Below are 72,089 nucleotides of genomic sequence, written 5' to 3'. Positions count from 1 at the left end.
GGGGTCGTTTTCGAAACATTCTCATTTGCTCAATTCATTCGAAGCATCGTTAATGAACAGTAAAAGTCTTCGTATAAATTTCCAAAATACCCCCTTCGAAAATTCAGAATATACCCTTCGGATATTCAACTTCTAAACACCCCTTCGTATGTTTCCATGATGCCCCTTCGAATTAAAAACTTTTTATCCCCTTCGTATCAATCCATTCCCTTCATCTATAACACATTGAGCATTCATCCTTCGTTAATCCACATCCCTTCGAAAATTGATTATCTGATCACCCTCAATACCCTTCGTATATTCATCAAAAACAAACATGCCTTCGTTCCAATCAAAAACCCCCTTCGAATTGTATTCCAAAAACTTCCCAGTCTTCGTAAGAACTGATAACCATCAACACATGATTCCAATCCAAATCTTCGAATATAACTTTCAAAACATCAAAATCGAATTTCATTAAATCTCCATTCCAGTTAATAAACACTAAAATCCAATATCCTTCATTTTCATTCAATAAAAAAACGACATCAGACTATCGAATATTAATTCTCAAGTCGTTCCAACTATCAAGCACAGTACTTCGATTGTTCAACCCCGATTTATTTTCTGTTCGATTCTCAAACAATCCATTCAAAATCGGCTTACAAATCAAACACTTTTTATCAAGCATACTGATTTACAACTCTTCAAACCATTTGAAATCGAACCAACATAAGGAACCATCGATTCATCCCAAATCGAATCTCCAAATAAAACTAGTTGACATCTCAACCTAGTTTCTGTTGAGTTTGATGTGAACAATTCCAAGAACGGACTTTTTAGTTCTAGACATAAACTGCAACACCCACTTCGATTCTAAGAACCCCATGAACACAAATTTTGGTCAAAATTAGTTTGACTCCAATAAACATCGTTAAATCCTTCATAGATTCAAACAATCTAAGATCAAAATTGAAGAATATCATCAAAAATCGATTTCAACCTACGAACTCAAGATCTGGACAAAATTGAAATCATTCAAAACAACGTTGAATCAAATACAACTTCAAGAATCAGTAATGAAAACTAATTTCGATTCTGAATTCAAATTCGTATGAATCGAAATCAACAATTTCGATTCGATGTCGACACTTTTAAAACTGAATAAGAACTGAAGATATTGTAAAATTGAGCTTGATATATGGACAGTAATGAGTTACCAATTTGGGCCTAAATTGAACTCAATGAATGAACAGTAAATGATTATAGATCTGAATCGAAACTGTTTGGACTCAATTAATTTTGTATATGAATAATATCATTTGACATCTTGGGCTTTGAAAGCATAAGAACGAACAGTAACATAATATTTTGATTGGGATCAATCATGAATCGAATTATTCAATTAAAAACAAAAGATTTGGGCCTGAATTTTGGATTTGAAGAACAGTAACAAGATTTGGTTTTATGCTTGATCTAAACAAAAATTTATCAGATCATCAATGGGGTTTGAAACGAATTAGATCCGATGAATCAAATCGATCAAAATCAAAAACACAACGCATGATTTCAACGAAATTAAGAGAGATCATAGAGAGAGACTCACCAAAATTGATCAAATTGCGACAAAAATTGCCAAACCGAGAATCGTTCTTCAAATATCACCTTGATCTTGAAGACCCGCTCTGATACCAATTGTAGTGACAAAGAACATGGTTTGGCATGCAGAATTAAAGCTTGCACAATTGAACATGGTGATTTGGGTGTTTAAGAGATATATTGAATGTATATGGTGTTCCAAAAAAGATCTAGATCTAGACTACATAATTAACACACACTTACACACTCACTTCTACATCTCTCAAGCACACCTCTACAAGTGGACAAACCTACCTTATATAGAGGTGTTTACATGTCTCTCTCTCACTCTCACTAACAAATTGGTCTAAAGGCTAAAGCACCACATGCAAGTGGGTTTTACAAAAGTCAAACATTTACAAAGTCATGAATGAAGAACTTTGTACCCCAACACAATATGTGACTACATCTCCAAGATGTGACCACACCTAGACCTTGCCTTGCCAATAGGGCTTGAGTGACCTTAAACTTTTCAAGAACTTGTGGGTTAGGGAGAATAATTAGAGGAGGTGAAAGAAGTATGATTTCCAAGGGACATCATCTTCATTTAGGAAAGCTTGTTTCAAGAGATTTGGGATGATCATAAATGTCTAAACCAGACATCTTTTGGGAGATATTCAAGATAGTTGATCTTAAGTCCTTAATATGACACCAAATATGAAATATTAAGGCTAGGACCCAACAAACTATTTTATAACTTAGAAGAGGTATGCCGTAATCCAAGCTATAAAATATTTGAAGGTAGGTGAATGACGATTCACCAATTTCCACCAAGATAAACGAAATGTATTATTAGGTTTTAATTGGTTTTGAAACTCCTATATCTTTGAGATTCATTGAACTGTTCAATGGCATGTTTCAATCTCGAGTGTGCCCTTCAGGTTTTGTGACTGGGATGCCGAGGATCACAAAACAAGGTGTGAAGTAACCATGCAAATTACTTAGAACCCTTAAGTGTTTACCCCTCAATCGATGTGCCGGTTAACCACACACGCTCCATCGATACTATGATAAACATTAAGGTACCCTTTACCTACCTTGTTAAATACGAGTTAGTGTGCCGGTTAACCACACACGCTCCACTAACCGACTTAAACAAAGTGCAAAGTGTAATTTCATGGATTAGCACCTTATTCACATTTTCCTAAGTAACTAAGATTGGGTATTATTAAGAGTTTAGTTACTTAGTATTTATCATTAATACTTTTAATGAAGGGAGAATTCTAGTCCTGTCAAACCCGTTCAGCTAACGACCCTCCACCAGTCAAGGAAGCGGTGGGTGAGAGTGGACACCCATTAAGTTTCCATTTTATAGGCAACAACCTTAAACCCACCTTATAGACCGGCTTCGTGAATGAGGCGTACTAGCGGTAAGACTGACTTTACTCTTATACATATATATATATTATTAACTTATAATATTATAAAGTATAAGGGTTGAATTTTAACTCTTTAAAATTCTAAGGGCTAACTTGGAATTAAAGTATTCATAAGTGAAAACTTTTCAAATTCCAAAACTCGAGGGCAAGTTTTGAAACTATTCAAAACTAATTAATTCCATAACTTATATGTTTAAAGTAATTTTAATCCAAAAACTCTTCAAGTTCCATAACTTGAGGACAAGTTATGGAAGACTTTAAACTAATAAAAGAATTAACTTTTCTTTATTTTATAACTAATGGAATTAATTAAGGTTACATATTTTATTACTTAATGAAGTGACTCTTGAACCTCCGTAACTTAAGGACAAGACTCTTCATCTTTGTAACCATTGCCAACTTTTATGAGTTTTATGAAACTTAAATGTGACTTTTCATATAACTTGAGGACAAGTTACAAAAACACATTTTAGAATCAACTCTTAGATTAATTTGGATTGAAAACAACTATTTCACTCAACTTTCTATTAATCTAAGCAACTCATAAGAACAAGATAATTCAAATCAAACTTTTTCATGTAATTAGTCTAAACCTTTAACTAATACAAAACATGAATCTATTGACAATTATCTTTGAAATTGGATTAGCATGAACATTACCACATCAAAAACAAGTCTATAAGTTCAAAAACATCTTAGGGTAATGTTCCTAGTCCAATTCTAGCCAAAAAAGTCGAATTTATGTTATCTGGGGGTCCAACTCGTCGAGTGCACGAACCAACTCGGCGAGTTGGATGCTTTTTGCCTTGGACTCGGCGAGTCTGCTGGGTAGACAACATCAAAACTCGATTTTCCAGCTTCTTTTGCAAGTATAACAAGAAAACAAGCCTAGTCTCTGATACCACTGTAGGGTTATGAGCATTCTAACACTCCTAAGTGTACATGCAACCCTAAACACCTTGGATCTATATTTTCTCTATTATACATGCAAATAAGAACTTCCAAGGTATTATCCTAATCTAGCATACAAAACAATGAGTGTAACAAGATAGAATACATACCTCTTTGATGTAGAAAGTCTTCATGAAGCTTGAGTGCCTAGTGCCCCAAGTGTGACACCTCAAATGGTTCACACAACACCAAATACACTTGGAATAACTTGAGAGAAATCTACACTTCATGAAATCGGCTAGCCCTTCTATTACTCACACTAGTGTGATGCTAGTGGCCGATTTTGTCAAGAATAAGATCTTTATATAGTGTTACAATTAGGGTAAACCCTAATTGTCATGACTTTCCATTTCCTTGGATCCATGGGTTCAAATACACCTTGGAGCATCCATGGACCATCCTATGGGTTTTAGGCCAAGTTGATTATCCATGGAGCATTAGCCCACTATACAAGTATGGATGATTTACACAATCAACCCATATATTTAATTAGTCTTCTTTTGATCACTTAATTAATCCTAGATTAATTCTTGATCAATACTAATTAAATAATCTTATTATTCTTATTATTTACATACTAGAACTTATAATATATTAATAACCATAAGTGTCTTATTTCTCTCATTTTAGTCTATCCAAGTGCATGATGCCATGCAACCCAAATGGACCATGCCGGGTCGGGTCAAGTCTTAGCAATTATAGTTATGGACTTAGACATTAATCCAACGGATAGAACCATTGGAGTTATTGCATATCGATCTATGTGGTCCATCGTCCATCGAAAGCATTGGGGGAAACAAATACATTCTGGTTATTGTAGACGATCTCTCAAGATTTACATGGGGTTTCTTCCTCAAGCAAAAGTCTTGTAGCACCTGATTCCTGGTATGTATTCGTGATTATTAAATCTCTTTATTTTGCACAATTAGCCTTGGACTCGGCGAGTTGAGGGACTGACTCGCCGAGTAGAAGCGGGACTAGACGCGGGATTTACTCGGTCTACTCGGCGAGTAGACCCTGTTTGGACTTAAACCCTAAACCAGGTGTTTGCACCCTATTTAATCGATCTAACCCAGCCTCCACTTCCCTTAGCACTCCCAAAGACCTGTAGAACGAAACCCTAGCCTCCTTTGTGTCCTTGTGGGTGATTGTTAACATTTTGAAGGGCTTTTGGGGCTTGGGAGAAGAAGTAGAAGATTGAAGAGTGCAAGAAGGGAAGGAGATCCGGAATCTACTCTGTGAAAGGCCTCCATTCAGGTAGAAAAGACCCTAACTTGATCTTTAGCTCGTTAGTCCCCTTTTTGTCCCTAAGAAAAGAGGTTTTAAGCCTTAAAAACCTAAATCTCTATGTGTTTATGGCTAATGTTCTGCAAGAACTTCGGATGTGGACCTTTTGGACTTCTTAGTAGCATAAAGTCTCTGTGGTTGAGGTAGTGGAAGTCCCCAATGAGCATAGGACCTCTTGTATAGCTTGGAAGTGCATGTTTGAGCTCATAGGGCCATGCATGCACGTAAAGTTTACAACTTTACGTGGTAAATGAACCCTAGGACCATGGATCTGTGGTCTAGAAGTGTTGCATGTCCTAGATCTGGCCTACTCAGGAAGTGGGTCGAAGGACTCGGCGAGTCCCAAGGTGGAACTCGGCGAGTTCTATGAAGATGGTCATCGACTCGGCGAGTTGGATGAACAAACTCGGCGAGTCCTATGAAGATTGCCTGGAACTCGCCGAGTAGTTCTTCAAACTCGGAGAGTAATATGAACATCCACAGAACACGAGGGGTTTAAGCGTCAAAGGCTCAACCCTTCGTACCTGTGCACGGAATTAACCGTATAACGTAGTCCCGAAACCCCCAAACCCTCGAATGGGGTGTTTTGATGTGGATTGGAAGCAAGCAGAGGACCTGCTCGAGGAACTCGGCGAGTTGGTACTCGAGTCGGCCCCAAAGTCCCGGATAGCGAGTCAGGGGTGACTCAGTGAGTGAAAGAGGGACCTGGTGAGTGGGACCGGATCTGCGAGAGATGGACTCGGCGAGTTGCTCTCTGGACTCGGCGAGTCCTGTCAACTGGAAGTTGACTTTGACCTGGTCTTTGACTTGGTGAGGGGTAAAAGGGTCATTTTACCCTAAGAACATCTAGCGTGTTTGACTGATCGTTTTGTGGGAATTACAGTCGAGGGACGTTAGCAGCAGCAGCAGTAGACAGCCAGTTCCCACACAGACCAGTAGCCTATTCGAGGTGAGTTACCTTCCAGTAGCGGTGGGTCTAAGGCCACAATGCCGACCCACCAGTAGGAGACGTATGATAGATGATTGTCTTTGTGATATCATATAGGTTGTTACTACCTGATATGTTATATGCTAGCATGATATGTTGTATGTGATAGTAGTCGAGTTCGGTTGATAGGACCGAAGGGTAGTCAGACACCCCAGATACGTCTGACAGTATGTGATGATATGTTTGCATGCTGGCTTGTTATGTTATACGCGATAGGGGTAGTATGAGGGGACCAGCCCCTGTGTTCGGGTGTTAGGACCGACGGGTAGTCAGCACCCCAGAACGGCCTGACACAGGTAGTCAGCACCCCATAATGGCTTGACACGGGTAGTCAGCACCCCAGAATGGCTTGACACGGGTAGTCAGCACCCCAGAATGGCTTGACATGGGTAGTCAGCACCCCAGAATGGCTTGTGTAACGCCCGGGTTTTAGGGCTAAGCATTTTTGTCAATTTAATAGTCTAGGTCAACTCTTGTAACTCTTTTTGAAGTAATAAAGATGAAATATTTGAGTATTATGTGAATTATATGTGTTTATTATTTAATTATAAATGTATAATTAATAAAGAATAAAAATGAGCGTCAAAATTAAAGTGTGAGATAATCTCGATATCTTTACATAAAGTTGTAGAATATGTCTCAAGGTTTCCGTGCATATAAGGAACGCCGAAATCCGAGTTATAACGAAGAAGTTATGACCCGTCGAAGTTTCACGACAGAACCGGCACGATACCGGGAAGCGTGAATAGTGAATTTACAATAGAGCGAGATTTAGCCTTAGTGATCTAAACGAAAGTCGTAGAATATGTTAAACTAAGAACATTGATAAAAAGAACGCCCAAATCTGACTTCGTATGAAGAAGTTATGAGATTTTAAACAGACCAATCCTGTCCCGGCTTGTTAAAAATATAACTTTAAAAATAAAGTCAAAATTAGCCGACGGAGTCGAAACGAAAGTTGTAGAGTACGTCTTCACCTACGCGTGGATATAAAGAACGTCAAAAACGGAGTTCGTATGAACGATTTACAAATTATAATAGCATATTTATGTATTAAAATAAAGTATAAATCATGTATACGTACACATATATATACATATGTATATATCATTAGAAAGGTATCGACGATGCGGTCATTATAAGACTAATGTTGAGTTCTTTCGACATTAGTTTAGTACAAATATCATTAAATCCATTTATAATAGTATTATAGAGGGGTGTTTAGTTGTTTATATAACTAAAAGGTCATTAAGTAATTATGGAGGGTAGTTTTTGAAAATTCAATTAGTATAAATAAGAGCCTTGGGCTCTCATATTTCTTGCACCATTCTCTTGATTCAAGAGTCTTTCTCTCCTTATCCCCCGAGCATTTCGGTCCCTCGTGATTCGACTTCTCTTTCTGTAGCTTAGTATAGTAAGGTGAGCGCTGAAGCGCTGCACGAATCTTTCTTAGAAAGATTCAGCGACGAAGTTCTGCCCCCGCAGAGCCCGACTCCTAGCTAAAACCCCCTTGTAAGTAAGTTATGCTTACCTTATTTTAATATAGCTTATATTTAAAATTAGTATTGTTATTATGAACTTATAATAAATATTTGAGCTATTATTATAACTTATATAAGTGTCGTTATAATATTTTTTTTAACTACTCGCGGTACGGGGAATCTGGTTTAAAGGGCCGCATAGGGTTGTTGGATTTCAGAAGTGCTATATGCCAAAATGGTCCTGCCCTCCGGTGTTTTATGTCTGGCCCCTGTCTGTACATAGTGGTTGGAAAATATTGTTTAACGCTTATATAATAATAATAATAATACTAAGACTAATAGTTGGTCACGGTAAATATTAGACTAAAATTTAGCAATAATAATGCTAGGTTTCGTCGAAGGAAAATAGAATCGTTAGAAGCAAGCGCTGCCCGATTTTGGAATCATCACCTTAACAAGTGAGTGCATAGTTACTTTCAACTTACACATAGATATGAAGTATTTTATATAAATTACGTGCTATGTGTGCATATTATCTGAATACTTGCTATCTATGCTAGATGAACGTTGTTATACATGTTTTCAATGATTTAAACTGTATATGTATTTTATATCTACGAAAATGTTGGGGTAAAACATGGGTAGATGCAATAGGTGATGTGTGATAAAATGATGAGAGGCCTCGATGTTGATGTTGTTGATTCTGTCATCTAGCGGAGTATGGATGACGACCACGGACTCTTCTAGACAGTCCAGTGGAACACTAGCAGGCTCGCAACCTATAGGTGTTTGTGAACGATATGTTCACCGGTGTACTCCATCCCCCACATGGTTGCCTTTAGGACATTTATTGCTGAGGAATCCCCTTAGCAGTAGTGTCCGTCCCGATGATGATCCTTAGGCTAGGTCCCTTATGGTAGGTGTTTAGGGACGTAAAGTGAGGATAACGGGAACGGGTAATCGGGTTATTGTTGATCGATGAAATTAATAAACTTATTTATTGTGGGTTGAAAACCCTATGTGCTCACCAGGCTCCCAAGCCTGACCCACTCAGTTTTATGTATTACATGTAGTGGCGCATGAGCATAGGTGTGATGTTTTGGACGAGGGATTACGGATATAGGCCTGTAGATATGAAATAATGTAGTAAGGCTTATATTGTACTGTTTATGCTTTTGATCTGTACGAACATGACATCCCGAGTCTTTTAATGAAATACATTTCTATGGAAATGCTTTTGATAAATCTTTATCATATTTTTGTTTTGGGACAAATTCCGCAACACTTTCATTTAAAATGTAACTCTGATTTTTAAACAAAGCATAAACAAACCGGTCTTTTCTGGCCGTGATTTTGGGGATGTCACAGCTTGACACGGGTAGGACGGCACCCCAGAACGGCCGTACCGGTTAGTCAGGCGCCCCAGAATAGCCTGGTAGTATGTGTGTTAATCATTTGTATGATATGTGGTACGATGGGGGAACTCACTATGCTTTGTACTTACAGTTTATGGTTTTGGTTTCAGGTACCTCTTCGTCGAAGGGGAAGGAGCCGGCGCGGTAGCGGTACATCATGCACACACACGGATTTCCGCACTTACGAGATTCTCTGGGATTGATACTCTGATATTATGATGATTGTATGATTTGATTTTTAGACATGGCTTACGTTTTGTTATGGTTTGATCAATCAATGTTTTTTTAACAATTAATGTTTCTCTAAAGTAATGTTTTTAAAATGAAATTTTTGGACGTGAAATTTGGGTCGTTACAAGTTGGTATCAGAGCCCTGGTTTGAGGGATTCGGACACGCCTTCGGGAGTGTCTGAACTCAAATCGAGGGATTAAAAGATTTTCTAAAAGAAAATGATCTCTAGAATTGAGAACGAACGAAGTGTGTGATGTGCGCGACCGGCCGAGCTCAAGTAAGTATTCCCCAAAGTACCCATACAAGTTTATGTTATGTTTATCAGCTTTTGTAGAACAGCATGCTAGAATAGGACTAAGGACCTAGGAGTGATGCCTTACGTGCCTGCTTTATGTGTTCCATTTGTATGAGAACTTGCATGCTAGTTGTTGAGTAAACAGTAAGTAGGATAGCCTGCTTAGGTTATGCCTGGTAGTATGAGCTTAGCACTTTATGCTAGCTTAGTTCCTGAGAGTAGATAGAGTTAATTGAGATTGTTACCCTTATCTGAATGCTGCTTGCTTCGTGCTACGTGGGACTCTGAATAATGGGAGTTAGCCATTAGGCGAATGCGTCACGTCACATGTGATCAGGGTTGAATAATCTTAGAGTGCCGGATTTGATCCTACTGCGCAGCTCTTGTTTGAGTCCAACCGTCGTAGAGACGAGTCGGGTACTCGAAGGATTATTTTAGCCTCGTCACATGTGATGGTATTCGGGTAATGGCTAATTGGCATTACAAGGAGGCCTGCAGCAGCTGAGGACTGGTTAGAGTGGAATTAGAGATTTCCCTAGGGCAAGCCTAGGATGAGTATAACAGTGATCAGCAGTAGTGAAAGGGATCTGGTGGAGTCGAGGCATTCCTTGAAGAAGGTACGGATAGATGTCGAAGGTAGTATGGGCCCGTACTACTGAAAGCAGAGGATCCGTACCCGAACCAAGGAAGGACAAGATAAGACCAGGGAACTTGTAAGTAGTTGTGCTCCCTCAGGGAGTATCAGTATCACTAATGATTGCTGTGATGTATTGCAGAATGGTGGTACTTCGATCGAGGCCGGTAGATGGCGGTGCAGGAGAGGGGTCAGGTTCGGGATCAGGTTCCGAGTCGGTTGATGAGGGACTACGCGAGTTCATCACGTCAGAGATTACCAGAGGCATCCTTGAGTCGACCCCCATTCTCTTTGGGTCGATCAAGGAAGGGATCATGGAGTTGATGGAAGATCGCCTTCGGGCATTCAGGAGTGATATGGCATCTAGCCAGTTAGGATCTCGCACGCTGTCCTTCAAGGACTTCAGGGGCAGCGGTGCGCCGGATTTCCATGGGGTGAAAGACCCCATTGCTGCCAGGCGATGGATTGCAGACATCGAGTCTGTCCAGTTGACTAGCTTCTGCCCCTAAGGGTCGAAGGTGAGGTATGCAGCAGGATGTTTACGGGACCGAGCCTGGGATTGGTGGGAGTCAGTGGGTGACTCGTTGGGAGCCTCAGCTATTGAGGCGATGACCTGGTCGGACTTCATGACCAGGTTCAGGGCAGAGTTTGCGCCGGCTGTCGAGCTTCAGCAGCTGGCCAGGAAGTTTCTTGACATGAGACAGACGACGGAGACTGTGGCGGAGATCACCGCCAAGTTCCGGGAGAGGGCTTTGTTGGTGCCCCAGTATGCCGGTGATGAGGACATGAGGAGGACTCGTTACCATGATATGCTACGAGCTGACATCCGGGAGCATGTTAGCTTTTCTGCTTGCCCTACCTTGGACTCTATGATTGCTAGGGTGAGGGAGAGGGAGATAGATTTGGAGCACATCCGGAAACAGAAATTGGAGGAGGGACAGGCAGGAGGGGCTTCGGGGAAGAAGCCCAAGGGATCAGATGGCAGGCCGAAAGGCCAGTCAGGACCGAGCCGCTACAGGAAATGCGGCAGGCCGCACGAGGGGGCGTGCAGGATGGGATCATCAGGCTGCTACAAGTGTGGCAAGTCTGGGCACTTCAGCAGGGATTGCACTGCTCCGACATCAGTTATTCAGACATCAAAGTTACTGTGTTTTCACTGCAACCAGATGGGCCACAAGAAGGCCAATTGGCCCCAGTTGATAGTTTCAGTGCCGGTGAAGGTGCCAGCTCCAGCGACCCTGCGGATCACGGATGGCCGGCAGGGCAAGTCAGAGGCTCCAGTGGTGAGGAGCCGAGCATTTCAGCTGACTACCGAGGAGGCACGCGCCGCACCCGATGTGGTGACGGGATTGTTCCATGTGAACGGCCTCCCAGTTCAGGTGTTATTTGATTCGGGTGCATCCCGATCATTCGTTTCTCTTGCGCTTAGCAAGAAGTTTCATGAGCCATCAGGCGAGTTAGGTTGTCCTTTGGAGGTGGAGATTACTGATGATCGATCGGTGCGGGCATCGATGGTATTTTGAGACTTCGTGCTGCGTTTGTTCGAGGAGCGCTACTTGGTAGATTTGGTTCCCATACCGTTGCGTGGGAACAAGGTGATTATAGGCATGGATTGGCTGAGCCCTAATGGGGCTGTGATAGATTACGCGCAGCAGCTAGTGCGGGTCAGGACCCCAAGCGGGGGAGAGTTAGTGATTCATGGTGAGAGGCCCCAGTATGGACCCGCTGTATGTTCAGCAGCGAGGGCTAGGCGCTACCTTCAGCAGGGATGCGCAGGATATGTCGCGTATGTGATGGATACCCGGGAGGCGGGTAAAGCGACAGTGAGCGAGGTTCCGGTGGTTCGAGACTTTGCAGATGTTTTCCCAGAGGAGCTTCTTGGGATACCTCCGGAGCGACAGGTGGAGTTCAGGATTGACCTTGTTCCTGGTGCGGCTCCGATAGCCAAGGCACCGTATCGTTTGGCTCCTCCCGAGATGCAGGAGTTGTCTACGCAGCTGCAGGAGCTGCTAGACAAGAGATTTATTCGTCCGAGTAGTTCGCCCTGGGGAGCCCCGATTCTGTTTGTGAAGAAGAAGGATGGGTCGCATTGGATGTGTATAGATTATCGGGAGTTGAACAAGGTAACGGTGAAGAACCGTTACCCGCTTCCGAGGATTGATGACCTCTTTCACCAGCTTCAGGGAGCATCTTGGTTCTCCAAGATTGATTTGCGTTCGGGTTATCATCAGATGAGGGTCAGGGAGGAGGATATGCAGAAGACTGCGTTTCGGACGCGCTATGGCCATTATGAGTTCGTGGTGATGCCGTTTGGGCTCACCAATGCTCCTGCCGCGTTCATGGACCTCATGAACCGCGTATGCAGACCGATGCTGGACCGGTCTATGATAGTCTTTATCGATGATATCTTGGTTTATTCCAAGACTCGGGAGGAACATGAGGAGCATCTGAGAGAGGTGTTAGAGACCCTGAGGAGGGAGAGCTTGTATGCCAAGTTCTCCAAGTGTGAGTTTTGGTTGCGCGAGGTGCAATTTCTTGGACACCTCGTCAACCAGAACGGGATTCTGGTCGATCTGGCCAAGGTCGAGGCCGTGATGAGATGGGAGGTTCCGAAGTCTCCATCTGAGATTCGGAGTTTCCTGGGATTGGCAGGCTACTATCGGAGATTTATTCAGGATTTCTCCAAGATAGCCGTGCCCCTGACGCGGATGACGAAGAAAGCCGTGGTCTTTCGGTGGGGGCCCGAGCAGCAGGCTGCATTTGAGACGCTTAGGCAGAGATTGTGCGAGGCGCCAATCTTAGCCCTGCCAGTGGGCGTGGAGGATTTTGTGGTTTATTATGATGCATCCATTTCTGGTTTGGGCGCGGTACTAATGCAGAGGGGGCATGTTATTGCCTACGCTTCGAGGCAGCTCAAGCCTCACGAGGCGAACTACCCGACGCATGATTTGGAGTTGGGGGCGGTGGTTTTTGCCCTCAAGATTTGGTGACATTACCTCTATGGGGTTCGATGTACCATCTACACGGACCACAAGAGTTTGAGTACCTCATGGATCAGCCAAATCTGAACATGAGGCAGCGTCGGTGGTTGGATGTGGTGAAGGATTATGATTGCGAGATCCTTTACCACCCGGGGAAGGCCAACGTGGTGGCCGATGCGCTCAGCCGCAAGGCGGCGCCAATCAGGGACGTCTGCTTGAGGATGACCGTGGTGACTCCCCTGTTGGAGCAAATTCGGGAGGCTCAGCAGGAGGCTATCAAGGAGGAACATCGGAAGAACGAGCGTGTGGTGGGTCAGGTTTCCTCCTTTGACTATGATAGCCGAGGATTATTGACTTTGCACCGTAGGGTATGGGTGCCGTATCACGGGGGTGTGCGCCAGACTTTGATGGAGGAGGCGCACAAGTCTCGATTCTCTATTCATCCCGGGGCGACGAAGATGTATAGGGATCTTCGTCTGGATTACTGGTGGCCCTGCATGAATCGGGATGTGGCATGGTACGTCGAACGGTGTTTGACCTGCAGGAAGGTCAAGGCCGAACATCAGAGACCGCATGGCAAGATGCAGCCGTTGGATATTCCACTGTGGAAATGGGAAGATATCACGATGGATTTTATCACGAAGCTTCCCAGGACCGCACGTGGAGTAGATTCGATTTGGGTCATCGTGGATAGATTGACCAAGAGTGCTCATTTTATTCCGATTTAGGAGAGCATATCGGCCGAGACATTGGCCGACATCTATATCAGGGAGATTGTGGCACGACATGGGGTGCCAGTATCGATGATCTCGGACAGGGATGTGCGTTTTACTTCCAGATTTTGGAAGAGATTCCATGATGAGTTGGGCACTCGTCTGCATTTTAGCACTGCCTTTCACCCGCAGACGGATGGTCAGAGCGAGCGGACCATCCAGACTCTGGAGGATATGCTGCGGGCGTGCGTGCTAGACTTCGGTGGTAGCTGGGATACCTATCTTCCCCTGGTCGAGTTCTCCTACAACAACAGCTATCACGCGAGTATCGACCGCCCTCCCTTCGAGATGTTGTACGGACAGAGGTGCAGGACCCCGATATGCTGGGGTGAAGTTGGCCAGAGGGTCATGGGGAGCACCGAAGTGGTGCTCAAGACGACCGAGAGGATCCAACAGGTCCGGAGCAGGCTTCAGACTGCTCAGAGTCGGCAGAAAAGTTACGCCGACAAGCGTCGATCCGACTTGGAGTTTTGAGTCGGGGATGTGGTTCTCCTGAAGGTGTCGCCTTGGAAAGGCGTCATCCGATTCAGGAAGCGGGGCAAGTTGCGCCCGAGGTTCATCGGACCGTTCAGGGTTGTAACCTGGGTGGGCAAGGTGGCGTATAGGTTAGATCTGCCAGCCAAGCTCAGCCAGATCCACAACACCTTCCATGTCTCTCAGCTGCGAAAGTGCTTAGTGGACGATTCAGCGATATTGCCGTTGGAGGATATTCAGGTTGATGACAGCCTGAGTTACATCGAGCGCCCAGTCGCAATCCTCGACAGGAAGTCGAAGGATTTAAGGAACAAGAGGGTGGAGCTAGTGAAGGTGCAATGGCAGCACCGCAAGGGTTCGGAGTGGACTTGGGAGCCGGTAGACGAGATGATGGAGCACTATCTCGAGCTGTTTCAGGATCGAGCAACAGACTTCGAGGACGAAGTCTAAAATAAGTGGGGGAGATTTGTAGCACCTGATTCCTGGTATGTATTCGTGATTATTAAATCTCTTTATTTTGCACAATTAGCCTTGGACTCGGCGAGTTGAGGGACTGACTCGCCGAGTAGAAGCGGGACTAGACGCGGGATTTACTCGGTCTACTCGGCGAGTAGGTCCGATGGACTCGACGAGTAGACCCTATTTGGACTTAAACCCTAACCCGGGTGTTTGCACCCTATTTAATCGATCTAACCCAACCTCCACTTCCCTTAGCACTCCCAAAGACCTGTAGAACGAAACCCTAGCCTCCTTTGTGTCCTTGTGGGTGATTGTTAACATTTTGAAGGTGTTTTGGGGTTTGGGAGAAGAAGTAGAAGATTGCAGAGTGCAAGAAGGGAAGGAGATCCGGAATCTACTCTGTGAAAGGCCTCCATTCAGGTAGAAAAGACCCTAACTTGATCTTTAGCTCGTTAGTCCCCTTTTTGTCCCTAAGAAAAGAGGTTTTAAGCCCTAAAAACCTAAATCTCTATGTGTTTATGGCTAATGTTCTGCAAGAACTTCGGATGTGGACCTTTTGGACTTCTTAGTAGCATAAAGTCTCTGTGGTTAAGGTAGTGGAAGTCCCCAATGAACATAGGACCTCTTGTATAGCTTGGAAGTGCATGTTTGAGCTCATAGAGCCATGCATGCACGTAAAGTTTACAACTTTACGTGGTAAATGAACCCTAGGACCATGGATCTGTGGTCTGGAAGTGTTGCATGTCCTAGATCTGGCCTACTCAGGAAGTGGGTCGAAGGACTCAGCGAGTCCCAAGGTGGAACTCGACGAGTTCTATGAAGATGGTCATCGACTCGGCGAGTTGGATGAACAAACTCGGCGAGTCCTATGAAGATTTCCTGGAACTCGCCGAGTAGTTCTTCAAACTCGGCGAGTAATATGAACATCAACAGAACACGAGGGGTTTAAGCGTCAAAGGCTCAACCCTTCGTACCTGTGCACGGAATTAACCGTATAACGTAGTCCCGAAACCCCCAAACCCTCGAATGGGGTGTTTTGATGTGGATTGGAAGCAAGCAGAGGACCTGCTCGAGGAACTCGGCGAGTTACTCGCAGGACTCGGCGAGTTGGTACTCGAGTCGGCCCCAAAGTCCGGGATAGCGAGTCAGGGGTGACTCAGTGAGTGAAAGAGGGACCTGGTGAGTGGGACCGGATCACCGAGAGATGGACTCGGCGAGTTGCTCTCTGGACTCGGCGAGTCCAGTCAACTGGAAGTTGACTTTGACCTGGTCTTTGACTTGGTGAGGGGTAAAAGGGTCATTTTACCCTAAGAACATCTAGCGTGTTTGACTGATCGTTTTGTGGGAATTAAATTCAAGGGACGTTAGCAGCAGCAGCAGTAGACAGCCAGTTCCCACACAGACCAGCAGCCTATTCGAGGTGAGTTACCTTCCAATAGCGGTGGGTCTAAGGCCACCATGCCGACCCACCAGTAGGAGACGTATGATAGATGATTGTCTTTGTGATATCATCTAGGTTGTTACTACCTGATATGTTATATGCTAGCATGATATGTTGTATGTGATAGTAGTCGAGTTCGGTTGATAGGACCGAAGGGTAGTCAGACACCCCAGATACGTCTGACAGTATGTGATGATATGTTTGCATGCTGGCTTGTTATGTTATACGCGATAGGGGTAGTTGTTGGATAAGGTGTCTAAGTCCATAACTATTTCGGGCTTGTACTTGACCCGACCCGGCATGGTCCATTTGGGTTGCATGGCACCATGCAATTGGATAGACTAAATGAGAGAAATAACACTTGGAGATTATTAATATATTATAAGTTCTAATATATTAATAATATTATTTAATTAGTTGATCAAAGAATTAATTTGGAATTAATTAAGTGATCAAAGGATAACTAATTAAATATATGGGTTGATTATGTAAATCATCCATATCTTGTATAGTGGGCTAAGAGGCTCCATGGATTATCAAGTTGGGCTCTACCCATAGGATACTCCATGGATGCTTCATGGGAGTTACAAACCCATGGGTCATGGAAATGAAGAGTCATGACACATTAGGGTTTACATGGTGTAACCCTAGATGTGCCAACACTATATAAGAGTCCCATTCTCCACCAAAATCGGTTAGACATGAGAAACTAGAGGGCTTGGCCGATTTTGAGAAGTGTGTATTATCTCAAGAGTCTTTCCAAGAGCATTTGGTGTTGTGTGAAGCATTTGAGGCATCACACTTGGGGTGCTAGGCTCACAAGGTTTCAAGGAACACAAGCAACAACAAGGTAAGTTATTCTATCTATGATTCAAGTTAAATTGTTCCCCATGTATGCTAGATAGGAATATAACCTTGGAATTCAACTTTGCATGATAATTAGACAAACATAGATCCAAGGTTATTAGGGTTGCATGTACACTTAGGAAGTGTTAGAATGCTCAAAACCCATCAGTGGTATCAGAGCCTAGGCTTGTTTGTTTATTATTTGTGCTTAAAAGTTGAAGAAAGTCGGAAATTCTGCTGTCTGACTGATGGACTCGGCGAGTCCATGGGGAGGACTCGTCGAGTTCATGTGTATCTTCAACCTACTCGACGAGTAGGTTTATGCACTCGGCGAGTAGGGTCGACAGAGTGCAGAATTTCGACTTGAGTTGCTAGAAATGGATTAGAATCATTACCCTAAAATGTTTTGGTAGTTGAAAACTTGTTTTAGAAGGTGTAATGTCTTTTCTAACTCATTTACAACAACTAGTAATCAAAATTACAAAGATTAAATGTGATTTTGATTCTTGAAAGTGTTCATATTCATATTCTTGTTCTTATGATGTTTAGATGATCATAGGAATTATTTGTAACCTATGTGGTAGATTAATTCATGATCATAATGTGTTTTAATGGAGTCCATAACTTGTCCTCAAGTTATGGAAAACCAAAAGTCTCTTGGATTAAAAACCATTAAAAGAACACAAGAGTTAGGAAAAATGAAAAGTCATCATTTTATTACTCTATTAAACTCATAAGTTACAAGAAATGAAAAGTTTTGAAGGTTTACAAAACTTGCCCTCAAGTTTTGGAACAAGTAAAGTTAAGCTACAACTTTAGTTCCAACCCCTAGAATTTTAAAAGTTAAAATTCAACCCTTATACTTATATTATTATGATTATATATATATATGTATAAGAACAAAGTCGTCTTACCGCTAGTACGCCTCATTCACGAAGCCGGTCTATAAGGTGGGTATAAGGTTGTTGCCTATAAAATGGTGACTTAATGGGTGTCCACTCTCACCCACCGCTTGCTTGATCGGTGGAGGGTCGTTAGCCGAACGGGTAAGACAAGGACTTATTAATTCTCATTCAAAGTATGATGAATATTATAAAGTAACTAAATGTTTTATTAAATTCCCAATCTTAGTTACTTTAGGAAAAATGTGAATAAGGTGCTATTCCATGAAATTACACTTTACACTTTGATTAAGTCGTTGGTGGAGCGTGTGTGGTTAACCGGCACACTAACTTGGACTTAACAAGGTAGGTAAAGGGTGACTTAGGGTTTATTATAGTATCGATGGAGCGTGTGTGGTTAACCGGCACATCGATTGAGTGATAAACTTTAAGGGTACCAAGTGATTTGCATGGTTACTTCACACCTCGTTTTGTGACCCTCGGTATCCCAGTCACAAAACTTGGAGGGCACACTCGAGATTGAAACATGCCTTTGAAAAGTTCATTGAATCTCAAAGAATCTAGGAATTTCTAAGAACCATTCAAAAACCTAATATTTAATCATTTCGGTTTTCGTGGTGGAAATTGGTGAATCGTCATTCACCTACCTTTCAAATATGATATAGCTTAGATTACGGCATACCTCTTCTAAGTTATATTATATTGTGATTGGATCCTAGCCTTAATATTACATTTGGGTGTTTTATTAAGGACTCTCTTATATCTAAACTAATCTTGTCCTCTTCTCTTCAGATGTCTTCCAACAATGCTTCTGGCTCTAATCCTAATGGCTCCTTTACCCTTATGAACTTGTGTGGGAAAGTCACCTTTGATGGATCCAACTTCAATGAGTGGATCAGAAACATCAGGATGATTACCCGCTACGAGGACAAAGAATATGTCCTTGACAAGGAGCTTAAGGAGATTGATGAGTCCACTGCAACTCCTCAGGAGATCGCTGAATTTCGGGCACATGAAAGGGATGCTACGAAAGTGGCTTGCATCATGATGGCCACGATGACAGCGGAACTCCAAAAGTCTTATGAGGATTTCTACCCTTATGACATGCACCAAGATTTGATGGAAAGATACCATCAAAGTGCAAGACAAGAGAGGTATGAAATCATCTGCTCCATGATAACAACCATGATGAAGGACGGGGAATCCGTCACGAGCCACATGCAGAAAATGCAAAGGTATGTGGATCGTTTGCTGAAGCTTAATGTGAACTTCCCGGAGGATCTTGCAATAGATATTATTTTGCATTCCTTACCATCGTGCTATGATCAATTCCGCATGACATATCACATGAACAAGGAAGAAGTCACCCTCAGCAAACTTCAGGGACTTCTCAAGACCGCAGAAACAGGTCTTAAGGGGAAGTCGGTTGCTATCACTCCTACTCAAAACTCTACTCCGGTTTTGGTAATCGGGAAAAGTCGAGGGAGGAAGAGAAAGAGCTCTTCTAAGGGTACCAAGGTTCGGACCCTTGATGGCTCTTCTTCAAGTGGAACCAAGAAAGGTTTCATTACTCCTTCTTCTGACCCAAAAGAGGCTGAATGCTTCTATTGCCATGAAAAAGCTCATTGGAAGCGGAACTGCCCAAAATACCAGCAAGATGTGAAGGATGGGAAAGTTAAACCCAACCATGCAGGTATTTACACTATCATTTCTAATAACTCACCCCATTCTAATTCTTGGGTCCTTGATACCGGGTGTGGTATTCACATTTGTTGTGACTTGCAGGGACTAAGAAGAAGTGAGGATGTGGAGCAAGGAAGGATAAACTTGATCATGGGGAATAGGAAAGCTATACCTGTTACCAAGATTGGAGTTTATACTTTATCGCTAAGTAGTGGGTTTAGTTTAGATCTGAATAAGTGTTGTTATTCGCCAGGAATGGCAAGAAATATTATTTCCTTCCATGCTTTGTACAAACAAGGGTTTACGTTTTCATTTAATAATGAAGTTGGTTCTATTGATGCTTTCTTTAATAATGTTCTTTATTTTAAAGCATTACCTTGTGATGGTGTGTATGAAGCTGTATCTGTTGTAGATAACTTGGGAAATAATGTTTTGTGTATTGATTCTACTAATAATAACTTGGATAAAGCATCTTTATGGCATTGTCGTCTTGGACATATAAGCAAGAAACGCATAGGCCAACTCCAAAAAGATGGAGTCTTGGAGTCGTTTGACCTAAAGTCAGATGATAGTTGCGAATCATGCTTACTTGGAAAAATGACAAAGTCACCCTTCACAGGTTCGTGTGAGAGGGGTGAAGGTTTGTTGGACCTTATACACACGGATGTGTGTGGACCATTCAAACATGCCACAAGGGATGCTAATCGTTATTATTTGACTTTTACTGATGATTATAGTAGATATGGATATGTCTACTTGATCAAGCATAAGTCAGAGACTTTCGAGAGGTTTAAGGAATTTAAACAGGAAGTCGAGAATCAATTGGGCAGGAACATTAAGATGCTTCGATCCGATCGTGGTGGTGAGTATCTTAGTTCAGAGTTCCTCGACTATCTAAGGGAATGTGGGATAGTCTCACAATTGACACCTCCCAGGACACCACAGTTGAATGGTGTGGCTGAGAGGCGTAATCGAACCTTGTTGGATATGGTTCGTTCCATGATGAGTCGAGCTTCGCTACCAATCTCATTCTGGGGGTATGCCTTAGAGACTGCCGCCCATATTCTTAATCTAGTCCCTACAAAGAAAGTTGCCAAAACTCCTCACGAGATGTGGACTGGTAAAGTACCTAAACTAGACCACATCAAGATTTGGGGTTGCGAGGCTTTCGTGAGACGCGAGACTCATGATAAGCTCGAACCTCGAAGCGAGAGGTGTATTTTCATCGGTTACCCACATCGATCCTTTGGTTACCTCTTCTACAGACCTAGTGACAATGTGGTCTTTGTAGCAAGAAGAGGTGTCTTTCGAGAAAGAGAGTTTATAAGCCAAGGAGACAGTGGGAGGCAAATTGATCTTGAAGAAATTCAAGAATCAAGCGGTGAAGGAACTTCAAACTCTAGCCCTCAACTTGAGGAGGAAACTCCTGTTGAGCCAATTGACAAATCTGTACCTCTGAGACGTTCCACGAGAGTTAGGAGTGCACCTGAGCATTACTATGGATTCCATATTACTGCAGAAGGTGAGACACTTATTAGTGATGAAACACTAGTAAGTCAAGATGACCCTAACAGCTACGAGGAAGCCATGGCAGGCCCCGAGTCTGCTAAATGGAAAGAGGCTATGGATAGCGAGATACAATCCATGTATGACAATCAAGTTTGGAACTTGGTTGAAAACGTACCAGGTCGTAAGACAGTAGGGTGCAAATGGGTCTTCAAGAAGAAGACTGACATGGATGGTAAAGTACACACTTATAAGGCTAGATTGGTTGCAAAGGGCTTCTCTCAAATTCCTGGAGTGGATTATGATGAGACCTTTTCTCCGGTAGCCAAGATTAAGTCTATTCGGGTTCTGTTAGCCATAGCTGCATTTCATGATTATGAAATATGGCAGATGGATGTCAAAACCGCTTTCCTTAATGGAAAGTTGGCTGAAGATGTTTACATGAGTCAGCCAGAGGGTTTTGTCAGCAACGAGTACCCTAATAGAGTGTGTAAGCTTGAGAAATCCATTTATGGATTGAAGCAAGCACCTCGCAGATGGAATCTTTGCTTTGATGAAAAGGTCAAGGAATTTGGCTTTTCTAGGAGTGAAGATGAATCTTGTGTGTATGTCAAGGCTAGTGGGAGTATAGTTAGCTTTTTGGTATTGTATGTGGATGACATACTACTCATAGGAAACGACATTCCAACTCTGCAGGAAGTAAAGTCCTGGCTTGGGAAGTGTTTCGCTATGAAGGACCTTGGTGAAGCTGCCTATATTTTAAGGATAAGGATCTTGAGAGATCGGAGTAAAAGACTAATTGGACTTAGTCAGAGTACCTACTTGGATAAAGTGCTGAAGCGATTCAGCATGCAGGATTCCAAGAAAGGAGAGTTACCCATCCAGAGTAACACCAGATTGAGTAAGACACAAAGTCCTAGCACTGAGGCTGAGATAGCAGAAATGAGTCGAACACCTTACGCTTCGGCTGTAGGATCGATCATGTATGCTATGACGTGTACTCGACCCGATGTAGCTTTTGCCTTGAGCATGGTTAGCAGGTATCAGGCGAACCCTGGCAAGGCACACTGGACTGCGGTAAAGAATATCCTCAAGTACCTACGAAGGACTAAGGACTGGGTCCTTACCCTCGGTGGGAGTGATGACTTGAGAGTTGTTGGGTATAGTGATGCTAGCTTCCAGACTGATAGGGATAATTTCCGCTCTCAGTCGGGCTGGGTCTTTACCCTAAACGGAGGAGCAATTTCTTGGAAGAGTTCCAAGCAAGAGACAGTGGCAGACTCTACTTGTGAATCAGAGTATATTGCAGCTAGCGAAGCAGCAAAGGAAGCGATATGGCTGAAGAACTTCATTGGAGACCTTGGAGTTGTACCAGCTATTAAAGAGCCAATGGAAATTTTCTGTGATAGTGAAAGTGCTGTTGCCTTAGCTAAGGAACCAAGGGATCACGGGTGATCCAGACACATCGACAGAAAATACCATTTCATCAGACATCGGATCGAAGAAGGACTCCTCGTGGCAAAGAGGGTATCATCGGATGAGAACCCAGCAGATCCCCTCACGAAGGGACTGAGTAGGGTTAAGCATCTTCAGCATGCTCGGAGCATAGGGCTGAAGGATGATATAAGTTTTAGTAGTTAGATAACCCAGAAATTTGTAAAGTGTAATTGACATTTGATGATGAATAAAAGGAGTTTTATTTATGAGTAAAGTGTTGCTATCTCTTGTCGATCGTTTACTATATTTCTTTTGCATGTTTTGACTTCCAGAATAATTTTGTTTGGTATAACATATTATTCAAACCTCCACAGTCGGTCATATGTTGGAAGTAGATATGAATCAAGACTGTCATGTTTGGTTGTAGAGGTCTTGGACAAGGCTACAACAATCATGAGTGCTCATAAGTTCTGAGCATTGGACTCAACCCACGCTCACTGGAATCACTTCATGGAATTCTATCTCGAGTGATCGTGAGACGGTAATATCATATAAGTCTTCAAACCTAGAGATATGATTTGTTACTTACGAGTTGGTTATGCATTGACTGTACGAAACCGCATTGGTAACTCGATGTTATAAAACGTACTTTTGTGTGTAATTCAATGAGTGGTAGAACAAACATATGAGTCGAAGTTTATCTGTTCCTTCTTGGATTAGAAGCTGATATCTGGGCCCCTCGATGATTTTGTTTTGACCCATGCACCGGGCCCGGTCAGAACTAAGTTGATGTGTTCAATTAAGTTCTATGTCAAACAAATCGGAAATCGGGAAACAAATGCTGGACAATGAGCAAGACAATGTTCCATGTATTTGTCCGGCTGATATCTAGAACAGAGGATTATATGATCACTTATCTTAAATGGCGTATCATCATCTTCTCAGTTTCGAGAGACCTTGAAAGAGCTACGATTGCCGGTCGGTTCCTGAAGTACTAGAGATATAGTGATTAGACTTATCCAAGTGGGAGACTGTTGGATAAGGTGTCTAAGTCCATAACTATTTCGGGCTTGTACTTGACCCGACCCGGCATGGTCCATTTGGGTTGCATGGCACCATGCAATTGGATAGACTAAATGAGAGAAATAACACTTGGAGATTATTAATATATTATAAGTTCTAATATATTAATAATATTATTTAATTAGTTGATCAAAGAATTAATTTGGAATTAATTAAGTGATCAAAGGATAACTAATTAAATATATGGGTTGATTATGTAAATCATCCATATCTTGTATAGTGGGCTAAGAGGCTCCATGGATTATCAAGTTGGGCTCTACCCATAGGATACTCCATGGATGCTTCATGGGAGTTACAAACCCATGGGTCATGGAAATGAAGAGTCATGACACATTAGGGTTTACATGGTGTAACCCTAGATGTGCCAACACTATATAAGAGTCCCATTCTCCACCAAAATCGGTTAGACATGAGAAACTAGAGGGCTTGGCCGATTTTGAGAAGTGTGTATTATCTCAAGAGTCTTTCCAAGAGCATTTGGTGTTGTGTGAAGCATTTGAGGCATCACACTTGGGGTGCTAGGCTCACAAGGTTTCAAGGAACACAAGCAACAACAAGGTAAGTTATTCTATCTATGATTCAAGTTAAATTGTTCCCCATGTATGCTAGATAGGAATATAACCTTGGAATTCAACTTTGCATGATAATTAGACAAACATAGATCCAAGGTTATTAGGGTTGCATGTACACTTAGGAAGTGTTAGAATGCTCAAAACCCATCAGTAGTATGAGGGGACCAGCCCCTGTGTTCGGTTGTTAGGACCGACGGGTAGTCAGCACCCCAGAATGGCTTGACACAGGTAGTCAGCACCCCAGAACGGCTTGACACGGGTAGTCAGCACCCCAGAATGGCTTGACACGGGTAGTCAGCACCCCAGAATGGCTTGACACGGGTAGGACGGCACCCCGGAACAGCCGTACCGGGTAATCAGGCGCCCCGGAATAGCCTGGCAGTATGCGTGTTAATCATTTGTATGATATGTGGTATGATGGGGGAACTCACTAAGCTTTGTGCGTACAGTTTATGGTTTTGGTTTCAGGTACCTCTTCGTCGAAGGGGAAGGAGCCGGCGCGGTAGCGGCACATCATGCACACACACGGATTTCCACACTTACGAGATTCTCTGGGATTTATACTCTGATATTATGATGATTGTATGATTTGATTTTTAGACATGGCTTACGTTTTGTTATGGTTTGATCAATCAATGTTTTTTTAACAATTAATGTTTCTCTAAAGTAATGTTTTTAAAATGAAATTTCTGGACGTGAAATTTGGGTCGTTACAAGTCTGAAGCCACTCCAAAGCTTAAGCTCTTTATTAAACAGATAGAAACATAACTAAGAAAGATAGTTCGTAATGTGAGGAGCGACAATGGCCTGGAATTCAAGAACAAAGACTTTGAAGATTTTCTTGCTGAAAAGGGGACGACTCACAATTTCTCAGCCCCTTATACTCCACAACAAAATGGCATTGTTGAAAGGATAAACTGATCTCTGTGTGAAGCTGCTCGAACTATGCTATGCTTCGCTTCCTTACCTTTGTATTTCTGGGCTGATGCAATTACTGCTGCATGTTATACTCAAAATAGATCATATTTGAATAAGCGGTTCTCCATTACCCCTTACGAGATTCTGAACAATCGAAAACCAAATGTGAAATTCTTTCATGTGTTTGGTTCAAGATGTTTCATTTTCAACTCTAGAGAGAATCAAAATAAGTTCGATGCTAAGGCTGATGAAGGAATTTTCTTAGGCTACTCTCTGAACTCCAAGGCGTATAGAGTTCTCAATAAACGCTCAAAGAAAATTGAAGAAACATACTATGTCACCATTGACGATAGTTATGTTAAGAAAATGAAATCAACAGAAGATGCATCGCAAGAGATCTTTCCAAAGAATGGTCAAGTTACTATCTCTATCTCGAATCTTTTCGACCAATTCATGCTCCTGTTTGATGAGCCTCAAAAGGCGATTGACTCTGAATCAACTGCAAAAGACAACAAAGTTGATAATCTGAAACAAGTTATCGACGACGCTGCTAAAAAGATGGTTGATGATTAATCCAAAGAAACCGAAAGAGTAGACGCAAGCAAACCTTCAGGTGACCGTCCTAATGTCCAGGGGGAGGGTCCAACTCCTCATCATGATCAAGGATCTTCATTCCAGGGGGAGAACTCATCGCCAAATACATCAAGCTCTACTGAAATTCCAACCAATTAAGGGGATACAAATGTTGGTCCTGAACAGGAGTCATTCTTCGAGGGGGAGAACACCAATGTCGGTGATGATGACATTCTGTCTGAACTAGTGGAAGAAATCAATGCTGAATTGGATCCTATCTATGATCCAAATTTTCATCCACTTATCAAATGGACCAAAGATCACCCTTAAAGTCAAATTATCGGGGAATCTTTAGAAACAATGTTAACTCGCTCTCAAATCAAAGTGAAACAGGCTGCACTCTTTTCAAAAGTCGAGTTTTGTATGTTCAATTCCTTAATTTCCAAAGTTGAACTGAAGACTGTTAACTTAGCTCTTGATCATTCCGACTGGGTTCAAGCCATGCAGGATGAATTAAATGAGTTTGAAAGAAACAAGGTATGGCGTCTTATTGCAACTCTAAAGGATGCTTCGGTTTTCGGTCTCAAATGGGTATTCAGAAACAAGATGGACAAAGAAGGGAATGTCATTCGTAACAAAGCGAGGCTGGTGGTCAAAGGATATTGTCAGGAAGAGGGAATCGATTATGAAGAAACCTTCACTCCTGTTGCAAGATTAGAGTCTGTTCGTATCTTTCTTGCATACGCCGCTCACAAGAACTATGAAGTCTATCAAATGGACGTCAAATGTGCCTTCCTCAATGGTGAACTTGAAGAAATCGTATATGTTGAGCAACCGCCAGGCTTCGTGAACGATAAGTATCCCGATCATTGTTATATCCTTGACAAAGCTGCATATGGCCTCAAACAGGCTCCCAGAGCATGGTATGAAACTCTCACTCGTTTCTTAAAATGTCTAAATTCAAACAAGGTTCGGTTGACCTAACCTTCTTTCGTAAGCGAGAAGGTAACCACCTTATGATAGTCCGAATTTATGTTGATGACATCATCTTTGGCTCCACGAATCCTAGCTTAAAAACTGAATTCAGAAAGTTGATGGAAACTAAATTTGAGATGAGCTCAATGGGTCCAATTAACTTCTTTCGTGGATTGAACATTAGACAGGGACCCGAAGGCATTTTTATTAATCAGGAAGCATATACCAAGACTTTATTAACCAAATTTGGGATGATGGGAGACTCCAAAGTGAAAGTTGTTGAATAGTGTCTAAGGCTGCAACTATATTAGACAAGTATTTGACCCTGTTGTGCATGGTCCTTTTGGGTTGCCTTCACCATAGCAACTTGATAGGATGATTTATAATAAGAGAGGAAATATTATTAATATATTATGAGAATAATATAAGGAATAATAATATTATTATTTGATTAATATAAGTCATAAATTAATTAGGAATTAATTTGGTGACTTAAGGAGATTAATTAAATAGAAGGGCATAAACTGTCAATTGTATGATAGTTGTAGTTTGGGCTATAATCCCTTAACGATAAGGGGGAACGGTTTTGGGGCTTTGGATAGACCTTGAAATCGTCCAAGGCTTATCATTAGGGTATTGGATTTCTTAGGGCCTAAGTTATCCAATTAGGGTTTTAAGGGTGAAACCCTAGGAGCCTTACAAGTATAAATAGACCCAAGGGGTCAAGGAAATCGGTACTCTTGGCTTTGGAAGAACCCTGGCCGATTTCTAGCTCTCTCCCCTCTCTCTCTAATCATCCTCTTGCTAGTTGGTGTTTGTAAGCCATTTTAGGAGTGACAATTGTGACTCTAAAGCTCTAAGGACAAGAAGATTCAAGCAAGTGATTCAAGGTAATCTTCCAAATCTGATTTCTTATGTTATTATACTAGAATTGTCATTAGAAGTCTTGGGTTCAATGCATGTTTAATTAGAGAAACCTAGATCCAAGCATTAGGGTTTGTATGTGCACATATGAATGTTCATATGGCTAAAACCCATCAGTGGTATCAGAGCCTAGATTGGTTTCTATTGAATTGATGCATCGGTTGCTTGTTTGTTGCTCTCAAAATTCGAATTTTGTGTTTCTGCCTGATGAACTCGGCGAGTCTCATAGTGGACTCGGCGAGTAGGCTCAACTCGGCGAGTCCATTGTGGTACTCGGCGAGTTCGAGCGTCAGAAAGAGCTAATTTCGGGATTTATTGCGGTTTATCTTTTGGATACTTACCATAATCTTAATAGGTCAATATAAATATGATTTTATGATATATTTGAGTATATTCTTGACCAAATTGAAGATATTAATCAGTTAATTGAATATTAATTTCCTTATATGATAATTGATTAATTATTTAATTAAATTGGTAAATTGTTTTGCAAGAAATAATTAAATAAATCAAATATGGATAATTATGTGATTAAATGTTAATTTGGATTATTTGTTATTTGTTCCCCTATGTTTTAAAAGGTTTAAAACTTGCCCTCAAGTTTTGAAATTTATGTTTTGTGATTAAAAGTTTAATTTAGACAATATAAATTTCAAACCCTAGAATTTTACAAGTTTAAAATTCAACCCTATACTAATATAATATTACAAGATTAATATATATATATATATATATATATATATATATATATATATATATATATATATATATATATATATATATATGTATGTATAATTAAAAATGCTAGTCTTACCATTAGTAGACCTTATTCACGAAGCCGGTCTATAAGGTGGGTACAAGGTTGCTGCCTATAAAATGACGCTTAATGGGTGTACACTCACACCCACCGCTTGCTTGATCGGTGGAGGGTCGTTAGCCGAACGGGTAGGATAGGGCAACCTCATCTCCTCATTAAAAGTATAATATGAAATACAAAGTAACTACATGTTTTTTCACAAAAATTCTCAATCCTAGTTACTTTAGGAAAAGTGAATTGATTCAATCATATGAAATTACACTTTGCACCCTTGCTAAGAAGTTATTGGAGCGTGTGTGGTTTACCGGCACACTAATTGGTTCTAAGCAAAGGTGGCAAAGGGTGATTCATTGTTTATCATAGTTCGATGGAGCGTGTGTGGTTTACCGGCACATCGAATAGGTGATGGTTACAATGAAGGCACCGTGTGAATTTGCATGGTAATTCACACCCACTTTGTGATCCTCGGTATCCCAATCACAAACGAGAGGGGCATATCGAGATTTAAACATGCCATTGAAAAGTTCAATGAATCTCATCAAAACCTAGGAATTCTCAATACATTTAGAACTTAAAGTTAGGTTTTCATGGTGGAGAATTAGTGAATCGTCATTCACTTACCTTCAAATTGTTTGCATGTTAGATTACGGCATCCCTTTTCTAATATGTAAATATTGTTGTTGGATCCTAGCCCTAATTTTTCTTATTGGGTGATAATTAGGGATTCAAATTCTAATAAATCTTTGTCCTTTCTATTTGTAGATGTTAAACGCGAACAACGCTGCTGCTAGCTCGTTCACATTGATGAGCCTTTGCCAAAAGGTGACTTTCGATGGGACAAACTTTAGCGAATGGATAAGATACATTCGCACGATTGCTCACTACGAGGACAAGGATTATATCCTCGATGAGAAGCTCGAGTCTGGCTGAAATGACTGCTTTTGAGACTCATGAACGTGATGCAACGAAGGTTCATTGCATCATGATAGCCACAATGAACGCTGAATTCCAAAAGTCCTATGAGGACATGTATCCGTACGAAATGTACCAAGACTTGTTGGAGAGATACCATCAAAACACGAGGCAGGAACGTTATGAGATTTTCACTAACATGATCTCCGCCAAAATGGGTCATGGAGAATCTCTAACCGTGCACCTGCAAAAGATGCAAAGGTATGTCGATCGTCTTCGCAAGTTAAATGTTGTCTTTGGAGAAGACTTGGCGATCGACATGGTGCTTCACTCCTTGCCTCCGTGTTACAATCAATTTAGGATGACCTACCACATGAACAAGGAAGAGGTCACCCTAAGTAAGCTCCAAGGTCTCCTTAGGGTTGCTGAGAGAAACGTCAAGGACAAGTCTGTTGCACCCACTCCCAATCTACCCGCTGCTCCTGTTTTGGCCATTGGGCAAGGAAGAGGCAAGAAGAGGAAGGCTCCGTCTAAGAGCCACCGTAAGGGAAAGTCCCGAGATGGTTCCTCTTCTAGTGGGACCAAAGTTGATCCCACTAAGCCAAACCCTAACCCAAAGGAGGCAGAGTGCCACCACTGCGATAAAATAGGGCATTGGAAGAGAAGCTGCCCAGACTACCTGCAAGCCATAAGCGAAGGAAAGATCAAGCCGTCTTTCGCATGTATATATACAATTAAATCTAATGATTCATCTCATTCTATTTCTTGGGTCCTAGGTACCGGGTGTGGTTACCACATTTGTTCTGAATTGCAGGGACTAAAAAGAAATAGGGAGGTGGAGCATGGAAGAATAAATCTAATCATGGGGAACAGAAGATCGTCGCCTGTGACCAAGATTGGAGTGTATTCTCTAGTGCTTAGGAATGGTTTATGTTTAGATTTGAACAATTGTAGCTATTCACCAGAAATGGCAAGAAACATCATTTCATTTCATGGTTTGTTTAGACAAGGATTTAGATTTTCTTTTAAAAATGAGAATGGTTCTATTTGTGCTTATCTAAATGGTGTCTTATATTTTGAAGCAATACCATGTAATGGAATTTATGAAACTGTTATGATTGTAGATAACCTAGGAAATGATGTTTTATGCATGGATTCTTCCAATGGTATGGATAAAGCATCCTTGTGGCATTGTCGTCTTTGACATGTCAACAAGAAGCACATAGCCCAACTCCAAAAGGATGGAGTGTTGGAGTCATTCGACCTTACGGAAGATGACACATGCGAGTCTTGTCTGCTTGGAAAGATGACCAAGTCACCCTTCACTAGTACATGTGAAAGGGGTGAGGGTCTATTGGACCTCATACATACCGATGTATGTGGACCATTTAGATCAACCACGAAGGATGGAAACCGCTTCTATGTGACTTTTACCGATGACTATAGTAGATATGGGTATATCTACTTAATCAAGCAAAAGTCAGAAACATTTGAAAAGTTCAAAGAGTTCAAAACTGATGTGGAGAATCAATTGGGCAGGAAAATCAAGATGCTTCGATCCAATCAAGGAGGAGAGTACCTAAGTCTTGAATTCCACGACTATCTCAAGGAGTGTGGAATAGTTTCACAATTGACGCCACCTAGGACACCGCAATTGAATGGTGTGGCAGAAAGGCGTAATCGAAACTTGTTAGACATGGTCCACTCTATGATGAGTCGTGCTTCACTACCTATCTCATTCTGGGGGTATGCCTTAGAGACTGCCGCCCATATCCTTAACCGAGTACCTACTAAGAAGGTTGCCAAAACACCTCACGAGATGTGGACAGGGAAAGCTCCCTCGTTAGCACATATCAAGGTTTGGGGTTGTGAGGCTTTCGTAAGATGAGATACTCACGACAAGCTCGAACCTCGTAGTGAGTGATGTATTTTCATCGGCTACCCGCATAAGTCATTTGGATATCTCTTCTATAGACCGAAGGACAATGTTGTCTTTGTTGCGAGGAGAGGAGTTTTCTGAGAGCGAGAACTCATAAGCCAAGGAGACAGTGGGAGGCAAATCGAGCTTGAAGAGATTCAAGAGTCGATAGATGAAGGAACCTCTACCACTGGCACTCAACCCGAGGAGGAAACTCCAGTTGAACCGATTGACGAGTCCTTACCTCTTAGACGTTCCGGAAGAGTTAGAGTTCAACCCCAGTTTTATGGTTTTCATATTACTACCGAAGCGGACACGTATATTAGTGATGGTACACTAATAAATTTAGATGAACCTAATAGCTATAAGGAAGCCATGGCAGGTCTACAAAATGGAAAGAGGCAATGGACAACGAGATCCAGTCCATGTATGACAACCAAGTTTGGAATTTGGTTGATAATGTGCCCGGATGTAAGACCATTGGGTGAAAGTGGATCTTCAAGAAGAAGACCGACGTGGATGGAAATGTACACACATATAAGGCGCGATTGGTTGCGAAGGGCTTTACTCAAACTCCCGAAGTTGACTATGATGAGACCTTCTCACCAGTTGCGAAGATAAAATCTATTAGAGTGATGCTAGCAATTGCCGCATTTCATGATTATGAGATTTGGCAAATGGATGCCAAGACTGCTTTCCTTAATGGGAAGTTGGCTGAGGATGTTTACATGGCTCAGCCAGAGGGTTTTGTTGATCTGAAGCATCCGAATAGAGTGTGTAAGCTTGAGAAGTCCATTTATGGACTTATGCAAGCATCTCGCAGATGGAATCTTTGCTTCGATGAGAAAGTCAAAGAGTTTGGATTTGTACGAAGCGAAGATGAATCATGTGTATATGTCAAAGCCAGTGGGAGTATAGTAAGCTTCCTCGTTCTGTATGTCGATGACATACTACTCACAAGAAACGACGTCCCGACTCTGTAGGAGGTTAAGTCCTGGCTCGGGAAGTGTTTCGCTATGAAGGACCTCGGAGAGGCTTCCTATATTCTGGGAATAAGGATAGTGAGAGAACGAAGTAAGAGACTAATATGACTTAGTCAGAACACTTACTTAGATAAAGTACTAAAACGTTTTAGTATGGAAAACTCGAAGAAGGGAGAATTACCGATACAAAGTAATGCCAAGTTGAGTAAGACTCAAAGTTCAAGTATCGAAGCTGAAATCGCAGAAATGAGCCGAGTACCATACGCTTCCGCAGTTGGCTCAATCATGTATGCTATGACTTGTACTCACCCTGATGCAGCCTTTGCTTTGAGCATGGTTAGCTGATATCAAGGGAACCCTGGCAGAGCCCATTGGATTGCGGTCAAGAATATCCTTAAGTACCTTCGGAGGACGAAGAATGGTTTTTAGTCCTTGGAGGGAGTGATTACTTGAAGGTGCGAGGGTATAGTGATGCCAGCTTTCAGACCGACAGGGACAACTACCGTTCGCAGTTGGGCTGGGTCTTTACCCTGAATAGAGGAGTAGTAACTTGGAAAAGTTCCAAGCAGGAAACCGTAGCTGATTCAACGTGCGAATCAGAGTACATTGCAGCGAGCGAAGCGTCGAAAGAGGCAATATGGTTGAAGAACTTCATCGGTGATCTTGGAGTTGTACCTGCCATAAAGGAGCCCATGGAGATTTTCTGTGATAATGAAGGAGCGGTTGCCTTGACCAAGGAACCGAGGGATCATGGTAGATCTAGACATATCGACAAAAAATATCACTTTATTAGACATCGAGTAGAAGAAGGACAACTCGTGGTGAAGAGGATATCATCAGAAGATAACCCAGCAGATCCGCTTACGAAGGGACTGAGCAGGGTTAAGCACTTGCAACATGCTAGGAGTATTGGGCTGAAGGATGATATTAATATAGATTAGATAGTATTGGAAACGTGTAATAGATAAATGTAATTAACATTTTATGATTAAATAAAAGAGTATTATTTATGAGTAATGTTACTATCTTATGTTAATTGTTTAACTATTGTTTCACTTTGCATGTTTTGACTTCCAGAATAATTGAGTTTATTAAGAATAATCGAATTATTCAAATTATCCACAATCGTTCATATGTTGGAAGTAGGTATGAATGAATATTGTCAGGAATTGGTATGTAGATTGTCTAAATGGTATTAGACATAGCAAAAGTTTGCTGCAACGTTCATGAGTGCTTATGAACTAGTTTTGAGCATTGGAACAAACCCGCGCTTGCTGGAATCACCTTATGGAATGTGATAAAAAGGGTGATCACAAGACGATAATATCATATGGTCTTAAAACCTAGATATATGATTTGTTATTTGTTAATTGGTTGTTCATTGATAATGCAAAACCGCATCAGTAACTTGATGTTATAAAACGCATTGTTGTGTATAGTTGATTAATGAATAAGTAAATGCATATAAGTTGAAGTTTATCTGTTACTTTTATCCTAAGAGGGTAAAAACGATATCTCGGCCGCTCGATGATTTGATTTGACTTATGTGCCAGGCCTGGTCAGAACTGAATTGATGTGTTCGATTAATTTCTATGTCAAATAAATCTGAGATCGAGAAACCAAATGCTAGACAATTGGTTCCATGTAAATGTCTGCATGATATCTAAACAGAGGACTATACGATCCCTTATCTAAAGGACAAGATTGATTAGATCAGAGTTTGACAGTGTCTTTGAGAGCTACGATTGCTAATCGGATTATACTTGTATATATAGTTACTAGACTTATCCAAGTGGGAGACTGTTGGAATAGTGTCTAAGGCTGCAACTATATTAAGCAAGTATTTGACCCGGTTGTGCATGGTCCTTTTGGGTTGCCTTCACCATAGCAACTTGACAGGATGATTTATAATGAGAGAGGAAATATTATTAATATATTATGAGAATAATATAAGGAATAATAATATTATTATTTGATTAATATAAGTCATAAATTAATTAGGAATTAATTTGGTGACTTAAGGAGATTAATTAAATAGAAGGGCATAAACTGTCAATTGTATGATAGTTGTACTTTGGGCTATAATCCCTTAAGGATAAGGGGGAACGGTTTTGGGGCTTTGGATAGACCTTAAAATCGTCCAAGGCTTATCATTAGGGTATTGGATTGCTTAGGGCCTAAGTTATCCAATTAGGGTTTTAAGGGTGAAACCCTAGGAGCCTTACAAGTATAAATAGACCTAAGGGGTCAAGGAAATCGGTACTCTTGGCTTTGGAAGAACCCTGGCCGATTTCTAGCTCTCTCTCCTCTCTCTCTAATCATCCTCTTGCTAGTTGGTGTTTGTAAGCCATTTGAGGAGTGACAATTGTGACTCTAAAGCTCCAAGGACAAGAAGATTCAAGCAAGTGATTCAAGGTAATCTTCCAAATCTGATTTCTTTTGTTGTTATACTAGAATTGTCATTAGAAGTCTTTGATTCAATGCATGTTTAATTAGAGAAACCTAGATCCAAGCATTAGGGTTTGTATGTGCACATAGGAATATTCACATGGCTAAAACCCATCAAAAGTGCCTATGGCCTTTGGAACTAAACTTACACCCTCATTGGAGAAACCAGTAGCTGATATGACGCTTTATCGACAAATCATTGGGTCTCTGATGTATCTTATAGCCAGTAGACCTGATATCATGTTCTCCGTCTGTTATTGTGCACAATTTCAAGCCAACCCATGCGAACCTCATCTTCAAGCTGTGAAAAACATCTTTCGCTATCTGAAGCGAAGCTCCTCTCTCGGTTTGTGGTATCCAGCCAACTCAGGATTCTTTGTTCAAGCATTTTCAGATGCTGATTTAGGTGGCTGTGGATTAGATCGTAAAAGCACCACTGGAGGATGTCAATTTCTACATGGTAAATTAGTCAGTTGGCAATCAAAGAAACAAACCTGTGTTTCGCTATCCACTACAGAAGCTGAATATATTGTTGCAGCATCCTGCACATTTCAAGTCATATGGATACAAAGTCAACTCAGGGATTACGGGCTAAACATGAAGAAAATCCCACTATATTGTGACTCTTAAAGCGCAATTAGGATTTGTCACAACCCAGTGCAACATTCGAAGACCAAGCATATTGCACTGTGGTACCATTTCATCAAGGATCACGTCGAAGATGGTAACTTAGAAATTCACTTCGTCAGAACGACTAATCAATTAGCAGACATATTCATGAAGGCCTTGCCTAAAGCAAGCTTCAATAAGATTCTACAAGGCCTAGGAATGATGCAAGCCGAATCTATACCAAAATCGTCTTCGCATCCTTAAAGGTAACAAGCGAAATAGAGTGAACCGAACGTTCGGTCTATTTCGGGTGAAGTTTGACCATGAACCGAAATGAACCGAGCGTTTGGTCTATTTCGGGTTCGGTCCTTCGGAACTCATTTGTTTTTTTTACAAGGCATTTTGACTGTATTCCTCTGTGCACTTTTTAAATACTTCTTTTATATTTATAAAATCCAAAAATATTTTTCTCTTTCGTTCAATTGGTCAATTCTCACAAAATACAAATATATATATATATATATATATATATATATATATATATATATATATATATATTCTTTTTATCTAATGTTTTCTTTTGTTTTGTATAAGTGTGATTCTCAATGGCGAAATTAAGGCTGGTAAATGGTTTTCTTAGTTAGGAGTCCCTAGAAGCATGCTGCTGTATGTTGACGAAAGCCTCGAAAGATTTTGAGTGAAGCCTTAATAACATGATATATACCAATCATGTTTTCCCAATCCAGGCTATCAAATTCACTCTAATCATGAGCTACCTTACTCTACTCAAATTGAATTTAGAGTTTTCTGCTTGGTCCTTCTCTTCTTTAAAGCAAAGGTACATTCGCTTCTTATACCATCTCCATCATCTTTCTCCATTATAATTCGTTTCATCAATATAACCCCTGAGACTCTTAGTATTAACCACTGAGGTTTATGGTTATGCCAAAACTGTGTTCATGATCTTAGTTTCATGCCACTATGTACTGAGTGAAACCCAAAGTTCAACACCACTAATGAATTGACGGTGAATTCAAATATTCAAGCTCTTACTTGTTACCTAATGAAATCTCTTTTTTTTTTTTCTTTTGAGTGATCTTTATGAGCTTTCCTTTTACCAAGGCTTCTCTAACCCTCAAAGATCCAGTTTAATTTTTTTTTTTGAGATTTCCTTACTTCCTTAGTCACTATAAAGTTTATCCTACCTACTTGTTCAACAGATCACAATGATGTCACAAGTACTTCATTTAGTTTCGGTCTTATGTCAAGTATCAAAATTTTGAATTGAAGCTAAAGCCACCCTTTTTAACCTTCAAAAGATGTCTTTCAATACTTCTCAACAAGTTATTGATCGTTATTCAATGGGAAACCATGCAAGCACTTTAATGTCTCTTTTGACTTTGAAGGAAGTGATTTTTGCCCATAATCAATTGTCTTATGTCTACTTACGACATCACAAATTATCCCTTAAATTTTGCTTTATTTCTTTATCTTTTACACCCTATGCATGAAAATTTTTAATTTTCCAAACTCTAGTTCTATTCAGATTGATCAATAAAGTGTTAAAGGCAACGGAGATTCAAACGCATTATGAAGAAACGCTTGGGATAAAGTGGAAGCTGACTCAGCGGCTATCCAAACGGTTTGGCGATTTGAAAAAGTGCATTTTATGGAATGGCGTGTAAAAAGGAAACATCCTTTCTCTTTCCTGCGTCATCTTCAACATGCCAACTGTTCACCCATCAAGTCAGGCGCTATTTTTGAGATAATCCAAGATTTCAGCCGGATTTTTCTCTCTCTGCCTTGTACGTATAAAAGGAATTGGAACGGTACTCTCTCAACCTTTATCACTTACCAAACTCTCTCAATGAACACCAGCGATTTTCTGCAACTGTTCATCATCTTCTCCAAGATACTACAATGGCAGACTCGTCATCAGTTCACGATACTTTAGTTCGTTAACTTCTTCTCACCATCAAACCCCAACAGAACCTGATCATCGATCTCACCCCGTTTATCTATGAGCCCTCCATGCTGTATGTAGTTGAGTGTCTCAAATACTCACCGCTCGTCGACGCGCTGACTAAAGTCGAAGTTGTTCCAATGTCGTGCTTGTCTCTTGTCTACTCTACTGCCTTCTACGACAAGATTAATGAACGAATTCACTTTGAACTCCATGATGAGAAGACTTCTATCTCTAAGCATCGATTTTGTGCCCTAATTGGTCTTTCTCAAGATCCATCTTTGGTAAACCCTGACTCCATTACAACTGGTCAATTATTTTCAATGTTCTATCTGATGGGGTATATCGAAACCCTAACCACCATTACAAAGTTCAAGAAGTCCTGCCTTCCTCCTCAATGGAATGGCCTTTTTACGTTGTTGTTCAAGGGACTTTTTGAGCGAAGCGCTGGCTTAGATGGTGCAACCAAGTCCTTCATGACGGTGTTGTATGGGCTGTACCATGGGATTGACCTAGAGTATGGGTCTATTATCTGGCAGCAGTTGGTTCAAAGCTTGGTCTCTTCAGCCAGGCATTCTGAGATCTCATGTGGGCGTTTCTGGTCTCTGATCACCAACTGGGCAATGGACCGCCTTCGTGTTCCAATAATGGCGGATTCTTTGCTCTCATCCATTGCTACCTTTCATATGACAAAAATCATTGTCACTGATCCAACCAAGTTTTCTTTTATTGGATCCATTCCTGAAGCAATGCTTGGTCGTATCTCCGCGTCGAGTAACGTTCTCCAACAGTACATGAAGCATCCATCGGTTGGCCCAAGAGAGCTTACGCCAGCTATGATTCGCTCTATTGAAGAGGCTGACAAGCCATCAAAAAGGGGTAAGAAGCCTAAAACACAGAAGGAAGGCCCAGTCATTAAACCAACTAAGGGGCAAACCCCCAAGAAGAGAAATTCTGATAAGGCTACAACTTCTCAGGCTCAACCAAAGAAGCAGAAGAAGCCTGCTAGGAGGCTTATTCTTTAATCCTCAAGTGATTCGGATTCAGAATATGTCCCTCCTAAGCACAAGAACGCTCCTCTTTCAGAATCTGAGAGCGAAAGCTCTGATGAAGAGGCTTCGGGCCACGGTGATACTCCGCCTCACTTCCCTACCCCAGAAATTCCAGTTCGCTCTAATCCTCCTTCACCTCCACCTGTAACCATCCCAGTATCCATCCCTCCTCTATCTCCCATTACCACCACTCAACCATTCACTACAATTCCTATCCCCACTCCCATTTTCACAGATACCACTACTACCACTACTACCACAAAACCTCACGTTACTGTTCCTAATCCACCTGTAACCGAACCACTTGTCACAACCGAACCTCCACCAACTTCAAAACCCTTATCTCCTACACAATCCACTAAAACAACCCCTATTCTAGGCGGTGAGGACTTGGAAATTGATTCCATGTATTTCAGTCCTTACCGAGTGCAGAGCGATGAGGATGACGATGAGCCTGTTACAAAGCGTCATCTCAAGGCAGTAAATGAGAAGCTTGATCAACTGCTTTCATCCTCTTCCTCTGGTGCCTATTCTGAAGCTGCATTGAAGGCCTTGTTTTCCTCTGTTGTTATCGAACACAGTGCCACTTTATCTGTTGCAGCCAAAGCCATCGAAGCCTCTACTTCCCAATGTCAACAAGCCTCTCTTGCTGTTGATGCCTCTACTAAGGAGTGCAAGGAAGCGACCACAAAAGTCGATAAACTAGTCTCTGAAGCTCATTTGTTTTTAGATTCCTTGCAGGCTGCTGCTGCTAAAAACGCTCAAACTGTCAACGCTTTAGTAGAGAACCTTCAAAGGTCTCTTCAATCTGAACGCTCAAACCTTGAAGCGGCACACAAAGCCATTGAAGAAGCCAACGGAACTCTCCATGCTAATGTCAATGACCGCTTAACTCAACTGGAGGCGAAGTTAGCTGAAGAGAATCGCATTATGGATGAGCTGGACAGACGTATTGCACAACTTAAATTGCAAACACACAAGCTACGTACTGCTAATGCTGAGATTAATGACCTCAAGTCAGAAAGGGAGGTCATTAGGAGTTCTGCTGCAGATGTGAACTACGGTCATATCCTTTGGGATGACTTTCTGCAATACATTCCCAAGGAGAGCCCAAGGCAGAACCCATCCGAGCTTACTTTTGCTAGGTTTTGGTCTCTCTACATATCTGATTTGCATGCGGACGCAAAGATTGACATGGGTGATGACATCAACTTCTTCGTCACCAAAGATCTAAAAAGGTACAACTCTTCCTCTGTCTAAACAAATTTTGGTCCAATCCGCAGACTCCCTTCACATATTCTTTCTGCCCTTGGTCTCGAGACTGTTGATGTCTCAGACCACATTGAGGCTACGGAAGGTATTGACCCATACCTTCCTACCCCGCCTCTTCCATCCGCAGCCTTAAACCCTGAAGGTACCGCAGTCCCTTCCCCTACAACTCTTTCTAATGTCTCTCAAAGACGCAAACACAAGGTTTCTTCTCTCCATGGTCCCCGCAATACAAAGAAATCTGGAACTCCTAAAAAGGATGCCCCCAAACCCACCAAAACCTCAAAGAAAAGAAAAACACCACCCGCAATCACAACTGCTGAACCAAGTCTCCATGACTCCAGTAGTGATTCTGAAGAGGATAACCAACCCATTTCTATCCTCAAGAAACGAAAACTTGATCCTACTAGCCAAATGCATGACCGAACCGATACCTCAGCCTCTTAACAGGCTCCGGTAGTCCTTGGGATGCCTGCACATCCATTCGACACCACCACCTTTTTCCTTTCAGACTCAGAAAGTGAGTCTGAATCACAGCAAATAGGAGACTCCCCCATAGTACATTCCCAAAGGGATAATACTGGTTCTCGCCCTAAAGTCTCCAGGGCTTCCCGATTGCATATCTTTTCACCCGAGGAGTTGAACTCCATCCTATTGAACGTCACCCAAACACGACAAACACATTCCCATCCGCAGGGCACTTCTTCCGCCCATGCCAGAACTGAGCCAAGACCAAACTTGACCGCGGGTCAAGGAGACCAAGGAAGCTTAGGAAATACTACTCTACTTTCATTACAAACAGGTGGTTTAGGCACGCTGAGCACAAATGTGCAAGGATCCGTGAACCCAAGGGACACCTTGGTGCGATTTACAGGAATTGACGGTGAAGACTCAAGTGATTCTTGGAGCAAGTATCAACCATATAACGAGGCTGAAGCCAAGAAATATGCCGCTTTTCATAGGGCATTCCATGCTCGCAAGGATAAGCAAATCAAACAGCAACATCTCAAGGAACAAGAGATACAAACTGTGGCCAAGTATTGGGCAGATGTCATTAACAATGCCAATACTGTTGCCACCATCCTCAAGGTTCAAGACTGAATGTCTGCAATGGCTGAAACAACTCAAAAAACTCAGGAAGCCGTTGTTGATCAGCATGTCTCTCAAGCTCCCCCCTCTCCCACTGCTGTCAGATCACAAGATGACGAACCGGAAATCGAAGTGAGCTCTGCTCCCATCTTTGGTTTCGATGATGAACCTCAATAGGTAAACAAACCCTCTCCTTCGGATGATGATCTCATGATGTTTGATGAAGACGAAGAATCGAGTGGTTCTCATCACTTAACATCTAAGCCCTAGGAAAAGAAGAAGAAGAAGAAAAATGCGGGGACAAGGAAGGAATTTCTCAGTCTACAGGCCAAGGTTGATCAAATCTTAGTTGCGGTCAAGCCAAATCAACCGCAACCTGAAGATACTCCGGGACCGCAGTCCCTTATTGACATAAATGAAAGGCTGGAAACAAGAGAGAGAATGGCTGCGGAGTGTATCTCTTTGAAGGTTGAAATGGGGATCCGATCACTTGACAATAATCGTCAAGTTGATCACAGAGAATTTATGGCTGCTGCGGAACGCCTCATCTCTGAGGTTACTACAATCAAAACCGATCTCCAAGTAGCCATTGCGGATCAAGCCTAACATTCTGAGAAGTTGATTGATGAGACTCACACTACTTATGAGTCCGCAATCTCCGTTCTCCAAACAACAATCAACAGACTACAACGATCTTTGTCTGCCAACTTCGTGTTGGATTAATGTCTAAGTCCATAACTATAATTGGTAAGACTTGACCCGACACGGCATGGTCCATTTGGGTTGCATGGCATCATGCACTTGGATAGACTATAATGAGAGAAATAAGACACTTATGGTTATTAATATATTATAAGTTCTAGTATATTAATAATAAGAATAATAAGATTATTTAATTAGTATTGATCAAGAATTAATCTAGGATTAATTAAGTGATCAAAAGAAGACTAATTAAATATATGGGTTGATTGTGTAAATCATCCATACTTGTATAGTGGGCTAATGCTCCATGGATAATCAAGTTGGGCTAAAACTCATAGGATGGTCCATGGATGCTCCATGGTGTACTTGAACCCATGGATCCAAGGAAATGGAAAGTCATGACAATTAGGGTTTACCCTAATTGTAACACTATATAAAGATCTTATTCTTGACAAAATCGGCTACTAGTATGAGACTAGTATCATATAGAGAGGGCTAGCTGATTCTCATGAAGTGTAGAATTCTCTCAAGTTATTACAAGTGTATTTGGTGTTCTGTGAACCATTTGAGGTGTCTCACTTGGGGCACTAGGCACTCAAGCTTCATGAAGACTTTCTACATCAAAGAGGTATGTATTCTATCTTGTTACACTTATTGTTTTGTATGCTAGATTAGGATAATACCTTGGAAGTTCTTATTTGCATGTATAATAGAGAAAACATAGATCCAAGGTATTTAGGGTTGCATGTACACTTAGGAGTGTTAGAATGCTCATAACCCAATAGTGGTATCAGAGACTAGGCTTGTTTTCTTGTTATACTTGCAAAACTGCCTAAAAATCGAAATTGTTGCTGTCTGATCATCAGACTCGGCGAGTCCATCAGGAGACTCGGCGAGTCCATGCCTAAAAAGTGATCAAATCGATCCAACTCGCCGAGTTGGTTCATGCACTCGACGAGTTGGACCCCCAGACAGCATAAATTCGACTTTTTTTGTAACAGCCCGAAATTTCAGGTATTGCTTTAATATTATTTTGGGGCATTTTAGGAAGGGACTCGGCGAGTTGGAGCCAGACTCGCCGAATAGGGCCCCAGACTTGGTCGCGGGTTCGCGACTGGACTCGGCGAGTCCAGATATGGACTCGGCGAGTCTACGCTGTTCAGCAGAAACCCTAGCCGTTTGGTTTTGGATCGTATATAACGTCCCATATGCCGTCATTGTCCGTCTTTTGGCCGATTGAGAAGAACCCTAAGCGTCTGTGGACTTCTAGAGCAGGAGTGAAGGCTATTGGGACCTTGAAGAATTTGTTAGGCAAGAAGAAGAAGAGTTTTGGCCAAAGGAATATCAAGGGGATCGAGTTCTGAGGTTTGGGGACACAGAGAGAGTGTTATTCAGGTAATATTTCGGATCATTTCTACTATATTGATGTGTGCACGAATTTAGGGTTTATGAAACCCATTTGGTGATTAGATGGATTATTATATTGTTATCCAAACGTTTGTAACCCAGTAATAGGATGTTTAGAGGTCCAGAAGGTCCCATGATTGTGCATTTCGGGACCATACGTATTTCAGGAAGCAGTTTGATCGACTGCATGGCATGGACTCGCCGAGTCCAATGAACAGACTCGGCGAGTGGCTTGAAGATTGACTGGGACTCGCCGAGTTGTTCTTCAGACTCGGCGAGTGGCTTGAAGATTGACTGGGACACGTCGAGTTGTTCTTCAGACTCGGCGAGTGGAGTCGGGGTGGCCCCGCGATTCTTCCACGTGGATCTCGTCGAGTCAAGGGGGATACTCGACGAGTAGAAAGGGAACAACAGGGAAAGTTGGGGAGGACGTCTAGACTCGTCGAGTCGCCCTTGCACTCGACGAGTCCGGTCAAGTTGACCGTTGACCAGAGTTGACCTGCATGTAATTTCTTAGGGTCAGTGTCTTGGATGATAAGGGTATTAATAAGGGTATATGGTATTATAGGGAGTCTGCGGATCGGCGGATCGAGTGCGAGTGGTTTCAAGAGTTGATAGTTTTCATTACCACGAGGTGAGTCTTCTCACTATACTACACCCGGAAGGGTTTGACTGTGAGACCGGAAGGTCGAATATGATATGTGTTATTTATGCTATAAATAGAAAGGTAGTTGCTATGCATGATATGTATGTTTATACGGGCCGGAAGGCGATATGTTATGTGATAGAAAGGTCAGGTATGATGTATGATATATGTGCTATGTGTGCTAGATTAAATGTATTATGTGTCGTAAATGTTATGGGCCGGAAGGCAATATGTTATGGGCCGGAAGGCAATATGTTACGGGCCGGAAGGCAATATGTTATGGGCCGGAAGGCAATATGTTATGGGCCGGAAGGCGATTATGTTACGGGCCGGAAGGCAATGTATTGTGGACCGGAAGGTCAGGGCCTGGAAAGGCGTATATGTGTAAGTCGTATACTGGGGAACTCACTAAGCATTTATGCTTACAAGTTGTTATGTATGTGTTTCAGGTACTAGCGAGGACCGTGGGAAGGCGCCGGCATGATGCATACACACTGCTGCTATTTGAGATCTTGGGGATTTTTATATATGTATTTGATGTGAAACATGGAATAAATGTTATTGGTTGAGTAAAATCACTTTATTTTAAATGAAAATTTTATTTGAAAATTGCGTTGTTACATTTTTTGCTGGAATTGGACTAGGAACATTACCCTAAGATGTTTTTGAACTTATAAACTTGTTTTTGATGTGGTAATGTTCATGCTAATCCAATTTCAAAGATAATTGTCAAGAGATTCATGTTTTGTATTAGTTTAAGGTTTAGACTAATTACATGAAAAAGTTTGATTTGAATTATCTTGTTCTTATGAGTTGCTTAGATTAATACAAAAGTTGAGTGAAATAGTTGTTTTCAATCCAAATTAATCTAAGAGTTGATTCTAAAATGTGTTTTTGTAACTTGTCCTCAAGTTATATGAAAATTCACATTTAAGTTTCATAAAACTCATAAAAGTTGTCAAAGGTTACAAAAATGAAGAGTCTAGTTCTAATTAAATGGGTTTATGACTCCATAACTTGTCCTCAAGTTATGGAGGACCAAGAGTCTCTTCATTAAATAATAAAAGAAAATAAAAAAAACAAAAAGTGTAACCTTAATTAATTCCATAAGTTATAAAATAAAGAAAAGTTAATTCTTTTATTAGTTTAAAGTCTTCCATAACTTGTCCTCAAGTTATGGAACTTGAAGAGTTTTTGGATTAAAACTACTTTAAACACATAAGTTATGGAATTAATTAGTTTTGAATAGTTTCAAAACTTGCCCTCAAGTTTTGGAATTTGTAAAGTTTTCTCTTATGAATACTTTAATTCCAAGTTAGCCCTTAGAATTTTAAAAGTTAAAATTCAACCCTTATACTTTATAATATTATAAGTTAATAATATATATATGTATAACAGTAAAGTCAATCTTATCGCTAGTACGCCTCATTCACGAAGCCGGTCTATAAGGTGGGTATAAGGTTGTTGCCTATAAAATAGCAACTTAATGGGTGTCCACTCTCACCCACCGCTTGCTTGACCGGTGGAGGGTCGTTAGCCGAACGGGTTTGACAGGACTATAATTATCCCTTCATTAAAAGTATTAATGATAAATACTAAGTAACTAAACTCTTAATAATACCCAATCTTAGTTACTTAGGAAAATATGAATAAGGTGCTAATCCATGAAATTACACTTTGCACTTTGTTTATGTCGGTTAATGGAGCGTGTGTGGTTAACCAGCACACTAAATCGTTTTTAACAAGGTAGGCAAAGGGTAACTTAATGTTTATCATAGTATCGATGGAGCGTGTGTGGTTAACCAGCACATCGATTGAGGGGTAAACACTTAAGGGTACCAAGTAATTTGCATGGTTACTTCACACCTTGTTTTGTGATCCTCGGCATCCCAGTCACAAAACCTGAAGGGCACACTCGAGATTGAAACATGCCATTGAACAGTTCAATGAATCTCAAAGATCTAGGAGTTTCAAAACCAATTAAAACCTAATAATACATTTCGTTTATCTTGGTGGAAATTGGTGAATCGTCATTCACCTACCTTCAAATATTTTATAGCTTGGATTACGACATACCTCTTCTAAGTTATAAAATAATTTGTTGGGTCCTAGCCTTAATATTTCATATTGGGTGTCATATTAAGGACTTAAGATCAACTATCTTGAATATCTCCCAAAAGATGTCTGGTTTAGACATTTATGATCTTCCCAAATCACTTGAAACAAGCTTTCCTAATGAAGATGATGTCCCATGGATATCATACTTCTTCACCTCTTCAAATTATTCTCACTAACCCACAAGTTCTTGAAAAGTTTAAGGTCACTCAGGCCCTATTGACAAGGCAAGGTCTAGGTGTGGTCACATCTTGGAGATGTAGTCACATATTGACAAGCCGGGAGATTTGGGTGTCAAAGTCTTGAGAAAGTTGGTGGTTCAATCACTTTCTAAGTCACATACTGAGTTCCTTTGGGACACCTATGAAACAGACTATGACAAGACTCTTAATGATCTTATCTATTTGTTAAGATCAACTTCCTTAAAACTTGACTGACATTGACAATAGTGACACAAGAAATCCAGAAAAACATTCTCTTCCCAATGGAAAGGGATCAGCCATAGTCAACTCGGTTGACCAAATGGTAAAGAGAAAAGCTAAGTCTGTGATAGTACCATGCACCATTATCAAAGGGTCCATATGTTTATATTGCCAAAGAAAGGGCCATTTGTTGCGAAGCTGCCAAATTTACCTAAGGATGTTAAAGTCAATAAGTTTGACTCTACTTCAGGTAAAGTCCACTATCTAACTCTGCTAAGTTTCTATTCTGAGATTCTTGATACATGATGTGACTGGGTCACATGGTGATGTTTTAAGAATCAAAGAGAAGTGAAGAAACTTAAAGAAAGAATATGTTGAATCTGATCGCGTAGATGGATTTCTATCGCATGGTTTGAAGATCAGATTCTTGAGTTACTTCTTAGGAGTTATGATATATTGCTTAGGAATGGATAGCAACAAAGTTTTCATGTGCTTTTTCACTGTAAGGATAGTTTTTCCGCAAAGTTTTAAAATAAAAGGAAAATTTTGATTTTATTTATTTTAAAAATATCCTTACAATGGCATTTGTGGAAATTTATGTTGCTTATAAGATTCCATTAATAGCAAGAATGGAAATATGAAATTTATTCTTTCATTTGTGGTAATGTGTAAATTTACCAAATAAGGGAAGATTCTCATCACCCAAGTTTCAATTGGACCGGAACTTGGAATCATGCAAGTTGTATAGCATGATGAATGAGAACTTTCAAGTATTGGAAAAAATTAAGACTAATTACTTGTTCACATGGATGTGTGAGTCAAGTGAAGGACTAAGGGATCAAGTACATATTCTGGTGCACTGGTCAAGTCCACCACAAAAGAGTGATAAAACTATTAGTCAAGTCCACCACATTTGTCTCGCTCTCTGTCGGGAGATTCTGGTCATAATTGTTGGATTAGGTGTCTAAGCACATAACTATTTTGGTATGTACTTGACCCGATTGTGAGCATGGTCCTTTTGGGTTGCCTTCACCATAGCAACTGATAGGATGAACTAAGGAGAAATAGGATTAATTATGATTTATTAATATATTATATGAATAATATATTAAAAGAGAAATCATATTGTTTAATTAATATTAGTTAAGAATTAATTTTGTGGTTAAAAGAGATTAATTAAATAAAGGGGATTGATTGTGTAATTATAAGATAGTTGCATAAATGGGCTAATGGACTCCATAGAAGTTGGAGTGGATGAAATCTATGCGGAAAACCCATAAGAATTCGTCCAATGCCTCTAAGGAGAGAGTCCATGGACTGCTTAGTGCCTAAGCAGTCACATTAGGGTTTCCTAGTTGAAAACGCTAATAGCCTACCTATATAAGGAACCCCTAAGGCCCCAAAAACGTGGTGAAGTAATCCCTAAGGGTTCTTGGACGTTTTTGGTGCTCATCCTCCTTCTCCTAGGTCATGTTGTTTCTCATGGTGTTTGTGACTCCATTAGAGGTGCAACACTTGAGGCACTAAGCTTTCAAAGGTGAAGATCAAAAGGAATTGAGATTGTTATTGCTAAATAACAATCAAGGTAAGATCTAAACCCTAATTCATATGTTAATTCGATTTTTGTATGCTAGATCTAGGTTTTATGAGCTTTGGATGATTATTTCATATTCATTAGACAAACTAGATTCAAAGCTTTAGGGTTTGCATGTACACCATAAGATTGATGTTATGCTCATAACCCATCAGTGGTATCAGAGCCTATGCTGTTTGTTGATGTATTTGATGCTTTACATGATTATTCAAAGCTGGAAATCGAAAAATCTTGGATGTGGAGCCTTGACTCGCCGAGTTCACTGGCAACTCGACAAGTCCAATGTTGGCTCGACGAGTCGGAGGGTCAGATGCCAGATTTTTCAGGATTTTGAGCTGTTTTGGCTTGGGATAATTACCAAAAACGTTTTTTATTGATAAAATCCGATTTTTATTGATATTATGTGATTATCCTTACTAAAATAGTAGATAATTGTCAAATTAAGTGGATAATCATTTCCTTATGTGATAAACTTGATTTATTTGAATTTTTTAATGGATTATCTTGTAAGAAATTGAATTAGGTCATAGTTAGATAATCACCAAATTATTTGATTAACTGAATTATTTGTAATTTGATCTAGATAGTTTTGAAAAGTTTCAAAACTTGCCCTCAAGTTTTGGAATTTAAAATTTTGATTAAAAGTATAATTTTTAAAATTTTAAATTCTAAAACCCTAGTTGTTTGAAAAGTTCAAATTACACCTTATGGTTTTATTAAGTTAATTAAATGTATAACTAAAAGAGAGTTAATAAATCCATAATGATATCGTTTAGATTTAATTAAATTAAAAGTACAATTTTATTAAATCAGACCACATAGTATTTTAAAAGTGTAAAATACACTCTTATACTATATAAAATTAAAAGTCTAATATATTATATATGTATAAGTAAAGAGTCATTCTTACCATTAGTATGCCTCATTCATGAAGCTGATCTATAAGGGGTGTTTAAGGAAGCAGCCTGTAAAATGACTGCCATTGGGTATCCATTCTTACCCACCGCACTCTTAACTTGTGGGGGGTTGTTATCCGAATGGGTAGGATAGGACGCAACCTTCCATTATAATTATAATGAAGTACGAAGTAACTAAACACTTTTATAAATTCCCAAATCTTAATTACTTTAGAAAAAATGTGGAGTTGGTGTTATTCCATGAAATTACACTTTGTACCCTTGCTAAGACGTTAGTGGAGCGTGTGTGGTTAACCAGAACACTAATTCGGCTCTAAGAAAAAGTGGCAAAGGGTGACTTGATGTTTGTCATAAATCGATGGAGCGTGTGTGGTTAACTGGCACGTCGATTAGGTGACTGTAACATTGGGGGTACCATGCATATTTCCATGGTTATCCACGACTTGTTTGTGATCCTCGACATCCCAGTCACAAATGAAGGCACACTCGAGATTTAAACATGCCATTTAAAAGTTCAATGAACCTCAAAAATTCTAGGAGTTTCAATTCATTTAAAACCTAATTTTCAATTTTCGTTTTTCATGGTGGAAATTAGTAAATCGTCATTTACCTACCTTCAAATATTTTGTGATTTGGATTACGGCATCCCTCTTCCAAATTGTAGAATATTGATGAGATTAAAAATCAGATCGATTAGATCTTTCACAGGTAAAAGATAAAGATCAAACAAAAACAAACACAATAATATGATGAACACAGAATAGAATCAACATTGTGCTTATGATTCAAATGTAGTCACGCCTTAGTAGAGCTCGATGAAGAACTTCCACTGTAGAGGCGAGCTAGGGTTTACAAAACTCAATGAGAAAAATAATTAAAGTGTTAACTACAAAGACTGCATGCATGCAGCTTAAATACTAAACCCTAGAATAAAAGAAGCACGGTTGGACAGGCCTAAACCGGCAATCAAAACTGGGCTAAGGACCGAGCCCATGACGCAACACTATAAGCCCAACAATCTCCCCCTTTGCGTCAAATGAGGCGAGAGATCACTTTCTTTGAGTTGGTTTCACAGTCTTGACCACTTTGAACAACCGAGGGATAATAGCAAGAAGAGTCTGCCGAAATTAAATGTACCATCTCAGCATATCATTAAACATCTTCTTGTCGGCTGCAGTGTTCTGATCACACCTCTGAATAATATCCAATATGTGCTCCAAGCAAGCAGCTGAGAAGAGGTGTTTGTCAACAAGAGCGAACAGGCATTTATGTCCTTCGCCTCTGATGAACATGACCGTGTGGTACTTTGAATCAATCTTTCCCTTGACCATTGTATTAACATTTCCTGCTCTGCCCATAGTTTTGATCGTGGTTCGCTTGTGAATTGCAGAGGCAATTTCCTGGTCCATCTTCGCTACCTCGTGAATGTAGTACACAAGCATTCGCTTGACATGGTCAATGATCGGATGATACTCCTGTGGATTTCACAGTAAGATATTGTTGAGGAGTATCCATTTGTGTGGATTGAGGTTTGGTAGATCAGTAATGTGAAGTTGTGAGCCGAGCCTTCAGAGCCTCGTGTCACCTTGAATTTGACATTAACAAACTTCCTTGCTGAGTAGGGCTTCAGAACCTTGACGGTTGTAATTTTCTTCAAACTCCAGGTCAAATACTGGGGTTGAGCGAACTCTAAGTAGAACTCCAACAGATCCCTATCCACCTTCGGGTCTGGAGACGGGATGGCAATAGTTGAGTTGAAGCAATGAAAGATGAATGCCTTCCATGTGATCGGCATGTCAAACTGTGCATCCTTGGAGTTATCAAGCCCGAATGACATCACAGGCTCAAGCCAAAGTATGCTTGGCTCATCAATGGCACACCTTTGAAGGGAATCAAGAGTGCATTTAGGAAAAATGGACTTCTTCTTTTCGAGGAGCTCTTTTTCCTTTTGCTTCTGCTCCAGCTCAGCCTTTTGTTTCTTGAACCTTTCTTCAAGCTCTTTATCAGAAGGTTTTGTCCTCTGAAAAGGATTTTCGGGATTTTCACTATAGACATCATCTTCATTATCAGTGTCATCTTCACTGATTTTCTTCTTCTTCTTATCTCTATTACTGACCGAAGCTTCATTACCCTTCGGTTTAGCAGTTGATTTCGGTTCAGGAGGAGGTTGAGTTTTTGCTGCCTTTTCTCCCCCTTGTTTCGGCTGGACACCAGTCATCGAAACACCCTCAATACGACTAAGGATGTCCAATGTTGGCCTGACTTTTTCAGCCAAGTGCCTACGAATGGTGATGGTAATGATTGGATTATGGGCTTCAAGAAGGTGAAGTAATATGGAATGAACATCAGCAGTAGAGCTTCGTATAACCTCCCTCCCAGACTTCAAGTCATTGACTTCGGCAGTTGCAGTGCGAAGTTTGAGATTTTGCATCTTCAGTTGAGAGGTTCGTTTGTCTAGTTCATCCATGATACGATTCTCTACAGCCAACTCTGCCTCCAGTTGAGTCAATAGATCATTGACATTGTCGTGCAGAGTGGCATTGGATGCCTCGATTGCTTGACGAGCAGCTTCAAGGTTAGACCGTTCAGCTTGAAGAGAATGTTGAAGGTTATCCACCAAAGCATTGACAGTTTGAGAATTCTTCTGAGCAGCCGCCTACAAAGAGTCTAAAAATAGGTGAGCCTCAGAAATTAGTTTATCGACTTTTGTGGTCGCTTCTTTGCACTCCTTTGTTGAAGCCTCAACAACAAGGGAGGCTTTCTGGCATTGCGAAGTAGAGGCGTTTATAGCCTTAGCTGCAACAGAAAGAGAGGCATTGTGTTCTTGAACTACAGAGGAGAACAAAGCCTTTAACGCAACATCAGAATAGGCTCCAGATGAAGAAGAGGAAAGCAGTTGATCGAGTTTGTCGTTGACTTCTTTGAGATGACGCTTGGTGACCGGTTCATCGTCGTCTTCATCACTCTGTACATAGTAAGGACTGAAATAAGTGGAATCAAATTCCAAGTCGTCACCGCCTAGAACTGGGGTGGTGTTAGTAGAAGGTTTAGGTGATAAGGGTTTGGTAGTGGTAGGAGGTTCTGTTGTAACTGGTGGTTCGGTTGTAACAGGTGGAGTGGGAGCTGTAGAATGAGCCCCTGTGGTAGTGGTAGTGGTGGTAGTGTCTGTGAATATAGGAGTAGGGATGGGAATAGTGGTGGATGGTTGAGTGGTAGGGATAGGGAATATTGGAGGGATGGATGCTGGGATGGTACCAGGTGGAGGAGAAGGATGTTGGGAGCAAACTGGAAGTTCTGGGGTAGGGGAGCGAGGCGGGGTATCACCACGACCCGAAGCCTCATCATCCGATCTTTCACTTTCAGATTCTGAAGGAGGAGCAGATTTATGTTTAGGAGGAACATACTCTGAGTCTGAATCACTTGAAGACTAGAGTATGAGTCTCCGAGCAGGCTTCTTCTGCTTCTTTGGTTGAGGCTGGGACGGAACAGCCTTGTCAGACTTTCGCTTCTTAGGGGTTTTCCCCTTGGTTGGTTTAGTCACCTTCGACTCCTTCTGAGTGTCAGTCTACTTTCCCCTTTTTGCTGGTTTATCAGCCTCGTCAATGGAGCGAACCATGGCTGGTGTAAGCTCCCTTAGACCCGAAGAAGGAATCTTCTTGTATTGCTGCAAGATATTGCTTGCTGCAGACACACAGGCAAGCATGGTGTCAGGAATGGATCTAATAAAGGAGTACTTGGTGGGATCCATGGAGATTATCTTGGTAGTGTGAAAAGTACAGATAGAGGAGAGAAGAGAATCCTCCATGATTGGAATGTGCAGACGATCCATTGCCCACTTGGTGATGATTGACCTGTATCGCCCAGAAGAGATCTCTGAGTGCTTGGATGAAGAAACTAAGCTTTGAGCCAGTTGTTGCCAAATAATGGTTCCATAATCCAAATCTATCCAGTGATATAAACCATAAAGAACAGTCATGAATGACTTGCTTGCTCCATCTAAGCCGGCGCTTCGCTCAGAGAGTCATTTGAACAGAAAAGTGAAAAGGCCATTCCATTGAGGAGGAAGGCAGGACTTCTTGAACTTGGTTATGCTAGTTAGGGTTTCAGTGTACCCCATTTGATAGAACATTGAGAAGAGCTGACCAGTAGTGATTGAGTCAGGGTTAACCAAGTTTGGGTCTTGAGAGAGACCAATTAGGGCACAAAAGCGGTGTTTGGAGATAGAAGTCTTCTCGTTGTGGACTTCAAAGTGAATCCTTTCAGCAGCTTTGCCGTAAAAGGCAGTGGAGTAGATGAGTGAGAGGCAGAACATGGGAACGACTTCAACTTTGGTCAGTGATTTGACGAGAGGCGAGTATTTGATACACTTGACGACATAGAGCATGTAGGGTTCATAGATGAAGGGAGTAAGATCGATGATCAGGTTTTGTTGAGGTTTGATGGTGAGAGGGGTTTGCTGAACAGAGGTATCATGAACTGAAGAAGAGTCTGCCATTGTTGAAGCTTGGCGACGATGATGAACTGTGAGAGAAATCTCCTTTGTTCTTTGAGAGATTTTTGTGAGTGATAAAAGGGTAAAGTGAAGCGTGCCTGACCCTTTTATACGTACTAGGGAGAGAGAGAAAAATACAGCTGATATCTTGGAGTATTTCAAAAATAGCGCCTGACTTGACGGATGTATAGTTGTCATACCCGATGATGACGTAGGAAAGAGAAAGGACGTTTCCTTTTTGCACGCCATTCCATAAAAATCGCTTTTTCAAATTGTCAAACTAATTGGATAACTGCTGAGTCAGCTTTCACTTTATCCCAATCATCACCCCGTATTCCACATGAACCGTCATCGCTTTTTAACTTTATCGTGCATTGAAATACTTGATGAAACGAAGCTGGAACAAGTAAATCACCATTAATAGAACCATATTTTGGAAAATTAAAAATTTTCGTGCAAGGAGTGTAAAAGATAAAGAAATAAAGCAAACTTTTTGTGATAATTTGTGATGTCTTAAAAAGACATAAAAGGACTGATTCTGGGCACGAATAGCTTCATTTAAAGTCAAGAGAGACATTAAAATACTTGTTTGGTTTCCCATTAAATAACGATCAATAACTTGTTAATAACTATTGAAAGGCATCTTTTGAATTAAAGCTTATAAAGGATGGCTTTCGCTTCAATTCATGATTTCGATACTTGATATAAGACCGAAAATGAACGAAGTACTTGTGAGATCAATGTGATCTGTTGAACAAGTAGGTAGAATATATTTTATAATGACTAAAGAAGTTATTGAAATCTCAAAAACAAAAAGGAACTGCATCTTTATGGGAAGAAAAGCCTTGGTGTTAAACAAATTCATAAAAGACCACTCAAAAATAAAAGGAGATTTCAGTTGGTAACAAGTAAGATCTTGAATATGATAATTCACCGTCAATTCATTATTGGTGTTGAATTTTGGGTTTCACTCAGCACGTGGTGCGAAACTAAGATCATTAACACAGATTATGTGCAACCATAAACCTCAGTGGTAAATGCTGAGAGTCTCAAGAGTTATATTGGTGAGATGAAATATAATGGAGAAAAAATGATGGAGGTGGTATAAGAAACAAATGTACCTCTGCTATAAAAGAAGGACTAAGCAGAAAACTCTAAGCTCAATGTGAGTAGAGTAAGGTAGCTCATGATTAGAGTGAATATTGCAGCCTAGCGTGGGAAAACATGATTTGTATATATCATGTTATTAAGGCTTCACTCAAAATCTTTCGAGGCTTTAGTCAACATGCAACAACATGCTTCTAGGGACACCTAACTAATTAATAATAAATATACCTGCTTTAGCTTTACCATCGAGAATAACACTTATACAAAGAAAAACATTAGATAAAAAAAATTAAAAAAATTAAAAAAAAACATTTTTGTATTTTGTGAGAGTTTTTCAATTGAACGAAAGAAAAAAAATATTTTTGGATTTTATGAATATAAAAAGAAGTATTTAAAAGAGTGTACAAAGGAATACAATCAAAATGCCTTGATAAGAAAAAGAAGCGATTAAGTTCAGAAGGACCGAACCCGAAATAGACCGAACGTTCGGTTCATTTCGGTTGATGGTCGATCTTCACCCGAAATAGACCGAACGTTCAGTTCATTTCGGTTCGCTCTATTTCGCTTCTTAACTTTATTGAAGCGAACGCGATTTTGGTACTGATTCTGCTTCCATCATTCCTAGGCCTTGTAGAATCTTATTGAAGCTCGCTTTAGGTAAAGCCTTAGTGAATATATCTACCAGTTGATCAGTTGTCCTGACGAAATGAATTTCCACGTTGCCATCTTCCACGTGATCTTTGATGAAGTGATACCTTAGTGCTATATGTTTAGTCTTTGAGTGTTGCACTGGATTGTGACAAATCCTAATTGCGCTTTCAGAGTCGCAATATAGTGGGATTTTCTTCATGTTCAGCCCGTAATCTCTTAGCTGACTTTGTATCCATACAACTTGAGATGTGCATGATGCTGCGGCGACGTATTCAGCTTCTATAGTAGAGAGAGAAACACAAGTTTGTTTCTTCGATTGCCAGCTAACCAATTTACCGTCTAGAAATTGGCATCCTCCAGTGGCGCTCTTACAATGTAATCCACAGCCACCTAGGTCAGCGTCTGAGAACGCTTGATCAAAAATTCCTGAGTTGGCTGGATACCATAGACCAAGAGAGGAGGTTCGCTTCAGATAGCGAAAGATGTTTTTGACGGCTTGCAAATGAGGATCTCGTGGGTTATCTTGAAATCTGGCATAGTAACAGACTGAAAACATGATGTCAAGTCGACTGGCTATGAGATACATTAAAGACCCAATCATTTGACAATAGAGCGTCATATCAGCGGCCAACTTCTCTAATGAGGGCGTAAGCTTTGTCACAAAAGCCATTGGAACTTTAACTTTGGAGTCCCCCGTCATACCAAATTTAACCAATAATGTCTTGGTGTATGCCTCCTAATTAATAAAAATGCCTTCGGGTCCCTGTCTAATGTTTAAGCCAAGAAAAAAGTTAATTGGACCCATTGAGCTCATCTCAAATTTAGTTTCCATCAACTTCCTAAATTCAGCTGTTAAGCTAGGATTCGTGGAGCCGAAGATGATGTCATCAACATAAATTTGGACTATCATAAGGTGGTTACCTTCTCTCTTACGAAAGAAGGTTGGGTCAACCGAACCTTGTTTGAATTTAGACATTTTTAAGAACCGAGTTAGAATTTGATACCATGATCTAGGAGCCTGTTTTAGGTGATATACCGCTTTATCAAGTATGTAGCAGTGATCTGGATACTTCTCATTCACGAAGCCTGGCGGTTGCTCAACGTACACAGTTTCTTCAAGTTCTCTGTTGAGAAAGGCACACTTGACATCCATCAGATAGACTTCAAAGTTTTTGTGTGCAGCGTAGGCAAGAAAGATACGAACGGACTCTAATCTTGCAACAGGAGTGAAGGTTTCTTCATAGTCAATACCTTCTTCCTGACAGTAGCCTTTCACAACCAACTAAGCTTTGTTACGAATCACATTCTCCTCCTTATCCATCTTGTTTCTAAATACCCATTTGAGACCTACCACTGAAGCATTCTTTGGAGTTGGAATAAGACGCCATACTTTATTTCTTTCAAATTCATTCAACTCATCTTGCATGGCTTGCACCCAGTCAGAGTGATCAAGTGCCGAATTAAAAATCTTCGGTTCAACTTTGGAAACAAAGGAGTTGAACATACAAAACTCCACTTGAGAAAAGAGTGCAGCTTGTTTCGCTTTGATGTGAGATCGAGTTAACACCTTTTTAGAAGATTCCCCAATAATTTGACTTTGAGGATGATCTTTTGTCTATTTAATAAGCGGTGGGTAATTTGGATCACAAGAGGGATCCAATTCTGCATTTATTTCTTCTTCTAACTCTGATATCATGTCATCATCAGTGACATTGGTGTTCTCCCCCTCGAAGGATGACGCATGTTCAGAATCTGGATTATTATTTTCGCCTTCGTTTGGACTATCAGAAGAGCTTTATGATTGCGACGATATATTCTTCCCCTAGAATGAAGAACCTTGATCGTGTTGTAGAGATGGACCCTCCCCCTGGACATCAGGACGGTCATTCGAAGGTTCTCTTGCTTCTGGCCTCTCTGTTTCTTTGGGTTGATCATCAGCCATCTTTTGAGCAGCTTCGTCAATGATTTGTTTTAGATTATCAACCTTGTTGTCATTCGTCATTGATTCAGAATCAATTGTTGTTTGCGGCTCATCAAAAAGAAGCATATATTGCTAGAAAAGATTTGAAATAGAGGTTGTAACTTGACAAATCTTTGGAAAGATTTACTGTATGGCACCTTCGGTTGTCTTCATCTTCTTAACATAGCTATCGTCAAAAGTAGTATAGTATGTTTCTTCAATCTTCTTAGAGCGCTTATTTAGAACTCTATATGCCTTAGAATTCAGGGAGTAACCTAAGAATATTCCTTCGTCAGCCTTAGCATCAAACTTGTTTCGATTCTCTTTAGAGTTGAAGACGAAGCATCTTGAACCGAACACATGGAAAAATTTTATATTCGGTTTGCGATTGTTCAAGATCTCGTAAGGAGTGATACAGAATCGTTTGTTTAGATATGATCTATTCTGAGTATAACAAGCAGCAGCAATTGCATCAGCCTAGAAATATAAAGGCAAGGATGCGAAGCATAACATCGTTCGACCTGCTTCACACAGAGATCGGTTTCGCCTTTCAACGATACCATTCTGCTATGGAGTGTATGGGGCTGAGAAATTATGAGTCGTTCCCTTTTCAGCAAGAAAATCTCCAAAATCTTTGTTCTTGAATTCCAAGCCGTTGTCGCTTCTTACATTACGAACAACTTTCCTCAGTTGATTTTCTATCTGTTTTATGAAGAGCTTGAGCTTCGGAGTAGCCTCATATTTTTGCTTCAAGAAGAACACCCATGTGAATCGAGAGAAATCGTCCACTATAACCAGAATGTACTTTTTTCCACCAATGCTTTCAATGGAAGAGGGACCACACAGATCAATATGTAACAGCTCTAACGGTTCTATCACCTTTGTGTTGATAATAGAAGGATGACTTTGTCTACTTTGCTTTCTCATTTCACAGGCTGGACATAGATGTTCTTTGTCAAATTTGAGAACTGGAAGACCTCGAACATGATCACCTAAAACCAGCTTGTTGATATCCTTGAAATTCAGATGAGAGAGTCTTTGATTCCATAACCAGCTTTCATCTGAGTGAGCCTTCGTGAGTAAGCAAACTATTGGTTTTCCTCGAATTGGGTTGAGGTTCAAAGGATACATTTCCCCCTTTCGCTTAGATTTCAGTAGAACATTATTAGACTTCTTCTCGACTATTTCTGAGCCTTCATCATCAAACGATACCTTCAATCCAGTGCCAACTACCAACTGTGATACGCTGATTAGGTTGTGTTGGAGCCCTTCAACATACGCTACCTTTCTAATTGAGAAATCGCCATTGGTAATCATTCTATACCCTTTGATAGTACCAAATGAGTTGTTGTCGTACTTTACAATACCACCGTTCTTGAGAGACCAAAACTCCCTCAGTTCTTCCTTCCTCCCTGTCATGTGACGCGAGCAGCCACTATCAATATACCATTCTTCGTCAAATTGCTCGTCACGTATAACCTGCAAAAATATTAAGCAGATTTAGGAACCCAAAGTTTCTTGGGTCCTTGTGAGCCTTTTACAGGACAGGGAATAGTAAGAGAGATATCAACCAAGTAAGTACGTTTAACTAAAGTTGTTTCATCTTTTCTTTTTATCGTGAAAACTTTAATTTTGGTTGGTTTAAATTCAATAGGCTTGGGATTTGAGGTGTTGACGTCAGCATTCTTTTGGATCTCTTTTGGACGTCTGTTATCTTCTGGAAAGAACTTTCCTTTTCCCTTTAAATCTTTTGAAGGAAGAGAATTAGCATGAGAAGCGTTGGGTTCAGAAGTGGCATTGGATCTTCTATGTGTCTGATTGAACTTGTAGGGTTAAGGACCGAAACCGCTCTTTCGGTTGCTATTGGGTGGAGAACCGAAACCGCTATTTCGGTTGACGTTGTTCCGAGGACCGAAACTCTCCTTTCGGTTTCTTTCGGTTAAGGGACCGAAACTACCCTTTCGGTTGATGTTGTTCTGAGGACCGAAACTTTCCTTTCGGTTCCTTTCAGGCATGGGACCGAAACTACCCTTTCAGTTTCTTGATTCCTCTTAAGACTTATGCTTCCTTTCGTTCCTTACATAGTGAGGATTTTGCGATCTCCAAAACTGTTTTCTTTCTGAGAGATTCTTCTTGTATCTCAGATTTCGTTGGTGTTTTCGATCAGCCACCTGTTTTGGATTTCTGTGGATGTTAGCCTTTTTCTTTGAAGCACGAGCACAGTTTTCGCTCTTTGTTGAAGAAGTTTCACTGGTAGTTTGCACCGATTCGCCCAATGATGTTTTGGTGCCACTTGTGCTTGGCACATCATATCTTGTAGGATCATTTAGAGGTTCTGGCACATATCTACCTTTCACTCTCCATGAGGTCTTCTGAGATAGACCTTTTGTCTCGTCAGCGTTGTCTATTGATGCTGACTAGAAGAATTCGTCACATCCGGCTGCATTATCTTCTTCAACCATAATTGTTAATTCTGCAGTTTGTTGTGGAGTGACACCTAGGACCGTGTAGACTTGATTTGGAGTGGTTTGTACCTTTTGATACACACCAACTTTTTCTTTGAGAGTTTTGGTCTTGTCTGTTGACGAGCGAGCGAACTCAACAGAATTTTCAGAAATCAAATTTTTACGTGTTTCAGGTTCGCTCTTGACAAATTCTAAACAGTCCACCAAATCTTCTACAGAGACTTCACTCAGATCATCATCCTCATTAAGTTCAGATCCATTCTCAACATCAATTTTATTTTCTAAACTTAATTTGGCATTCAACGAGTCAAATTTCTGCACAGTTTTGGTTCTTAACTTCAACCTATCATTCTCATCTAACAGATTTTTGAGCATGTCCTTATGGTCTTTGGATGCAGGTGAGATCTCATCAGAAGAAACAACGCTTTCACAGTTGTAAGCTTCAACATCGATTTCATCATCTTTTAACTCAAGGAAAGGTACAAACATGTGATGTATCTTCTTTCCTATTTCACAATCGAGATACAACTGAGTGATATTAAAATAAAGTCTTTTAGCAATCAAACAAAAAATATTTCATTGTTTCAAAAGTTTAAGATTGTCTCGTTGTAAATAAATTAATTCATCCTTTGACCTAATCAACTCTTTCTCCTTCTGCTCAATCCACATCCTCCTTTCCTCACTCTTCGATGATATCCTACTAATTTGATCAGTCAGGTTAGAGTTTGTGACACGGGTTTGGGAAAGACTGCTACTTATGCTTGAAAATTTAGATTTTAAGTTATTTAATTCCTTTTCATAGTTAGTAACAGGTAAATTTAGAGAAGCAAGAATATTTTGTACCTTCTTGATCAACCCATCACATTCGTTGATCTGTGCACTAACAGGTTTAGCAGCAAAACACCTGTCCTCTCACTCCTTTCCGCCTTCTATCCCACCATCGGTTGTATATCCTCTCTTCTGAGATACACCTTCGGTCACCATCAAACATCTTCCTGCAGCAGTTTCTTCTTTTACCAACATCGCCTTGCCATGAGTGGGTTTTCTCACTTCTTCATCTTCGGAGTCCGTGGACCATACTTCCACACCACCAAATTCATCACGATTGCCTGTACAATCAAAGCATTCATGGTTATATTGTTAGCAGCAGACTTTCTTTTCTTGATTTCCTCCAGTCGTCTCAGGAGGCTCGCTTCCTCATCATCATCATCATCATCTATCTTATCCGCTTTCTTTTTCAGCATACAGTCTTTTGCAAAATGGTTCTTGCCTCCACAGTAATGACAATCAAATCCTGAATCTCCGCTAATTTTCACTTCTTTCTAGGACTCTTCTGATTTCGACCCTACCTTAGGTTCCTACTTAAGCTTTTCAGTGCTGTAACTTCCCTGCCAGTTTCGGTTCTTATTGGCTGGGAACTTTCTTTTAATGAACTTTCTAGGATTAGACACCATCAGGGCATACTCTTCACCAGTTAGATCGTAATCGGCAATATCCAATTCCTCTTCTTCTTAAACAGAGCTTTTTCCTTTAGAAAGAAGGGCTAACGAACCCAAACTAGAAACCACACTCGTTTCATTAGACAGTGCACTTTCATGGGATTTCAAATTCCCACCAGTTTCGCCAGAGAATACGATTTAAACTGTCCATGTGCTTTGACAATTGATACAACGACCATCCATTCATATCTAATACAGTTCATAAATGTAACCTTCTGTTCAATAACCTTCCTTTCGATTCCATGCTTTATCATCTTACTTAAGAGATGATTAAAGCGATCAAAGGCCTGAACCAGTTTCTCTTCGGGATTCTGTTTGAAATCACCAAATTCAGAAAGCAAAAGAGTTTGAATGGAATGTTCTAGATCTTCATCAGTAGAATACAATTCTTTTAGCCTGTCCCATATCTCTTTAGCAGTAGCACAAGAACTCACCAAACGGAATGTATCTGACTGCAAAGCAAACCTTATCATCCTCAAGGCCTTGATGTTGCATTCACAAGCTGATTGTACTCCTTCTGAGTTTTGACAATCTTTGAGGTTCTTGAGTGAGCGAATGGGCCAACAGTGATTGCTTCCTAGATCAAGTACCCATTATCCTCCGATCCAATCACATAATCTTCAAAGTGATGCGTCCAAACTTCATAATCTTGAGTATACAAGATTGGAATCCTTGTCGTAGAACCAATGTTGTTGGAGATGTTGATTGGATTGGTTTGAGAATCATCTATGGACATTGTAATGACGTTTGATCGATTACCTGTTTAAGTTCAGACTTGTAATTTATCGTTAGAGTTAGATCGACAATTAATGAGATACGTCAATATGGAATGACGGCTCAATTAATATCAATCAATGCGGAATAAAAACCCTAATAACTTCTTCGACAAAAGAGATGTGTATGAATTACACAGTCTCCTGCTCTGATACCAATTGATGAGATTAAAACTCAGATCGATTAGATCTTTCATAGGTAAAAGATAAAGATCAAACAAAAACAAACACAATAATATGATGAACACAAAATAGAATCAACATTGTGCTTATGATTCAAATTTAGTCACGCCTCAGCAGAGCTCGATGAAGAACTTCCACTGTAGAGGCGAGCTAGGGTTTACAAAACTCAATGAGAAAAATAATTAAAGCGTTAACTACAAAGACTGGATGCATGCAGCTTAAATACTAAACCCTAGAATAAAAGAAGCATGGTTGGACAGGCCCAAACCGAAAATCAAAACTAGGCTAAGGACTGAGCCCATGATGCAACACTATAAGCCCAACAAATATTGTGTTGGGTCCTAGCCTTAATATCTCATTTGAGTGTTTTATTAAGGACTTAATCAACTAACTTGAATTTTTTCCCATTTTGTATATGTCAAAGTCTAACAAGTATGGTCTTCCTGAATCCGTTGGAACAAGTTTTCCTCATGAAGATGATGTTCCACGATTGGATTGTGGAAATGGAAATCGTTCTTCACTTCCTCCACCTCCTCCAATAATTCTCCCTGGCCCACGTGTTCGAAGACTTAAAAAGTTCAAGGTCACTCAAGCCATGTTGGCGAAAAGACACAAAGATGGAAAGTCGGTATGCACTCATGTCTTGGATATGAAGTTGCATATTGATAGATTGGGAATGTTGGGCGTCGATGTCTCGGAGAAGTTGGGTGTTCACTTGGATCTTCACTCACTTCCCGATTCATATGGTAAGTTTGTTAAAGATTACTATATGATGGAACATGACGTAACCCTCATTGATTTGACTTATTTGCTTATTGTTACTGAATCAACGATGATTTGGCGCACTGGTCAAGCAAATTTGTCTAGTAAATCAATGTCCCAACCTTCTATGGGAAATGGCAACATTGGAATTCCAAAAAAAGGTTTCTCTATGCAAGAGAAAGGCTGAGTCTAAGATAGTCTCGTGTACCATTCCAGAAGAATCCATATGTTTCTATTGCCAAAAGAGGGGGCATTGGTTACGAAGCTGCCCTGACTACCTGAGAGATCTAAGAGATGGGAGAGTCAAGATGTATGACTCTGCTTCAGGTAAAATCCACTATCTAACTCTAGTAAGTTTTCTATTTTTTTTATTCTTAATACATGATGTGATAAGATTACATTTTGATGTTTTGTAGGACCTAAGAGAAGAGAGGAAGCTTAAAGGAAGAAGTGAGCTGAGTTTGATCGTGAAGAAAAGGATTTTGATCGCATGATTCGATGATTGGATTTTAAGCTGCTATTTAGAGTTATGATATATTGCTTAGGAATATGTAATAGCATAGTTTTCATTTGAATTTGCATTGTAAGGAGAAGTTTTTCTGCACCTTTTTATAAATAAAATAAATTTTGAGTTTTGTCTTATTTATATATCCTTGCAATGTTATTTATGAAAATTGATGCTTGTGTGTTTCTATTGTAAGCAATATTAAGTGGGTGTGATTCTTAGTTATGTTATTTATGTTAGTGTCATAATTTTTCTATGTAAGGAAAGATTCCTATCGCCCAAGTCTCAATTGGATAGAAGCTTGGTATCATATGATTTGAATCATGTGATGTATGGAAATCTTGGTACTTAGGAAATTAAGACTAATTCCTTGATCACACAAGTATGTGCATCAAGTGAAGGACTAAAGGACTAGAACACAATGTTGTGCACTGGTCAAGCCCACCACAAATAACAATAAGACTATTCAGCATGATTTACTAAAAGTCTAGTAAATATGGTTATGCTTACAAGATTAAGTATAATTCTGAATTATTGAAAAGTTTCAATAATAGCAGAACGAATAAAAGGATCAATTAGGCAGAAAGATAAAAGTTACTCCAATCTGAAAAGATGGGAGGGTACTTTAGTATCATGTTCTATGATTGTCTTATTGATTGTGAAACCATATCACAATTGATCCTCTAGGTTAACCATAGTGCACTGGTATGGCTAAGAAGAGGAATCGAAAATTGTTGAAATGGTTAAATCAATAGGTGAATCATACTTTGTTCCAAAATCAAGTCTTAGATTCATACCCCAAGATTGTGACTTGAGTGACACATCATAAGAGGTTCTAACACACTCATCAAATGTGAAGCAGAAAATTATTTTTCTTACTCTTGCATGTTTTAAATTGGTAAGTTGTGATGTCTTGGATAAAGACAAAGACCAACTAAGACCAATTACTGGCAATGGAGTAGCGATCGAAGAAAAGCCTTGGATAAACCTTCGGTAATATCCGGCTAATCCCAAAAACCTTCGGATCTCCGTGGGACTTTTCGGTTGTTCCCATTTCATCACAACTTTAATCTTTGCTGGATCAACCATTATCCCTTCTTGGTTGACCACGTGACCCAAGAATTGGACTTCTCAAATCCAAAAATCACATTTGGACAACTTGGCATACTGCTTCTCCTTCTTCAAGACTTCCAACACTTCTCGCAAGTGTGTGCCATGCTCCTCCTGGCTTTTCGAGTAAATCAGAATGTCATCTATGAACACTATCACAGATTTATCAAGGAACGGTTTACAGAACCTGTTCATTAAATCCATAAATGCTGCTGGAGCATTGGTTAGTCCAAACGACATAACCAAAAGCTCGTAGTGTCCATATCGTGTCTTGAATGCAGTCTTCTCGATATCCTGCTCCCTCACTTTCAGCTGATGATATCCTGACCTTAGGTCGATCTTTGAAAAATAACTTGAACCTTGCAGTTGATCGAACAGCTCATCAATCCTTGGCAATGGATATCTATTCTTTATCGTTCCCTTATTCAGCTCTCTGTAATCAATGCACATTCTCATACTGCCGTCCTTTTTCTTTACGAATAACACCGGAGCTCCCCAGGGTGATGAAATAGGTCTAATGAAACCTTTGTGCAATAACTCCTGAAGTTGCATCATCAGCTCCTTCATCTCTATTGGTGCTAATCGGTAAGGTACTTTTGTTAATGGCGTCGTCCCTGGTAACAAGTCTATTCTGAACTCCACTTGTCTATCAGGCGGTAATCCCGGAAGATCTTCGGGAAATACTTTCGGATAATCACACATGACAGGAATGCTCTGCATCTCCTATTTCTCCTTCTTAGCATCGATCACGAATTCTAGATACGATGTACATCCCTTGGCCAAACACCTTCTAGCTTTCATTAGCGAAATAATTCCAAAATTTACTCTGCGTTTGTCCCCATATACCATAAATGATTCTTTCCCTAACGGGTTTACTTTTACTATCTTCTTTCTGCACAATATTTCGGCATCATTGGCGCTAAGCCAATCCATTCCCAGCACGATGTTGAAACCATTTAACTCATTAGGCAATAATTCCTCATGGAACTTATTCCCATTCAAATCAATGAAGATGTTTTTCATAATATGGCTAACAGGTACAAACTTGCCACTAGCAACTTCGACTAATAAAGCATTATCTAGTCTATCGACAGGCAAAGCTAGTTTTCTACCAAATTTATGCGAAATAAAGAAGTAGTTGGCTCTAGAATCAAATAAAATTTGGGCAGGCAATTCGTTTACAAGAAAGGTACCTGAAACAACATCAACTTCATCTTTCGCAGCTGTAAGTGTCATCTGGAAGGCTCTCTCCTTCGGCTTTGGTGGAATGTTGGGCTTTGCTGCCTCCTTTTTCGGACAATCCCACGAGATGTTCCCCTCCTCACCACACCCATAGTAGACTTTCTTGGTAAGGCTGCATTCGTTGGCGTAGTGCCCTGGCTTTCCACATTTGAAGCATGTGGCTTCCCCGCCACATTTCCCATGATGCTTCTTCTTGCATTTGTCGCACCATTTCACTTCGCCTGCTCCACCTCCTCTCGAACTAGACTTCAAGAATTTACCCTTTTTGCTGGACCCCGAGGGTCCGTCGAACTTCCTCTTCTCACCAACCTCTGACCTCTCAAGACCCTTCTCCCTGATCTGAGTCTCAATATTTCTAGCAGCCCAGATGGCGGCTTTCAATGTGGTTGCTTGCTTCACCATTGGACCAAAGTCCCCTGGTAGTCCGAGGGCAAACTTGTTGACCTTAGAGAGTTCAGTTGGAACTAAATATGGAATAAGCTTTATCTTTTCCGTGAAACTAGCAGCGTATCCAGTAACGCTCATTTTTCCCTTCTTCAAATTCTTAAACTCATTATTGATTTCTAGAAGGTCCTGCTCGAAGCAGTATTGCAATTTGAGTTGCACCACAAAGTCTTCCCAAGACATCTTGCTCACTTCTCCCTTGGGCATCGAGTCAGCTAACAACTTCCACCAACTCAAAACGCCAGATTTTAACAGAGGGATCATAAGTGCGGTCTTCTGTATGTTGCTACATTCGCAACTCTCGAACGTTGTCTCCATTTCGGAGATCCAATTTTTGACTTCCACCGGCGTTGGGCTTCCGGATAGACATGGTGGCTTGGATGCCATGAAATTCTTGTACTTGCACCCACGCCGATCATTTCCTCCATCCTGGTTGATTTGCCTAACAATCGGTGGGTTGGCTTGAGCAATAGTTCCACTGAAGTTTCCTCCTTCCGAATGCCCTTCATTAAATTTGGGCTGTTCAATTGGAATTGAAAGTTCTTCACGATTCTACTAAAGCAGATGTCTAGTTTCTTCCATTTGACGATCCAACATCATTCGGATCATCGCTTGTACCCCAGCCATTGTCATTGGCTCAGGTGCTGCTGCTACAATAGGTGCTTGCTCAATCACTAGTGGTTGATTCCTGTTTTCATCTGCGTTTCCAACGTCACTTCTAGTTCTTAGCATTTTTGATCTATACACCAAATAAGGTGAAATTAGATCCTCATCCACAATAGATAAATAAATCGTCCATAACACTCTGAAACGTTCGCATGCTAGTTCTAATACCGTAGTCATACGCTTAGAATCCTAAACACATAAGGTCTCCAGATCCGGTTGGCAACAAACCGTAGATCTGAACAAATAATATCATATATGGAAAACATATAACATTTAGCACATAAAAGCATTTTAGGCATCTTTCCTAAAATAAACTAGTGCTCATGTCTAAAATATAACAGACACTTATCTCACAGTCTTCACTTAGCATTCTAAGTTTAAGTCTAGAAATCCTACAAATTCCTAGTTCGCTTAAACTAATGCTCTGATACAAACTGTGACATCCCCAAAATCACGGAAAAAAAATACCAATTTAATTTATGCTTTTAAAATAATTTTCAGAGTAATCCTTTGATTTAAAAGAGTTGCGGAATTTGTTCCCAAAACAAAATATAATAAATTAAATTTATCAAAGCATTCCTTAAAGAAAAGTATTTTCATATATAACAAAACTCGGGATGTTATGTTTTGATACATACCAAAAGCATAAACGGCACATTATAAGCCTTACAACAGTTATATACATCTACTGGCCTCTAAACAAAGTATCTTCACAAGTTGTCCAACTTATGCTCTCGCGGCACTACCTGTAATACAAAGAAACTGAGTGGGTGACGCTTGGGAGCCTGGTGAGCATATAGGGTTTTCAACCCACAATAAATAATTATATTTAATTTTCACCATCCAACAATAACTCAATTACCCATTCCCATTATCCTCACTTTACGTCCCTAAAACAACAACTATCACGAGGGAAGTAGTCTAGGATTTTTCACCGGGATGGACATTACTGCAAATGGGTTTCCTCAACTATAGATGTCCTAAAGGAAACCATAAGGGGGATAGAGTACATGAACACATCATTCACAACACCTACAGGTTATGAACCTGCCAGCGTTCCACTGGACAGTCTAGAAAGAGTCCGTGTTCGTCATCCATACTCCGCTAGATGACTAGATCAATAACAACATTGAGGCCTCTCATCATTTTATTTCATCACACATCAACTATCTACCCATGTTCTACCCAACATATTTGTAGATAAAAGTATATATATACAATTTAAAACATGTATAAAACATTCAATCAATACTCATTTCACTAACAAACAATATATAAACACATAGCACGTATTTTATGGAGAATACTTCGTATTTATGTGTTAGAAGAAAGCAACTACACACTTACTCAATACATTCAACAATACTTGTATTAAGTTGTGTTTATGAAAGAGACTATGCACTCACATGATAAGACGATGCTCGGACAACACTACGGCTCTTAAAGCAGTATTCTTCGGTGAAACTATGGTCTCTTCACACACCGGGCTTCTCGCGGCCAGAGCTTTGGCTCGGAAACTCTTTTCTTCTCGGGATCTTCGGTGCTTCGGGACTTGCTTCGGGTTTCGGAATGATATCGGGGCTTCGGGGGTACTTCAAGACGGCTAGAGAGGGTATAGGGAGTGAGAGAATGGGGAAATACCAAACATGGCTGGCTGCCCTTCGACTTCTATTTACAGGGCTGAAATTCTATGCTCACGTCGTGAGCCACAAGTGCTCACATCGTGAGCTCGATAGGTCATTGTGTTCGTCATCAGGACACTTTCCCCGGAAGACGTCCATCACCTGGTCATGTCGTGAACACTATGTTCACGTCATGAGCTCTGACACAGGTGGAAGTTCGTGCCCCGAACTTCAGAAATTCATATCTTTCGCATACGAGCTTCGTTTTCTACGTTCTTTATATCCACGCATAGGTGAGATTATGCTCTACAACTCTCGTTTAGACTCCGTCGGCTAATTTTGAATTTAACTTTTATTATATTATTTTTAGTAGGTCAGGACAAGAAAACTCCGATAGAAATTCATAACTTCTTCATCTGACGTCCGTTTTCATCTGTCTTTTCACCGTTGCATTACTATCGACGAGATCTTCGATTCTCGTTTAGATTGTTTCAGCTAGAAATCACTCGATCTCATATTCGAACTTTGGGCTGCATACCACTAAGTCGAAACTTCAAAAAATCATAACTTCCTCATACGAAGTCAGATTTAGACATTCTTTTTATGCACGTTCTCTGTTTAACTTATTCTACGACTTTCGTTTAGATCACTAAGGCTAAATATCACTCTATGGTAAACTCACTATTTATGTCATGCAGTGTCGTATCGATTCTGTCGCGAAACTTCAACAGGTCATAACTTCTTCGTTATAACTCGGATTTTGGCATTCTTTATATTTTTGGAATCCTCGTAACCACCACTACAAATTCATGTATAGATATCGGGTTATCTAATATTTTATTATTACGATTATTCAGTCTTAATTCATTTAAGTCACACAATTAAGCATAAAAAACATAACACTCAAAATAATACATTTTATTATTTCACAACGGTTTACAAAGGTTAATCTAGACTATTACATCATTATTAATGCCTAGCCTAGAAACACGGGTGTTACAGATAAAAGTTTCTCCAATCTGAAAAGATGGGAGAGTACTTTAGTATCATGTTTTATGATCGTCTTATTGATTGTGAAACCATATCACAATTGATCCTCTAGGTAAACCTTAGTGCACTGGTATGGATAAGAAGAGGAATCGGAAATTGTTGAAATGGGTAAATCAATAAGGTGAATCATACTTCGTTCAAAATCAAGTTTTAGAGTCATACTCCAAGATTGTGACTTGGGTGACACATCTTAAGAAGTTCTAACACACTCATCAAATGTAAAGTAGAAAATTGTTTTTCTTACTCTTGCACCTTTGAAATAGGTAAGTTGTGATGTCTTGCATATAGACAAAGACCAACTAAGACCAATTCTGTGTAGTGGTTTTTCTTGATAAGAATCTGAACTAACTCTTGAATATTTGTTTGTCATGAAATGTTTCTTTACAAGGGAATCTTATATGTCAAGAGGTCAGTGGGAGTCTAAATGATCTTGAAAAGGTTCAAGAACTAATCAAGAGTAAATCTATTATTAATCACTAGCACACGACTTGAGGTTTGCAACCTATCGTGTTGACATGTTCTTGTTTATGTGCCATTCCAGTAAAGTTACTTATACATATGAGTTCTACGAGTTCTCAATTGACTGCATAAGGGCAAGCACCTTGTTCAATGAAAGTACGTTGACTAGTATAGGTGAGCTGCTATATAACTTGGAAGCAATGGTGGGACCCTTGGTAGCAAGAAATTAAGAATAGACAAGTTATGTCCATAAGAGTTTGAATTTGTCTTAAACATTATATTATGATTATGGTTATGACAAATTCACATGGATAAAATCACATACACCATAAAATCTAAGTGTCATAAGGTTTCTCTCCTTTCATGAAATTGATTGTGAGGCAACGCTTTCACTAGGAAGGTTTTAAGGTGTTAGCTGTTGTGTAAATTGCATTGTCAAATTCGATTATGATTAGACACACATATAAGTGTTGAAATTGTTTAGACACACATATAAGCTTTCTAAGGAAAGGTGTGTGAGGTTGAGAAGCTTAGATGAAGGCTTATGGAACCATATCGTATTAGAAATATGAACTTTGGAAGTCAATAACTATTGATTTCTAGAAGTCCAAATGTTTTCTGAATACGTGTCAAAGCTAGTGGGAGTATAAATGTTACGCCGGTATGGATATAATTATCATGTTAGTGGGAGCATGATTATTATTTTAAGTATTGCAAGTTAGCAATATTGATTATAGAAAACAAAGTTTCAATTTGCAAAGGTTGAATAGTTGTTTTGCTATAATTAAGGGAGAGAATATTATACTTCGTTTCGAAATCTAAAAGCTTGGATCGAGAAATTTTAATGAAATTTAGTCAAAAGACATATATGGACGTTATGTTGAAAAGATTCAACTTAAAAGGATTCTATATATGGAAATATCATAGCAAGGAACTAGTAAAGTATCACGTTTTTCATTATGAATCGTGTCCCATACGCTTCGAGTATAGGATCGATTGCATATGCTATAATATTCGACCGTTCTAAAATTTTCCAAATGCCTAGGGCATTAAGAGGGAAAAGGGACTAGAACCGGATTTGACTAAAATAACTAAACAACTCTCAAGTACAACCTAAGGTTCGCCAAGGATTGGTCACTTGTGGTCAGTTGGATGTATAGCAATGAATGGACCATAATGGCATTATTATGATTAGATATGATTCTATTAATAATGAGCTGTCGTATGGAAAATATGGAAATGTTTCCATATTGGGATTTGGATATCGAGAATCTATGTCTAGATTAGAAACTTTTATGCAAGAAGGATGTTCAAAGGAATGAACGAATGTGAGACTTTACATCTATGGAATTGTCTTGTAACAATCGCAAATAAAGAACTTTGTAATTTCATTGGCAAAGTCTTGGTGACTTTTATGCAATAAGATTACAAAAGGATCATTGCATAAAATGTTAGAATCTAACATATTCTAGTAGTGGTAAGAATATTGTGTTCTTACACTAATGATTAGGATTAGGAGTTGTGAAATGAGTTTCATTGGAAATGTGTTAAATTGATCTATTTCACAAAGTAAGGACCATAGGTAAACATAGTGTGCATGCTTGGTGAATGGGACAATTGTTGTTATAATTTAAGTAATAAGTTGATTACTCAAAACAATGAATAATGGGTAATCAATATGGTGATTAAATAAATGTGTCTTATTTATACTCAAAAGTTTGGGGTCATATGGGATTAGTATTATTCTTGTGTTTCACTTTGCATGTTTTGACTTCCAAAATAATAAGATTATTTAAACCATCCATAGTCGATCATACTTTAGAAGTAGGTATGAAAGAAGACTGTCATGAATCTGACTGTAGATTGTCTAAAGTGTTTTAGAAATAGCAAAAGTTTGTTGCAGGGTTCATGAGTGCTCCTATAAGATTAGAGTATTGGATTAAACCCACGCTCACTTGGATCGCTTCATGGATTTTATCATGAGGGATTGGTGAGACGATAATATCTTATATTCTTAAAACCGAGACGTGTGAGTTGTATTCTGCAAGTCGATTGCACATTGATAATATGTAAACGCACCAGTAACTTAGTGTTATAAAATATATTATTGTGTGTGATTTTATGAGTAGGTACAAGTGAGCATTGAGTCAAAGTTTATCCGTTCCTTTTACCCAAAGTGGGTTAAAAGCGATATTTGTGGGCCCCTCGATGATTTAGTGATGACACGCTAAGCGCTTGGTCAAGCCAGGACTGATTTGATGTGTTCAATTATAGTCTGTTATCAGTCGTCATAAATTGGAAATCGGGAAACAGCACATGAACAGAGAGTATGATTAAAATCAATGTCTCAGTTCATACGATATCTAGAATGGAGGAATATATGATCCCTAATCTAAAGGACACATTTCTG

The sequence above is a fragment of the Lactuca sativa genome, chromosome 2, assembly GCF_002870075.4.
Source record: "Lactuca sativa cultivar Salinas chromosome 2, Lsat_Salinas_v11, whole genome shotgun sequence".
Lineage (NCBI taxonomy): Eukaryota > Viridiplantae > Streptophyta > Magnoliopsida > Asterales > Asteraceae > Lactuca > Lactuca sativa.
Note: the sequence above shows the minus strand (reverse complement) of the source record.